At 43.5% G+C, this 72089-nt stretch overlaps 3 protein-coding genes across 3 annotated transcripts; all 3 read left to right on the top strand.

Annotated features, from left to right (window-relative positions):
• Positions 1-16142: 16142 nt before the first annotated feature.
• On the top strand, positions 16143-24692 carry LOC138787103 (peroxiredoxin-like 2C). Its single transcript, XM_069964239.1, has 6 exons — positions 16143-16387; positions 19693-19761; positions 20417-20470; positions 21429-21534; positions 22096-22227; positions 24413-24692. The coding sequence occupies exons 1-6, from the start codon at positions 16193-16195 to the stop codon at positions 24538-24540; spliced, it is 684 nt and encodes a 227-aa protein (XP_069820340.1). The 5' UTR covers positions 16143-16192; the 3' UTR covers positions 24541-24692.
• A 5361-nt stretch (positions 24693-30053) lies between these two features.
• Positions 30054-55980, top strand: LOC138785630 (N-alpha-acetyltransferase 35, NatC auxiliary subunit-like). The gene is made up of 20 exons (XM_069961773.1): positions 30054-30269; positions 33490-33624; positions 34674-34707; positions 35311-35425; positions 35515-35589; positions 35755-35922; positions 36003-36069; positions 36151-36194; positions 39182-39232; positions 43664-43747; positions 43839-43953; positions 44667-44845; positions 45901-45960; positions 46395-46501; positions 46580-46646; positions 46745-46843; positions 48585-48763; positions 52517-52654; positions 52883-52950; positions 55878-55980. The coding sequence occupies exons 2-20, from the start codon at positions 33501-33503 to the stop codon at positions 55892-55894; spliced, it is 1791 nt and encodes a 596-aa protein (XP_069817874.1). The 5' UTR covers positions 30054-30269; positions 33490-33500; the 3' UTR covers positions 55895-55980.
• LOC138785631 (N-alpha-acetyltransferase 35, NatC auxiliary subunit-like) lies at positions 55894-67288 on the top strand. The gene is made up of 4 exons (XM_069961774.1): positions 55894-56018; positions 58629-58751; positions 59880-59960; positions 67025-67288. Exons 1-4 carry the CDS (start codon positions 55896-55898, stop codon positions 67082-67084), a joined length of 387 nt encoding a protein of 128 aa, XP_069817875.1. The 5' UTR covers positions 55894-55895; the 3' UTR covers positions 67085-67288.
• Positions 67289-72089: the final 4801 nt, after the last annotated feature.

Here is a 72089-nt window from a genome sequence, read left to right as displayed (position 1 = left end):
GGCGGACAGCAGCAGCCGCGATCTAGAAGGAAGCACAGGGGGAAAGAAGCAAGGGGGGAGAGAAACGGGAGAAAAGCATGGGGGAGAGAAAGAGGGGAGAAAAGCATGGGGGAGAGAAACAGGGGAGAAAGCATGGGGGAGAGAAACAGGGGAGAAAAGCATGGGGGAGAGAAAGAGGGGAGAAAAACATGGGGGAGAGAAAGAGGGGAGAAAAACATGGGGGAGAGAAATGGGGGAGAAAAGCATGGAGGAGAGAAAGAGGGGAGAAAGCATGAGGGAGAGAAACAGGGGAGAAAAACATGGGGGAGAGAAAGAGGGGAGAAAAGCATGGAGGAGAGAAACAGGGGAGAAAAGCATGGGGGAGAGAAAGAGGGGAGAAAAGCATGGGGAAGAGAAAGAGGGGAGAAAAGCATGGGGGAGAGAAAGAGGGGAGAAAAGCATGGGGGAGAGAAAGAGGGGAGAAAAGCATGGAGGAGAGAAAGAGGGGAGAAAGCATGAGGGAGAGAAAGAGGGGAGAAAAGCATGGAGGAGAGAAACGGGAGAAAGCATGGAGGAGAGAAACGGGAGAAAGCATGGAGGAGAGAAACAGGGCCGAAAAGCATGGAGGAGAGAAACGGGAGAAAGCATGGAGGAGAGAAACGGGAGAAAGCATGGAGGAGAGAAAGAGGGGAGAAAGCATGGGGAAGAGAAACAGGGGAGAAAGCATGGGGGAGAGAAACAGGGGAGAAAGCATAGGGGAGAGAAACAGGGGAGAAAAGCATGGGGGAGAGAAACAGGGGAGAAAGCATGGGGGAGAGAAACAGGGGAGAAAGCATGGGGAAGAGAAACGGGAGAAAGCATGGAGGAGAGAAACAGGGGAGAAAGCATGGGGAAGAGAAACAGGGGAGAAAGCATGGGGAAGAGAAACAGGGGAGATAACCATGGGGAGAGAAACAGGGGAGAGAAAGAGGGGAGAAAAGCATGGGGGAGAAAAGCATGGGGGAGAGAAAGAGGGGAGAAAAGCATGGGAGAGAGAAACAGGGGAGAAAGCATGAGGGAGAGAAAGAGGGGAAAAAAGCATGGGGGAGAGAAAGAGGGGAAAAAAGCATGGGGGAGAGAAAGAGGGGAGAAAAGCATGGAGGAGAGAAAGGGGATAAAGCATGAGGGAGAGAAACAGGGGAGAAAAGCATGGGGGAGAGAAACAGGGGAGAAAAGCATGGAGGAGAAAAGCATGGGGGAGAGAAACAGGGGAGAAAAGCATGGGGGAGAGAAACAGGGGAGAAAGTAACAGAGGAGAGAAATGGGGGAGAGAAACAGGAGAGATAACCATGGGGGAGAGAAACAGGGGAGAAAAGCATGGGGGAGAGAAACAGGAGAGATAACCATGGGGGAGAGAAACAGGAGAGATAACCATGGGGGAGAGAAACAGGGGAGAAAAGCATGGGGGAGAGAAAGGGGATAAAAGCATGGGGGAGAGAAACAGGGGAGAAAGCATGGGGGAGAGAAACAGGGGAGAAAGCATGGGGGAGAGAAACAGGGGAGAAAAGCATGGGGGAGAGAAAGGGGATAAAAGCATGGGGGAGAGAAACAGGGGAGAAAAGCATGGGGGAGAGAAAGGGGATAAAAGCATGGGGGAGAGAAAGAGGGGAGAAAAGCATGGGGGAGAGAAACGGGAGAAAGCATGGGGGAGAGAAACAGGGGAGAAAGCATGGGGGAGAGAAACAGGGGAGAGATAAACAGGGGAGAAAGCATGGGGGGGAGAGAAACAGGGGAGATAAGCATGGGGGAGAGAAACAGGGGAGAAAAGCATGGAGGAGAGAAACAGGGGAGAAAAGCATGGGGGAGAGAAATGGGAGAAAAGCATGGGGGAGAGAAAGAGGGGAGAAAAGCATGGGGGAGAGAAATGGGAGAAAAGCATGGGGGAGAGAAACAGGGGAGAAAAGCATGGGGGAGAGAAATGGGGGAGAGAAACTCAGAGGGCCCGGGCCCCGGATGTTTTAGGACCCTAGCAACGCCCCTGCCTGATGCTAAAGGGTGATACCTTCACCCACCCGGTGACAAATAAACAGTTCAAACTAAAATACCACCTAACTTGTAAATCTGATTATGTAATTTATGTTTTACAGTGCCCCTGCCCTCGCCTCTATGTAGGAGAAACCACCACAGAATGCAGAACCAGACTTAATAACCATAAATCCTCAATACGTACAGAGAAGTGTGAATTACCTGTCCCTCGCCACTTTAAAGAGTGTGGTCACACCATAAACCAGCTAAAATTCTGTATTATTGACCATATACCAACCCCCAGACGGGGAGGGGACCGTCAGAGACAGTTGAAACAGAGAGAGGCACAATGGATATCAAAATAAAATACATTTTATCCGAACGGCCTGAATGTTGATTTTTCATTGAGATCATATATGTAATCCTTGCCCGACTTCCTCCCGGTATGTTTGACATGAGCAATGGGGATAGGTATAGAGATCCAAAATTGTATATATCTTTTTTTTATATTCTTTCTTCACACATTTGTTAATATTTTATGTCCGTTCTTTTGGGATGCTGTAATATCTGTACGAATTTTGCTCTTTATTTATATTTATATCTGTTTTTATTTTTATCTAGATCTTGATTGATGGATGGAGTCCGGCCACTCACCTGTCATATAGTTTTATCTTTTTTTCTTACATGGACATAGTCTGGATTGGCGCCATAACATGGAACCGCGGTGGCTCTGGTCAGTGTTCACATTGTTCATTGGGCATGTCGTCCTACTTTTTTTTTTTTTTTTTAATTCTCAATTTTATTAAATTTTCCAAACATTTCACATAAAAACCACAGCAGAAAACAATGGAAACAAACAAACCAAAAGCAGGGGTACACACCACGCCCCTAAGGGCGGGACCATGATAAGGAGAGGGCGAACTTGTTTAAACCCCAAGAACGGAAACATCTCATATATATATAGGTGTGGATGGGCATTTTACACCACACAGCTCCCTGTAGGGGAGGTCTTGCCCGAGGGGCCGAGAGCCCAGGGCGTACAGCTGCACTGTTGGGGGCCTTACAAGGGAACCACTATGGGAGACCACTAAAGTAAGGGGTAAAGATGAGAAAGCAAAGGCAGAACGAAAAAGAGGAAGAGAACATAAGGGGGGGAGAGGGGGTGGGACAGGCAGGGTCGCTCCTCACTGAGCCAGCAGGGTCCTGTACTCATCTGTCTCGGTGAATTGATCCCAATAGAACCACGTCCGAAAAAACTTTGCGTTGTGTCCGTGCAACTGGGCCGTGAGATCTTCCAGGTGCTTGAGATCCTCGACTTTTCGGATCCACATAGCTATGCTGGGAGGATCAGGTCGGCGCCAGAGGACCGGGATACAGGCTCGGGCCGCATTAATCAGGTGCCGAAGGACAGAGCGGCGGTAGGACTTGAGAGGGATATCCGCAATGTGCAGGAGAAGGGGAGCCGGTGGTCCGTGAAAGTAGAGGAGATACGCCACACCTCTCTCCAGAAAGGTGCCAATACGGGGCAACTCCAGAAGGTGTGTAATAGAGTGCCTTCCTCGCCGCAATTTCTCCAGCACAGTGATGTCGTCCTACTTATGTGGAGTGGGGAAGACCCTGGTCTAGGTAACCATGACATTCGGATGGATCAGGGATCAACCAGTCCGGAGGTCCTGAGTGCGACACCCACAGAGGGCGGGGACCCGAATTGGACACTTCTACTCCACTCAAGGATGTTGCCCTTGACGAATTTACTCTAAGGGACACAATGACCTTAACCAAGATGGCTCCGGTGGAGGCCTAGCACGTACAGCGCATGCGCAATCTCCGAACATCTATTGGAAGTGATGGCAGTCGCTCCGTTTGGAGAGCGCACGGGCGGTCCCGTGACACTGAATGTGAGTTATGACGCCCATCCTGACGAGTCCTTTGAGTGCACCCCTCCGCGCATGAGCAGAGCCTATGTTTACAAACTGGAACTACACGTGGAGGAGTAGCGGTTTATTCAAGATACTGGGTGAGGGACGACCTCCTTCCATTAACCCTTTTGTATGTATGAGCCGGATATATCATGAATTATGTGGACGATGCTGCATCTCTAGAGGATCGGACTTTATTTTTAGGATTAGCCACTATCACTTTACACTATATCATGTTTATAATGGGATTATGTACACTGTAATATGTATTTTTGTGGATTGTTTATATAATCATGTAATTATGATGTCACTGATTATGGGCTGAGCTTATGGACCTTAAATACCAGCCCCTTCCTTCACATGTGTATGTGTTGCTTGAAAAAGGTTTCATCGAGAAACTGAAACGTTGTATTGCACATTATGGGTGAATAAAACCACTGTTTTTTCACTACTTTCGGAGTGCCGCCTTCCTATCTACTGTTTATATATATATATATATATATATATATATATGGAACCATTCTATAGCTATGTTTGTGGAACATATATAGAGGCATTGTTATTTCAAATGTTTAGCCATTAACCTCCCCAATAGTGTCAACATTGGAGGATGCAGTTGTTGTTGTTGTTGTTTTAAGCTGTGAAATTGTGAAACCATGTACCCAGTGTAATTGATAAATATGTGCAGAGCTCGGGAAACTTTACCTCACAACCATTCAAGTCATCAGTGGTCTACATAGACATTTCTGGAAGAACATCATCCGCCACCCAAACTTACTATAATCATCTTAGGTATGTAGGGTCTAGTCAGCCTAAGCTGAAACCATTAATGGACGGTGTCCAGCACCCTTATGGTGGTCATCCAAGCAGGAGGGTGTATATTAGAGCATAATATACAATTGGGGCTCCACATTTCATTGTGGGAAACAAGACAAGAAGAAAAAAGGGGCTGGGAGGATGGCGCCTTGTGTAATCCTGTTACGTGTAGATGTGTAAATGTTTTTTTTTTTATGCGTATCACCCCGCTTTGGGGTAGCTCGTAGCGTCGGATGATGGCTGCCGACCAAAGCAACCAGGAAACAGGACTATCCCAATGTCGGGGCCCGTGGTTTCATGCAGTAGAGAGAAATAAAAAAAGGTACCTGGGTAGATGTCCTGATGCTGCCAAAGATTCTTTCACAATGAGAATAAAAGATAAAATGACTGATTTATTAGATAAATAAAATTAGCAAATACGCATTTTGGGAGTTCTATCTCTCTTCATCAGATTGCACACAATTACGCGTTTCGGGAGTTCTATCTCCCTTCATCAGATTGCACACAATTACACGTTTCGGGAGTTCTATCTCCCTTTATTAGATTGCACACAATTACGCACTTTGGGTGTTCTATCTCCCTTCATCAGACTGCACACAATCTGATGAAGAGAGATACGACTTTTTTTTTTAATGTATACGTTATACAGACTGCAGAAACGCAGTGTGAACAAAGCCTTATTATATTAAAAATATGCCCATACGTTTCTTCTATTTTAAAGTGTGTGAACATGAGCTGTATAATTATCAGCATTAACTTAAAGGGACATTGCCTCCTTCTGTGGAGAACTTTAGTACAACAAACACATTTCCTTAAAGATCACAATGAGATCGCATGACACAACTGAAGAAAAGGATTACATGAAATTTCAGAACACTATGAATAACTAAAAAGCTAATACTATGTTTATCTCTTGCCTTGTCTGGTTGCTATTCAATGTATGGACTGTGTTGTAAAACAATACCCATAGCACTTATATTTGAGACAGCTTATTCTTTTTGTTTTCTTCTCTATTTCTTTTTCATACATTTTGTTATATTTTGTATACTTGACTATAGAGTATGTATATTATTTGTATATATATATATATCTATAAAAAATATATGATCATTAAAAAAATGAAAACATTTAATTTAAACTTTTTGTTTTCTATTAAAGTGCTGCACTTTCTTGGCATCTTGCTTTACTGCTAGTGCACAGCATTTAGTTACACTTTATTTAGCTGCATTATACTGTGCTGCAGGTGCACATGGGCATATGGTATGTTCACGCATGAAGATTGCGCCATAGTTCAAAAAAAGAAGAGCAGAGACATCTTTTCCTGTTAGACTGAGTGATAATCGTTCAAATCTTTGCGATAGCGGTTGAACTTTAGCAATTATCTGCTGGTGTAAATGTAGCTACAAGAAACGACAAGCGTGAAATTGTTAATCGTGGTCTTTCAACAAGTTTCCTCTAAACAGTTCGTGTAAAAGCAAAAACAATTAGTTGAACGATGATCAAACAATCGAAAAAAAACTAGATTTTGCAAGAATGTATCTGCTCAACTAAACAACGATCGCTGAAAAAATAAAATAGTTGAATAGCAGCCGCACAAGACTGACAGAGCAGACAATGCAAAGTGCGGCTCCAGCCGCACTTTACATTGTCGACTATGGTGAATGGGAATGCGCATTCCAATTAAAAAGAAATGAAGTTCATCCGGTCACAGAACGACCGGTGTAATACATAGTGTGAACCTAGCCTTTACACTGTACTCAATGAGGTTTAGTGACAGAAAAAGAGCTCTGATCCTACATGCATTCAGTGATGCAGGTTTTCACATGACCAGCTATAAGAACATTTCATAGATCCCTAAAAGCCACGTGTAATAATTGCCTCTATATTGTTGCAGCAGTCGTATCTGTACAGTATATCATGATGCAGCACTGTAAACAAAGCATGCATAGGACCACAGTGTTTTTGCTGCTGAAGCGACATGGCATTTAAAAGCTGAATATTCATCTCTGTGTTAATTTATACCTTAAAGGGGTAGTGCACCAAAAAAAAATTTCTTTCAAATCAACTGCTGCCATGAAGTGCCAGAGATTTGTAATTTACTTCTATTAAAAAATCTCAAGGCTTCCAGTATTTATCAGCTGCTGTATGCCCAGCAGGAAGTGGTATTATTTCCAGTCTGGAGAGCAGGAGAGGTTTTCTATGGGGATTTGCTCCTTCTCTGGACAGTTCCTGACATGGACAGAGGAGGCAACAGAGAGCACTGTGTCCAACAGGAAAGAAAACACCACTTCCTGCTGGGCATACAGCAGCTGATAAGTACTGGAAGGCTTGAGATTTTTTAATAGAAGTAAATTACAAATCTCTGGCACTTCATGGCAGCAGTTGATTTGAAAGAATTTTTTTTGGTGAACTACCCCTTTAAATCGGCACTCTGGTATCAGAAAATACCTTATATATACTAACTAATAAAGTGCTATCACTAATAGCACTGGTCTTTGTGTGATTCACCTGTGACACTGCCAAATGAGTATTGTGTACAGCTCACCCCCCCCCCCCCCAGCCTACATCACCATCTCCCTGTCATATGTACAGATATTTATTGGGACATATAGTGGTAGTTAAGTGTGATTACATCATGCAACCTAGTGCTGGGGGACGGTAAACTAAAAAATCTGTTAAATGGGTGTCACTCATATGCATTTTAGCATTAGCAGGTCTCTAGTCATGGTCCCAGACATCAGTTGCAGCAGGTTGCTGAGCAGTCTAGTACTCCTTGCTTTTTTTCCATGTTGAGTAGATATGTTAAAGTGTCACTGTCATTTAAATTTTTTTTGCAGAAATCAATAGTTCAGGTGATTTAAAAAAAACTTGGTAATTGGGTTTATTAGCTGAAAAATGCATTTTTATCATGAAAAAGCAGTTCAAAGCTCTCCCCCTGTCTTCATTGTTCTCTATGGAGAGGGGAAGGGTGGAGGGAGATGAGGCACCAAAACAGGACAACAAAGAGTTAATTTACAGCTACATCACCGGGCTATCTCCTCTTAAGTCAGCACTGACCTCTCTGAACTCTGAATAGTGCTTTTACACAGCTCCTGCTGTGTAATCCTTTGTTCTCTCCTCTCTGCTGCCGACTAATCTCCCCCCTCCCCTCTCCATAGAACAGACAGGGCCCTACAGATGTAAAAGAGTCGAGATTTCCTGATAATGAGCAGTGAATGAGAGAGAAGGGGGTGGGGGACCTGGGGAAAGTCTTTTTGAATGCACATAATGGCATATTTGCCTAATAAACCCAATTACAAAGTTTCTTAAAATCACCTGTACTATTGATATCTGCAAAAAAAAACAAAAAACAACAGTGACACTAACGTTTAGGCGACCCTGGGCGTACCCGTACATCCAGGGCCGCCTCCATGTGTTCAGAGCGGGGGCTCGTTGTGCCCGCTAATAAAGTAAGCTGACAGCTGCATCCGATTACTTGATGCAGCCGATCCCTGGTGTCTAGTGGGGTAGATCGCTCCTCCGGCACGTTGTCCCGGAGGAGCGATCCGCACGTCTTACGCCATCTGGGGTCTGCGCCGTAATGGCGCTGATCCCGGCTCGGCACTCGATTGCTTCCCGCTGCAGCAGCCGGAAGCAATCAAATTGCCTTACTCATCGATCTATGCTGCATATCTATGCAGCATAGATCTCAATGAGAGATCAGTGTACTTGTTGTTTTTACTAAAAAGCCCCCTCCCCTAATAAAAGTTTGAATCACCCCCCTTTTCCCATGTTATAAATAAAAATAAATAAATAAACATGTTTGCTATCGCCGCGTGCGTAATCGCCCAAACTATTACTTAATCACATTCCTGATCTTGCATGGTAAAGGGCGTAAGTGCAAAAAAATCCCAAAGTGCAAAATTTTTGGTCGCATCAAATCCAGAAAAATTGTAATAAAAAGCGATCAAAAAGTCGCATATGCGCAATCAAGGTACCGATAGAAAGAACACATCATGGCGCAAAAAATGACACCTCACACAGCTCCATAGACCAAAGGATAAAAGCGTTATAAGCCTGGCAATAGAGCTATTTTAAGGAACATATATTTGTTAACAATGGTTTGAATTTTTTACAGGCCATCAGATACAATAAAAGTTATACATGTTACATATCGTTGTAATCGTAACAACTTGAGGAACATATATAACAAGTCAGTTTTACCATAAGGTGAACGGCGTAAAAACGAAAAAACCCCAAATAAAAGAAGTGCGTTGGTTTTTTTCAATTTCACCACACATTGAATTTTTTTCTGGTTTCGCAGTGTCCTTTATGAAAAAATTCAGCCTGTCATTGCAAAGTACAATTAGTGGCGCAAAAAATAAGGGCTTGTGTGGGTTTCTAGGTGAAAAAATGCAAGTGCTATGGCCTTTTAAGCACAAGGAGGGAAAAACGAAAACGCAAAAATTTAAATTGGCCCGGTCCTCTAAAGGTTAACCTATCATGGTCACCAGCTCCTTCTGATGATATTTTGCCCAACGTCATGTTGGACCTGATGTCCTCTTTACTGTTGTCATGCATAATTCATATAGTTCCTGTAGTTCCTCTCCCTACCAGCCTAGCCTTGATTCCTGAAGAATTCTTGTCTTGATTACTAGATATTAAGCCTAGTAACTACCTGTAGTTCTACTCATGGCCCATACCTTTGGCTGTTCCTGTCTCATCCCTTTTCTGTTGTCTTTAGCAGTAAGTGACAGCACCGACACAGCAGGGATTACCTGCTAATGAGACACCCTCTTTGCTAGCATGCAAAGGGTAAATGTTTGCAAGTGGATGGAATGGGTAAAAGTCTGTGTGGGGTGCTAAGATAGTCTCCAACTTCATAACATCTTTGGTCCTCATGTCAGGTCCTCATTGCAAACAAAACCAGGAGTGGATTGAAAACACAGAAAGGATCTGTTCACACAATGTTGTAATTGAGTGGATGGCCGCCATTTAATGGCAAATATTTGCTGTTATCTTAAAACAACGGCTGTTGTATTGAAATAATGGCAGTTCTTTACCGTTATATGGCGGCCATCCACTCAATTTCACCATTGTGTGAACAGACCCTTTCTGTGTTTTTAATTCACTCCTGGTTTTGGTTGCTATGAGGATCTGACATGAGGACCAAATACTGCCTGAAATATACTGTGTGTGAACCCAGCCTAAAGTAGAAAAATAGTGGCACTCACCACGTTTGTAGCAATTCCGAAGTTCCTTTATTCATAAAAACGAAACATCATGACAGCAGGTAAGACGCCTTTTTATGTTGTAACAAGACCTTGGCTCCACTCCTGACCATGCCTTCACGTCACCAACTCTGCTAGTCCATCACTTCAAACTGGGAATCCTGCAATGAAGTCCACACTTCCTTCAAGGGGTTAAGACTAAAAAACAGGGGATTCCAAAGATGCTGCCACTTTTACCCCATTGCCTATAAGACTATAAACTGACAAGAAACCAAGTCACCCAGCTTGGTACTTGGCAGCCAGAGGGTGTGTTGGGAGTTGTGTTCTCTGGACAGCCTAAAGTCACTTGTATCTATTCCATCTGTTGCTTCAACTCCACAGCAGGTGAGTGGGCAGAGACCACCCTGGGGCTAATAATACTTTGGCTGACAACAAGCAGGTGGCCCCTCTTGATTCTTATTTTAGGACTCCATAGGCTTTGTTTCCACATTTGAGAACTGCAGGGAAAACGCATTGAATAAAAACGCAGGTTTTTAGACTGAGCTTGATAAGCAGCAGCTACAAAACATGACTTATCACCGGTCTTTCTTTATTATAAATAACCTGACACACCTGGTATTACTGATCACATTACAGCCAGACAGACAGGTTAGGTTCTGACTATATAACTGTAAAGTACGTCCATTTTTGCAGTGCGTTCTTTATTGCCATACAAATCCTTTAGGGATACAGTATGTTTGTTGCCAAGATAGAATCCTCCCTTTTCAAGAAAACTCTGTCCCTACCTAGTTCCAATAGACACTCCTAGAAGTTCTTCATTTGGGTCAATCCTGTTTACTATTACTCAAGTCAGTAACTGTGCCCGGGTCCCAATTTGAGATTTTGCAAAGGTATTTTGCAAAGCAAAAAACTTCAGAGATTCTTCAGAGAACTTCAGAGAAAAAGATTAACCCTTGAGACTGTGGCCAAAATGTATGAAATATAATTTTCCGTACACAGAGTTAGAGAAGTGCCTACTCAACCACAAAATCTACCCTTTCCGGGTTACATAATTTCCTCCAGGGTTTGTTGCACAGACCCAGGAACTGGGAATCCAGGCTGTACAGAGATTACAGATTATACGGTTTTACAAACTACTACAATTTACTTGGGAATTCTCCAACATTGTCTGGCCACTTACTGTCCTAACCCAGAATGGAGAGAATATTTGAGACTATTCACCTTTTGCAGTGCAGACCATTGGCAAAGTTCCTCATGGAAGTCGATGCCTCTTCCATTGGAGCCATGCTTACTGCACGGCATCCCACAGCTGCTAGAGTGTACGTAAGGGAAGTTCCATAGGGCTGACACAGCAATAAAAGTGGTTTCACTGACGCACAATTTGGTTCAAGCCTAGTGAATTAGGGGGCCAGGGTCATACTTTGAAGTCTTGTCATTCTTCAGCCATATGATGTGTGGTATTATCTTGCTGGAAGATCCCAACTGCCCAAGCAAAAGCAATTAGCATGTACAGGTGTACATGATCTGCAAATCTTTCCAACAGGGATAAGTAAGCCCAGCGAATGGCCCAAAAATAATCCCTAGATCATAGAGCAGCCACCACCAGCTTATGTTCTTTCAGAAATGGTTGCAGGGTGTTTTTTTTGTATCTCCCGACACACCAACATACCGTATTTTCCAGCGTATAAAACGACTGGGTGTATAAGACGACCCCCAACTTTTCCAGTTACAATTTAGAGTTTGCGATATACTCGCCGTATAAGACTACCCCTCTTCCAAATAAAAATTAATAAAAAAACATCAGACAGCAGCAGGATCTGAGAAGCAGGAGGAGGAAAGTAATACTGGTAGGATACAAGGGTGGGCCAGACGGGTGAAAAAGATGAGTTTTTCTGGGCACAGCACCACACTACAGTGTCTCTTTTTTTCCATACCCCAGACACCTGCAGCTTGCTCTGCCCTTCACACGGTCGCCGCATACGGAGCGGATGCAGACATTTTTTAGATACCCCTACCATATGCGGCGACTAGATTCTCCAGTCCGATTGTGAAGTTTTTTTTAGCACCCGCCCTATAAGAAGACACCTGGTATTTAAGACGACCCCTGACTTTTGAGAACATTTTCCTGGGTTAAAAAGTAGTCTTATACGCAGGAAAATACTGTATATCCCCTCAATAAGACAGAAAATGTGACTCATCAGAGAGGGCAGCCCTTTGGCAATCAGTAGACCATCTGTCTGCTTCAGAGCCCTATCCTATATTTCCCTGAACTGGTGTCTGGTAGCCCCTGGTTCATTTTGGGGGTGAGCTGCTCTACTGTAGCGTGTCGATCTTCCCTCATGCACCTTTGGTAGCATCAATAAATGGCACCATGTGCTTCGCAGTTTCCACTTTGCAATTACATCTTCCACTCTAGGTACTCCCTATAACATTCCCACTAGCATCTGTATGGACATGACAGTCTCTAATTAATATACATCTAGACCCCAGTAGTAATGTTCCCTTCTTCCTCCAACCTAGTGCACTCTCTAATTCTGTTTGTGTCAATATGTAGGTTTCTGGCTAGGCCATGGCGCAGTGCTCTATTTTCTAGGGGCTATAATGATGCTTCTAACATTAGGCAGCCAATGGCTCCTTTTGACAACAGCCTCTGAAATTCTCTCTTCTAACAAACGACCCATCCAAATGCTCTCTCTTCTTAAACACTACATTACTGCCCTAATATCACGTACTTCAGGTTTCAGTAGCTCAGTTGGCCTCTTCTCGTTTACTGTCCAGTAGTGTTCTGCTCTCTAGCTGTCTAGGCCCAAAACTCAAGCTTGTAAAGGGGAGTGGGAACACCCTGATGATTAAGTGTGCCCTTACCATTTTTGTTCTGTTTCTGAGTTTTATTTGTTGATTATCCTTGGGCTTTGTCTACGTATAGTCACCTGGACTGAACTGCTTAAAGTCCATTATTGTTCTGGAGTAGACGTCTGCCATTGGTGATCAGCATCTGGGAGCAACGCCATTGCAGAAGAACGCACCAGCAACGCAGAAGATTGCTTGTGAGCAATAACTGTAAATGGGTAAATGGAGGGAGTATGCACCTCTGTCAATGTGGAGAGACTGAGTGGTAAAATTTTCCTATTCACAGCCCTTGACCTGCAACCGACAGAGAGCCTAAGAAGAAGCAAAAAAAGTTATTTGTGACCGTTTAAGAACTGTGGAGGAATTGGAATGTATTTTCTGTTGAATGCTGTCTCCAAATACCAAGTAGTTACCCAGTTCTTATACAACCTATCAAGTGTGTATCTTTTGGAGCGCAGCTCCCCTATATGCGGTAACACAGGGTTAGAGGCTGTTGCTAGGCCTTTATTTCAGAATCTGAAAGCCAGGCCTTGCTTTACATGCTCACTGCACACATACTGCCCTGAGGCACCAAACACACAAAGTTATATAGATGCACCTTAGCCCCACTTCTAACACAACAACATCCATCAAGTCAGCCTTAAGGCACCGTCCACAGTCCCTTTCTGTCACCTCCTCCCCCAACATTGGATCTAGGAATGCTGCATCCAAAATAGAAACAGTAACGCCATTGAGGCACCGGTTAACTACGTCTTACTTTACGCTTTAGGGGATGGCCAGACTTTATCTTTTCACCTTGTAGGATGAAGAATGATGGGACATTCTTCCCTTGAATGTCACCTATCAGCAAGGGGTGATGAGTGTGTGTGTCTTATGTCAGACATTACCGGAGTTTTTTCAGTTTTCTCAGCAGGATTTTTGTTTATAAGTAGATTTTTGTGTCCATCTACATTTGATGTTATCTGAATTGTCTAAAAAAGGTAAGTGAAAAGTGACTGTGTGAGTACCTACAGTATGTGACAGAGTTTATATCTAGTGATTGAGGTCATTGGAGGAGTTTGAGGTTTTCCTCTAAAGGTAGCTTCGCATGTATCGGATTCGCAGTGGATTTCATGCTGCGAGAAAATTCTGCTGCGAGTATGTGACCCATTCACTTCACACTACCAGGATCCGCAGCGGAATTCGCTGCAAACTCGCAATGTGAAATCCGCTGAGGATCCAGTACGTGTGAAGCTACCCTAAATGCGCTCAGCCTTGCAGTAATACAGATACCCACCTTGCCCAACACTGCAATTTGCCCAGAGCCAGTCCTGTTTCACCGCACTTGCTGGGTTTGGGGTCATTGCGTGCACTGCCTGCCTAGCCAATCAGCAGTCTCAGCAGCATCCAGAGTCGACCCTATACACAGCAACTACAGTGCAACAAGGTTGGCTCCAGAAAAACAATGGTTAGGAGGGTAACTATTTCATGCAAATTCATTCAATTCAATTCAAATTCAGTTCAGTCATTTTGCCAATTTGTTTTTACTTTGTTCTTTGTGTAGTACTACTTTTAAAAAATTAAAACATTTTCTTAAAAAAAAAAAAAAAATATATATATATATATATATATATATATATATATATAAAACCAGCTATTTTTGGCCATTAAGATGAAGATGAAGGATAGAGGCTGCAGGGGAAACCTGGTGCAGGCAGTGTGTCTGTAACATGCTGCCCACGCGGGAATCAGAAAGAATGCGCTCTGGGAGAGAAGCTGCTGGGAAACTGGTGACAGGTGAGCTGCTGTTTTTTTTTGCACGGCACAGAGGGGGTTAATATAAATAACGGGGGAAGAGGGGGTTTATATAAATGAGAAGGGGCAGAGGGGGGTTATTTAGATGGTAAAAGTGCACAGAGGAGGGCCTATTTACATTGAAGGCAGCTTATAGAAGGCCTATATAAAGTACATGAGGGCACAGAGAGGGCTTATGTAACTTATATGGAGCACAGAGGGGGTCTTTATACAATATATAGGGGCACAGAGGAGGCATGTATACTAAATGGGGGCAGAGAGGGAGCCTATATATTATAAATATATACAAAATGGGTGTGTAAAGATTTGAATGTGAGCTGGTGGGGTTTGTGTGCCGGGGCTGCTTTTTAGTCCCAGTCCAACCCTGTTGTCATGTATGAAGCGAGCTCGAGTCCCAAGCCCTCTCCATATTCCTCACCCCATATCAAAAATAACATTACAACCTGTAGTGTTGAGCGAAGAGGCGGAATTGTTTGGGTTCGGCAACAGTCTATGGCTGTATCCATGTTTTCCAGCACTTCTTAGGGCTGGATCCAACCTCTGCAGTCGCGGGGAATCAAATGCTGAGAGTTTGGGTCTGGAGAACGTCATTGAACCCGTACAGGTCACCCTCTCCGCTCAAAACTAGTCACGGATCGTTAAGGGGTTAACTATTAAGTTACTGGAATACTGAAGTCCACTAGATTGAATGCAATTCAGTGTGTTGCTTTGGCTGCAGCTGTAGTTGGATACTCAAGATAAATCCTGCAACATTGCAAAAAGTGAAAATAGACCTGACTTGACCTGTTATATAACTTTGTAATATGCTTCAATCACCTATCTGCCCCTCTTCCCTATATCCCCCCCCCCCCCAACCTCCCACCAGGAAGTGGAGTAAACTCGTTCTTACCTAATGACTGTTGACCCCAGGCTGCTCTGTGGCAGCCATTTTGTGACAATGACATCATCTGCATAGGCACAGCTTCCTGGTTTGGGCTTTCCCATGATGCACTTTGTCTCCTGTGATGTCTAACTGACTCTGTAAAACTGTTAGATGGCTTACATCTTGTTCAGCCAATCAGAGCTGAGCAACCTGAGTCATCTGACAAAGGGAGGCTGGCTTAACAGGGTTTAGACCCGCCTCCCTCTTGATGATGTAATTGTCATAAAATGGCTTCCACAGAACAGACTGGGGTCAACAGTCATTAGGTAAGAATAAGTTTACTTCACTTCGTGGTAAGGGGGAGAAAAGATAGGGAAGGGGGGCAGATAGGTGATTGAAGCATATTACAAAGTTATATACCTTTTGTAAAGTGTTTCAATTACTGGAAAAAAGCTTTTCACTGGAGTACCCCTTGCATCCTAATGCAAACTGACTAGAGGACATATCACAAAGCACCAACAATGTAGCACTAAATAGCTACATGTTAATTTTTCCTGCAACATATTAGAAACATGCTGAGTCTTGCTAGTATTATGTGTACAGTTGTGAAGGCTTGGATCACTGAAGGAGTTAACCAGGAATGCAGTTTATACAGCTTGTGCGCATGGAAACTCCACCCACGTGAAAGCAACTGTTGCTGCTACAAACTCTCATAGAGGGAGTGTTGTATCCCACCCAGCAGATGAAGGAAGCACAACATGGCCACAGAAAGTTCTCCAGTCATCCAGCAAATAGGCCGGAATACGGATGGGAATAGTGTGGAGCTGTGGAACGCCATGTACCACCCTGACCTGGAATTAGCTGCCTCCTGCCTGCTCAGAGATCAGTATGGCAAGAGCTTTCAGTTTGGGGACTTGTACAGAGATGGTAAAGCCCTCATAATATTTGTGCGGGTAAGAGCACAGCTTATAGGAGGTGGGATGTTTATTCAGGGATTAATTCTGATGCCAATAATATTATTATTATTCTTCTTTATTTATAGAGTGCCCTTAATTCCAGAGCGCTATACAATAGATAGGGGGTAACAAACAGAAACAATACAAGATCAAAACAGGTTACATGAAGGCAAATGGCAGACTGGTACATGGGGGAAGAGGACCCTGCCCATGAGGGCTTACAATCTATAAACCATGGTTGAAATCTGAAAGGAATTTTTATTCAAAGTGCTGTCTTTCTCAAGGGTCAGTTTGTTTTACTATGGATCAAACACTGCATTACAATAGGTAGAACTACATGGAATTATGTATTTTATTAAAGGGGTAATCGACTCAAACATAACTTTTGATATGCTGCTGCCCATGGTGAGACTAACAATTTATTCCAGACTTGTTATTATCTATTCAGTCTCCTTCCCTGAGTTCTGAGCTGTTGCTTTTTGCTAAAGACACAAAAATCTGCGTGTGAGCTTTTCTATCTGTCTCCCCCCTCTATTCTGAGACAGCTGATGTAAACATGTCCCTGACTGGCTTTATCTGCAACATTGTAGCTTCTTTGCAATGCTGGGAGGGTTAATCACAGTTAGTTAGTTTATTAGCAACTTTACCTCAGAATAACCCTCCCAGTATTACAAAGTAGCTACCAGGTTGCAGATAAAGCCTGTAAGGGACTTGTTTACATCAGCCATCTCAGAAGAGAGGGGGAGACACAGAGAAAAGCAGCAGAAAGCAGCAGCTCAGAACTGGGGGAAGGAAACTGAATAGATAATACCAAATATGGAATGAATTGTTAGTCTCATCTTGGGCAGCAACATATCAAAAGTTGTTTAAGTGGAATACCCCTTTAAGCTCCCTATGTTGCTAGTAATAATGTATTGGAATAGGTTATGGCAGGATGTAATAACCGCAGCAATGTAGGTAATGTCAGCAGTAAGGATGGTCCGAACCTGCCGAGGTTCGGGTTTGTATGAACCCGAACGCTCAGCATCAGATTCCCCCTGTCTGGCCGCTCCGTGCAGCGGGTGGATACAGCGGGAGGACCGCCTGGAAAACTGGGATACAGCCTATGGCTGTATCCCAGTTTTCCAGGCGGTCCTCCCGCTGTATCCACCCGCTGCACGGAGGTGGAAGACAGCGGGAATCATTGCAGAGAGTTCGGGTTCGTATTCAGACCATCCCTAGTCAGCAGCATTCTTTGGTAAATGGCTCATACAAAATCTTTCTAATACTATTAGTATTTATTGAAGGTGTATGGCTACCTTAAAAGTCCCCAAGCACCTTAGATGTTAAGATACATTTCTCTTTCCTGTCCTCTTTATACACATGAAAGTTAAGGTCCCCATACACCTTAGTCTCATGTCGGGTCCTTTTACATCGTCCGACATGGGCCCCGTATGCATTTATGCGTGCTGTCAGTTTCCAGATCACCAGCAGTGCATACACATAGTGTGTTCCCGCATCCAGCTTTCCTGTCTGGCCCTGCTTCCTGCTGTCAATCATTCTTGAGAAGGCAATGGGCTGAAGAGACAGCAGGATGGGGGAGCTGGAGAAGGGGATGCCGGATCACACAGCACCGCAGAAGGCTTGTATGCACTGCTGGTGAACTGGAAATTGACAGTATGGATATAAGCATATCCGTGCTGCCAGTTTCTCTTTGCTTTTGGCAACACATCCCCTGCTCACACAGGAATATGTGCGGCCGATAGAGATAAATTTTACTGCAATCCAAAAGATCAGCTGTGGATCGGGCGATTTCGCGATTTCCCCTCAGCTGATTGCTGTCATTTTTACATGGGATGATTATCAGCCAAAGGAGTGTTTCTAGCAATGCTCCTGGCCAGTAATCGGTTTGTGTAGAAGGCCCTTTAGGTGTACGGAGCTCTCCCGTAATAGGGGTCGGGCGTGATGTAGAATCAGAGCCAACCCCTTTGTATCAGGACAGATAAGCCACAACCAGAGCTCTCTCACTGTGGTTCACCCCCCCCCTCCTCCCCTAGAGAATACAGGAACATGCTAAATATTCCTGTGTGTGGGGAGGACTGCCCGTTGCAAGCGAGAGAGATATCTAAAGGCTAAACAATTGTTATTGTTATCAGTGTAAGTGTAAGGGGGTTATTTAGCATTTAAAAAACATGGGCACTCTATTTCAGAGGCAACACCACTCTTGTCTCCAGTTCAGATGTGGTTTGCAATAAAGCTCCATTCACTAACAGAATTGTAAAACCCCACCCAAACTGGAGACAAGAGTTGTGCTGTCTCTGGAAGAAAGTGGCCATGTTTTCCTAAAGCTGGATAACCTCTTTAAAAAGCTAAATGTAATGCTGTTAAACAATGAGCCTTGCCTTTAATTTTCTCAATGGACAATTGCCTAGAATTATAGGGGTGGTAAGTAAAAAGGGAAGCCTTTGATTTATCTATCAGGCAGGGCTGGACATGCTGGAGAACACTAAAAGGTTCACAATGCAAACAATCTATGTTCTTATCTGTGCATAACACTATGTAAGCCCCACCCCTACTCCCTGTGTTCTGTCTGGGTCTTTCACTGACGTAACACCCCTAACAACAGGCAGTGGACAGCAATTTGCAGGGAAACAAAACACCTTAGGGCTTTTTCTTGGGGTCATTTTTTTTTTACAAATACATTAGAAATCACATAGCCTGTAAGAAGGAGGGAAGATGTTTGAAAAAGCAGTGGCCCCGTAACAGATTTACCTCCGTCTGTGCCTCCTTCCTCTGCCACACCTTATCTGCCTACTGACCTTTGCATGTGCCTTGGGGTTCTCTTTGCCTTTGTGGTTTGGTTTTGACATGCTACTCCTGGACTTTCTGACCTTGTCTCTGTTTTGTTCCTGACTTCCCGAATATCCCTCATGCTATTATAGCAAGGGATCACCCCTTGTCCTCATCTGGAGTCACCGATGTCCCTCGCTGACTGCAGAGCCTTCACTTCGGAGTCTGTCTCAGGAGTGAGAGCCTGCTCAGCCAATCACTGGCCACAGGGCTGTTCCGTCTCAGTCAGAGATTGGCTGAGCAGGCTGTCACTCTCCAGAAGTGTTGGAAGTGGAGGCTCACCAAAGGAGTCCACCGAGGGAGCATGGAAAGGTAAGGCTAAAAAAAAGGCCAGACAATTCCTTTTATTTGATTTCTTTTGTTATTTTATCACCATTGCTAGCAGTGGGCACATTTTCAGTAATCCAGAAAACCATTTTGTATTTAACAGTTGCTAGAATATTGCAGACTTTGTTTTGTTTTGTTTTTTGTAGAATTTCCTCTGCTATACATGTAAAGAATATGTGGAAGATTTGGCGAAGATTCCAAAAAGCTATCTACAGGTATGAAATAGGAATACAAGGGCAGTAGTGATGATGGCAATAATAACAATGAGGAGGATGAGGATAACAACAGTAATAAAAGTAATGCTGCACTAAGTATTTACTATATTTAATAGAAGTTTACATGGCATTGCATTTAGCCGTATTATTATCACCAAAGAGATGCGTAAACTTTTTTTTGTCTTTCTAACAGAATTTAGGAAAATCTATAAGATCACCTTAGGCAATTGCTTAATAACAGCAAACAGGATTTCAGGCTAATAAGCACATTACTAGGAACCTGATATTGCCTGGCTGTATTATTAGAACCTTACAATAAGTCAATATATCGAGGGAGATTTATCAAACATGGTGTAAAGGGAAACTGGCTCAGTTGCCCCTAGCAACCAATCAGATTCCACCTTACATTTTCCAAAGAGTCTGTGTGAAATGAAAGGTGGAATCTGATTGGTTGCTAGGGGCAACTGAGCCAGTTTCACTTTACACCATGTTTGGTAAATCTCCCCCATCATGTTTATATGATTTAAAATATCCCTAGAAAATAATTTTAAGTTTATTTAAATTCCCAATTTTAGTGCATTACTGTAACTATTATATAAAAACTGAGTTTTTATGCATCTAAATTTTTTTTTATTTTTTTTTGCATTGTCTTAAGGCTGCAGATGTCAGGCTTATTGTTATTGGGCAGTCCTCATATCAACATATACAGGTAAACGTATTTAAAGGGGTTATCCATGATTTGGAAAATGTAGCTGCTTTCTTCTAAAAACAACACCATACCTGTCCTCAGGTTGTGTGTGGTATTACAAACCAGTTCTATTCTCTTCAATGGAACTGAGCCACAATACCACACAAATTGTGGGCAAGAGTGACGCTGTTTCTCTTCAAACTATATATTTTCATTATGAAAAAATAAAGTTACTTTTTTGTCCATGGAATCACTGCATTTATTTTTCTGCAGTAAAATCTGCAAGTAAATCTGCATCATAATCTGTTTAAAAAAAACACAGAGATTTAAAGAGGACCTGTCACCCCCGATGCCGGGGTGACAGGCTTCCGAACCCCTGCTAGAGCCCCTCATACTTACTTGATCGCGCCGGGTCCCGCTTCTTTGGCCGATCCTGGGACGGAGATATCCCCGCAGGAAGCCCGGCGCGTGAACCACTGAGATGAGTCCGACGCTCAGAGAGAATGAATGGAGCGTCGGACTCACCATTCATTCTCTATGAGCGTCGGACTCATCTCAGCGGCGCGATCAAGTAAGTATGAGGGGCTCTAGCTGTTATTTGCTATTAAATGGCGGCAATCCACTTAATTTCAACAGTGTGTGAACGTAGCCTTTCTGTAATTTCAATCCACTCCTGGTTTTGGTTGCAAAATACTGAGCAAAAATACTGTGTGTGAACATAGCCATTCACTGTATCCATGTTTTCCAGGACTCCATAAGGCTGCATCTAACTCCTTCAGCCGCTAGTAATCAAATGTAGAGCGTTCAGTTACATGCTCGAGATTTGCTTCTCTAGTATATATGTTACACTTTTACCTTCATGCATTAAGTGCACCACAATGAGAAGACTGCTTTATTTTGCAAAACACATTTATGCCTTATGTTTTCAATGGACAGAAAACAATGATCTAACTAAAAACCTTTTTTTTTTATTTTTCAGCAATTTCGTTCCTTAACCAAATATGGTCATGAAATATATGTTGATACTAACAGAGATATCTATTGCAAACTGGGCATGAAAAGAGGAGAGTGTTCTAGCTCTTCAGGTAATGACTATATAATCATTTTCTAGGTTGTCTTTCTTTGTACTTCAGCAAGTTTAAAAAACATTTTCTGCCAATAGCTGATTCATTATATAAAAAATAATAGACATGTATACTTACCTCTCCACGCTTCCCCCGGCGTCTTTCTGCCTTGTCTCCTCCTCCCACGCTGACTGCCACAGACACCTTAGAAACGCCTCTACAGTAACAGTCCACTCAGCCAGTCATTGAGCAACACGGGACAACACCGTGGCCAGTGATTTGCTCACTGCAGATATAGGTTTAGAATTGTTAGTAGCAGCTGTGGTCAGCAGGGGATACCGACACAAGGCAGGAAGACACTGGACATTGCCAATGGTGGCCGTGCAGCAATTGGCGTACGATTGAGTCATCCAATAGGCTCTGTAAGCAAGTGCCGATCCAACAGATCTTACCTCGCTCATCAGGCTGTGTAATACAGCCATTTAAGGGGTTATTTGTTGTTTTGATGTTGTTTAGAGGGTCAATAGGGAAGTTTATATCCATTGTATGTTGGTTAATAGGGAAGTATTATGCTGTTTTTAGCAAGAAGCCCCCATGTGAAATCAAACATGATCACTGGAAACATCAAAAGCATGTGGAGAGCAATGAAGAGTCCTGCATTTGATTTTCAAGGGGATCCGGCACAACAAGGTGGAGCATTAATAGTAGGACCAGGTATGTAAGTTTACAATTTTAGGCTGGATTCACACTACGTATATTTCAGTCAGTATTGTGGTCCTCATATTGCAACCAAAACCAGGAGTGGATTAAAAACACAGAAAGGATCTGTCCACACAATGGTGAAATTGAGTGGATGGCCGCCATTTAATGGCAAATATTTGCTGTTATTTTAAAACAACGTCTGTTATATTGAAATAATGGCAGTTATTTACTGTTATATGGCGGCCATCCACTCAGTTTCACCATTGTGTGGACAGATCCTTTCTGTGTTTTTAATCCACTCCTGGTTTTGGTTGCAATACTGACTGAAATATACTGACTGAAATATACGTAGTGTGAACCCAGCCTAAAAGTTTTAAGTTTTTAGTTTTAAGTTTTTAAGTTTAAGTTTTACAATTACAAGTATTTGTTATTTGCTTCAATAAGTACTTGAACCACCACTCAGCAGAAGGCAAATCTATGATAAACTCCATTGACATCTCTGTCCAAGGCACCGCTGGAGATAACAATGGCTAAAGTTGACCCATAGGCGCCTGTCTGAATGGTTTGAACTGAGCACATACACATGCTCTAGAGCAGTGCTTCTCAAACTTTTTCTACTGGAGCCTCACCCAACAGAACAAGGCAATGCCTGGGCCTCACTATCTGTGGTGGAAGTCCATTTAAAAGCTGAAAATAATGCTAGGGCCACCTTTCACCCATCTCCCAAGCTCTATATACCAATAAAGCAAGTACAAAATAAATTAATAATCTTGCTAATATGGAGGCTTTTTCAAACAGTAAAATGACTGTGCAGATCATAGTTACTTTGTGAAAACTGGATCCTCAGCTGGGCCTCACCAACAACTAGGGGGCGCTTCACTGGTGAGGCCCGCCTCACACTTTGAGAAGCACTGTTCTAGAGAGTGTACAACCTGTGGCCTGCATTGCCACTAGTTGCGTCCCACGGCTTACTGGTTTGCAGCAGTGTTTTAGTGATGACAGGTTCTTTAGGCCGGCTGCTTTATGTGAACTATATGACTGTATGATATAGGCAGGAGCCTCTGCCCACAGTCAGCTATCTATGGTCCTTACATAACAAAAACAAGTTCTGAAAAGGACGAGGAGAAGGAGGTGAGTGAATCAAGTAAACGTGAGAAAGTGAGTGTAAGTGTGTCCCTGTCTCAATCTACTAAACTGGAGCTGTAAGACTTGGGTCTATTATACAGAGACTCTAATACTCTTTTCTTTTATTAGTCTAAATTTTATTATTTTGCATATATAACAGAACAAGGCCGCCGGGAAGGCGCAAAGAGACAATTAGACAACGTCAGAGAGCGGAGACGCAAGAACCCTCCCATAACGATGCTGTCTGACACTGAAGCAGGCGGAATTCCACGTCGGAGAGTTCTGCCATGGAATTCCGCCTCAATTGCTTTGTGTGAACATACCCATAGCAAATAATGTCATATAATGTAAATACGAAAAATGGGCTGAATCCAAAAACGGCCAAAGCCCAAACAAGGGGAGAACAAAGAAAAGAGAGCAGAAAAGGAGAGGGACAAGGAGGGAAAAAAAGGGGGGGTGGAGTAGAGATAGGAGAATGCCATTGCTGGCCTACTGAGCTAGAAGATTTTAACTCACAAGTGTCAGTAAATTGATCCCAATGGTACAACGTCAGGAATAAGAGGGCAGAGCGGTCATGAAGTTGTGCCGTAAGATCCTCTATATGCCTAATGTAACACTGGGTATGTTTTACTGGGGTATATTATGCCGAAGCAATAATACTGGGGTACATTATGCTGAAGCAGTAATACTGGGGTACATCATGCTGAAGCAGTAATACTGGGGTACATCATGCTGAAGCAGTAATACTGGGGTCTATTAAATTGGAGCTATAATACTAGGTTCTACTATATCTGAACTCTGTTATACTGGAGATGTAATACTCGGGTTTGCAAAATACTGGGGTCTGTTTTATTGGGGTTTTATATTTATATACTGTATAATGCAGAAAAGCCATAGTTTTCCTGTATTATATTTTAGGCAGCTTAAGTATTATTCCAGCCCTCTGAAGTAGAACAATATGATACTGTTGCTCTCAGACAAAAAAAATTGTAGAGGCTATGAGCATGTGTATAGCTCAGATCACTGATCATTGTTAGAATGAAGTCTATAGATGTTCCTATTTGTATTGCAGGTAACAGAGTCCATTTCCTGCATCGTGACCTGAACAGATATGACCATGCGCCTATTGCTTCCCTGCTTCAATACGCAGGGGTGAAAACAGTCCATTTTGGAGAAAAGCCACAAATCCTAGAAGTATGACGTTATATAGAGGAGTAAGCGCAAGACAATAAGTGATCCAGAAGAGTAAACTATATTTTTGTTATGGATTCCTTCCAAAGCCATTTATATTTATGGAATCACTAGTAAAATGCTTTGATATAAGATGAATAAAGATACATTTTTTTTTACTATGAAGTGTTCTCTTTGGAATAAATATGGTGATTTCCAAGAAGTAACAGAATACATGAGTAAGATGGATGTAGCCTACGCAGGATGGTCAACAGACACACCTCAAAGTCAAGGATAGCAGAAGTGATGGGGCTACATATGTTAGTTGAAATTTTGGTGCATATTAAAAATTTACTTCACTAAATCGCTTAGGCTCCGGCCACACTGCGTTTTTTTGCTGTCCGTTTAACATATACATTTAAAGGAAAAATCGGATGCAAAAACAGATTGTAGAAACGGATGCTGTTGTTTGCTATACTGCGGCATCACTCTTCTATTGACTTACATTGTTTAAAAAAAAAAACTAATGGAAACTGATGTTTAAAAACAAAACTTTACATACAAAAAGACGTGGTTGACAGCATTTTTCTGTATGGTAAAATTAAACGTATTAAGTAGACACAGTGAAATGGATACAAAAACGCAGTGTGAACCTAGCTTTAGCCAGGACTGGAAATATTGGTTGACTGTAAAAAGAAAAAAAAAGCTCACCTGGCTTCTACTTAGAGGTATTCTGCCCAATTTCCTGTATTATAGGAGAAGTCCGGTGGGGGGCAAAAAATCATTATGGGCAGGAGGTGGGGGGAAATTAAAAAAAACAATATGCTCTCCTGTCCCCCTGTCAGCACTGAGACGCATCACTGGGCTTCCGTATCCTGCCGGGTGTCCTCTTCGCCTGGTTTCCAGGTACATCACGATCCGGGTTAAACATCACAGGCAGGTGGGATTTAGCCCGTTAAGCCAATCAGTGACTGCAGTGGTGTCCCACCCTAGTCACCTGCCGTTCCAGTTCAGTTAGTAGTTTGCTCCATGGGGGCACCCGTTAGGAGCACTGCCCGCCCCCAAAGAGCCAATCCAGCCAGTCAGCTCCATTGATTATAATCAGAGGTGCGGGCCAGCCAGGGTGGACTACGGTGCTATGGTGGCAGGCAGTGCTCCTGTGTGCCCCAGTGCTCCAAATGGTCTTACTGGACCATGGAGCAAACTATTCAGTGCACTACTCTACACTACTCAGTGTAAGTGACATACCTTCCTCCTCAACGCCTCCTGTGCTATAGGGAATAATACCAGCAGGTTACATTCGTCTAACAGGATACAGCATAACTAAGAGTGCGCAGGGGTCTGACTGCTGTGGTTCCCAAAAATCTTGAGGAAAGGGACCCTGAAATCCCTGCTATAAGAAACTGTGGGCCTAATTGTGTGCGGACCCCCCACAGATTGGCTGTTTAGGAGACCAGTTAGAGACTAGTTGGAAGTGCACCGTGTGTAGCGCTGGGTGACTGTAGCTCAGGCCCTATTAAAGTGACCCCAGACACTGCTGATCAGACATTGATGGCTTATCCTGAGGATGTATGTACATCTCTGATCATCATTACTGCCAGGTGTCAGCTGCAGACGGCACCCGTCAGGTAGGGGGCTGGCTTAGCCCCTGGGCCTGTGCCATACTTCATCGACAACTCGTGATGGAACTGTACATAATGGGACAAGAAAGGATTAGAGGACAATTCCCAGCAGTTTAAATTAGTATTACCCCCTCGCCGCGGTTCAAATTGGGTGTAGTGACTGCTACCCTTTAGGCAGTTCTTGCTGGTGGCAGTAGTTGTCCCCTTCTCAGTGGTTCATGTTGGGGGTAGCTGTTGCTCCCTGTGCTTCATATTGGAGGTAGTAGGTGCTCCTCTAGCAGCAGTCCATAATGGTGGTTACTCTTCCACCCAGTGGTTCATACTGAGATAGTAGTTGGTGCTCCCAGCAGGTCATACTGAGGTGCTAGGTGCTCCCCTCCCAGCTGCTCAAATTGGGGTAGTATCCCTCCCAGTGGTTCATAAGCTAAGATAGTCCTATAATAGTCCCACTGTGGGGAAATTCAGTGTGTTACAGCAGCACAGGTAATACTAATACAATAAGCTCCATGGTAAAGGCATTACAGTCACAGTAAATATAGTGGGGGTAGTAGTTGTTTCATATCGGAGGTAGTAGTTGTTTCCCTCCCTGCAGGTCATATTGGAGGTAGTAGTTGTTTCATATCGGAGGTAGTAGTTGTTCCCTCCCTGCGGGTCATATTGGGTGTAGTAGTTGTTCCCTCCCTGGGGGTCATATTGGGGTAGTAGCTGTTCCCTCCCTGCAGGTCATATTGGGGGTAGTAGTTTACCTCCCTGCAGGTCATATTGGGGGTAGTAGTTTCCCTCCCTGCAGGTCATATTGGGGGTAGTAGTTGTTTCCCTCCCTGAAGGTCATACTGGGGGTAGTAGTTGTTTCATACTAGGGGTAGTAGTTGTTCCCTCCCTGCAGGTCATATTGGGGGTAGTAGTTGTTCCCTCTCTGCGGGTTATTGGGGGTAGTAGTTGTTCCCTCCCTGCGGGTCATATTGGGGGTAGTAGTTGTTCCCTCCCTGCGGGTCATATTGTGGGTAGTAGTTGTTCCCTCCCTGCGGGTCATATTGGGGGTAGTAGTTGTTTCATACTGGGGGTAGTAGTAGTTTCCCTCCCTGTGGGTCATATTAGGGGTAGTAGTTGTTCCCTCCCTGCGGGTCATATTGGGGGTAGTAGTTGTTCCCTCCCTGCGGGTCATATTGGGGGTAGTAGTTGTTTCATACTGGGGGTAGTAGTAGTTTCCCTCCCTGTGGGTCATATTAGGGGTAGTAGTTGTTCCCTCCCTGCGGGTCATATTGGGGGTAGTAGTTGTTCCCTCCCTGCGGGTCATATTGGGGGTAGTAGTTGTTTCATACTGGGGGTAGTAGAAGTTTCCCTCCCTATGGGTCATATTGGGGGTAGTAGTTGTTCCCTCCCTGCGGGTCATATTGGGGGTAGTAGTTGTTCCCTCCCTGCGGGTCATATTGGGGGTAGTAGTTGTTTCCCTCCCAGTAGTTCATATTGGGGGTAATAGTTGTTTCCCTCCCAGTAGTTCATATTGGGGGTAATAGTTGTTTCCCTCCCGGTAGTTCATATTGGGGGTAGTAGTTGTTTCCCTCCCTGCAGGTCATATTGGGGGTAGTAGTTGTTTCCCTCCCTGTAGTTCATATTGGGGGTAGTAGTTGTTCCCTCCCTGCAGGTCATATTGGGGGTAGTAGCTGTTCCCTCCCTGCAGGTCATATTGGGGGTAGTAGTTTCCCTCCCTGCAGGTCATATTGGGAGTAGTAGTTGTTTCATACTGGGGGTAGTAGTTGTTTCCCTTCCTGAAGGTCATATTGGGGGTAGTATTTGTTCCCTCCCTGCGGGTCATATTGGGGGTAGTAGTTGTTCCCTCCCTGCGGGTCATATTGGGGGTAGTAGTTGTTTCATACTGGGGGTAGTAGTAGTTTCCCTCCCTGTGGGTCATATTAGGGGTAGTAGCTGTTCCCTCCCTGCAGGTCATATTGGGAGTAGTAGTTGTTTCATACTGGGGGTAGTAGTTGTTTCCCTTCCTGAAGGTCATATTGGGGGTAGTATTTGTTCCCTCCCTGCGGGTCATATTGGGGGTAGTAGTTGTTTCCCTCCCTGTGATTCATATTGGGGGTAGTAGTTGTTCCCTCCCTGCAGGTCATATTGGGGGTAGTAGCTGTTCCCTCCCTGCAGGTCATATTGGGGGTAGTAGTTTCCCTCCCTGCAGGTCATATTGGGAGTAGTAGTTGTTTCATACTGGGGGTAGTAGTTGTTTCCCTTCCTGAAGGTCATATTGGGGGTAGTATTTGTTCCCTCCCTGCGGGTCATATTGGGGGTAGTAGTTGTTCCCTCCCTGCGGGTCATATTGGGGGTAGTAGTTGTTTCATACTGGGGGTAGTAGTAGTTTCCCTCCCTGTGGGTCATATTAGGGGTAGTAGTTGTTCCCTCCCTGCGGGTCATATTGGGGGTAAGAGTTGTTCCCTCCCTGCGGGTCATATTGGGGGTAGTAGTTGTTTCCCTCCCAGTAGTTCATATTGGGGGTAATAGTTGTTTCCCTCCCAGTAGTTCATATTGGGGGTAGTAGTTGTTTCCCTCCCTGCAGGTCATATTGGGGGTAATAGTTGTTTCCCTCCCTGTAGTTCATATTGGGGGTAGTAGTTGTTTCCCTCCCTGCAGGTCATATTGGGGGTAGTAGTTGTTTCCCTCCCTGTGATTCATATTGGGGGTAGTAGTTGTTCCCTCCCTGCAGGTCATATTGGGGGTAGTAGCTGTTCCCTCCCTGCAGGTCATATTGGGGGTAGTAGTTTCCCTCCCTGCAGGTCATATTGGGAGTAGTAGTTGTTTCATACTGGGGGTAGTAGTTGTTTCCCTTCCTGAAGGTCATATTGGGGGTAGTATTTGTTCCCTCCCTGCGGGTCATATTGGGGGTAGTAGTTGTTCCCTCCGTGCGGGTCATATTGGGAGTAGTAGTTGTTTCATACTGGGGGTAGTAGTTGTTTCCCTTCCTGAAGGTCATATTAGGGGTAGTAGTTGTTCCCTCCCTGCGGGTCATATTGGGGGTAAGAGTTGTTCCCTCCCTGCGGGTCATATTGGGGGTAGTAGTTGTTTCCCTCCCAGTAGTTCATATTGGGGGTAATAGTTGTTTCCCTCCCAGTAGTTCATATTGGGGGTAGTAGTTGTTTCCCTCCCTGCAGGTCATATTGGGGGTAATAGTTGTTTCCCTCCCTGTAGTTCATATTGGGGGTAGTAGTTGTTTCCCTCCCTGCAGGTCATATTGGGGGTAGTAGTTGTTTCCCTCCCAGTAGTTCATATTGGGGGTAATAGTTGTTTCCCTCCCAGTAGTTCATATTGGGGGTAGTAGTTGTTTCCCTCCCTGCAGGTCATATTGGGGGTAATAGTTGTTTCCCTCCCTGTAGTTCATATTGGGGGTAGTAGTTGTTTCCCTCACTGCAGGTCATATTGGGGGTAGTAGTTGTTTCCCTCCCTGCAGGTCATATTGGGGGTAGTAGTTGTTTCCCTCCCTGCAGGTCATATTGGGGGTAGTAGTTGTTTCCCTCCCTGTAGTTTATATTGGGGGTAGTAGTTGTTCCCTCCCTGCAGGTCATATTGGGGGTAGTAGTTGTTTCCCTCCCTGTAGTTCATATTGGGGGTAGTAGTTGTTCCCTCCCTGCAGGTCATATTGGAGGTAGTAGTTGTTCCCTCCCTGCAGGTCATATTGGGGGTAGTAGTTGTTTCCCTCCCTGCAGGTCATATTGGGCATGGTAGGTGCTCCCTCTCAGATTAGGGGACAGCAGGTTATCCGTTCCCCTCGGTTCATGATGGGGGTGATAGTCGCTCCTCTCCCAGCCTCTCAGCCACCTGTCTCGGAGACCTCAGTGACCGACAACAAACTACAGCTGACACCACAGGAAATCGCGAGAGCGTAAAGTCTCGCGGGATTTTGTTCGTGTACTACTGTAAGTTAGCGTTCACCGCATTGTGCTATGGCCCATATGGCCGGTACATGATATACATGAGCCGCACTCCATCCACATTACAATAGGTGAGCCCAGTGTTTGGGGAGTCACGAAGCATGGCTTAGGAGGTGAAGCCCGCCTACTGTGACGTCATCACGCCGACCGTGCTGTGCTGCGTAACGTGGAGACCAGCGGCTTCGTGAAGCGGAGGAAGAGCGGAGCTGAGGTACGGCGTGAGGGGGAGGGGAAAGCGGAGAGGTGAATGACGGTGACCGGCTGCATGACGTTACGTGATTGGGGTGGGGGGCGGCGGAGGGCTATAAGGAGCTGCCCCCGGCGCGGAGGGTTACTGTCAGCAGAGCTCCCCATAGACTCCTAATGGAGGCTGAGCCCTGCAGACGGTTACCTGTGCCCATGTGCTGACCTCCCTACGGCTCCCATAGTGTGCAAGTGTGCAAGCCCTATTACAGGAAACCCCAACACACACACACACACACACACACACACACACACACACACACACACACACACACACACACACACACACACACACACACACACACACACACACACACACACACACACACACACACACACACACACACACACACACACACACACACACACACACACACACACACACACTGTGGTGAAATATTGATACTCACCTCCCTAATTCCCCACAGATGTTGCTCCAGTCACCTCTCCTCAACCCAATTTCCTGGTTCTCAGTGATGCATTGTCCTTACATGACCTGCCTGCTCAGCAATGTCCCCCTCAGTGATTGGCTCCTACAGGGATCATGTGTCACTAGAACCAGGAAGAAGCGGTAGGTACACTAATATCCCTGGACGTCCCCTTTAATGTCCCTGGGTCTTATACAGTAATGCTCAGCCTGGTGGTCAGCATGTTGTCAGCTCTTGGCTGTTTATTTGATGACACTTGCTGCTCTGTTGGTGTTCTGAGGGTATTTCCATGGCTTCTCCAGGCAGTGTTATGCCACGTGATTCAGCAGATCGCAGTATTTGCTGTCTCGTCTCTCTGCAATCTGAACCCTGTGATGACACTTGTTGTAGTAAACATGCACAGTACTAGACCGTGCTCCTGTATGGTTTCCCGTATGAGTGTCCTGCAAATTAACATCAACATAAATCTCATCATCTCAAACCACTGTTAGGTAAAGTGAGTAACATGAATTAACACTATATCCCGTTAACATGAATGGGAAATATTAGACAGCAAGTGAGCAATCAGTTCTTGAAGTTGATGTGTTGAAGGCAAGAAGACTTGGTACGGACATGAATCTAAAGGCCCTATTACCCAGGCTGACGTGAGGAGCAAGCGAGCGCTGACCGCCGACCTGTCAGATCAGCGTACACTTGCTCTTCGTTCCCCGCATGCTGCCAGCGCTATAACACGGCGTCAACAGCAGGTAAGAGTGGGGGAGCAGCGGTAGGGGAGCCCATAGTAGATAGTGGCGGTCTGCTGTCACTGCTCCTATTACAGCGTTGTGATCGCTCAAAAAAATCTTTCAACATGTTAAAAGACAAGGATCAGCCGATGTTGTGCATGTCAGCTGATTGTTGCCTGTTACCAGGAGCTATTACACCAATCGATTATGGGACGTAACAGCTCATAATCAGCTGAATATGGCCGATAATCGCTTGGTGTAATAGGGCCTTAACTGATTGTGATTGTTAGATGACTGAATACAAACACTTCTGAAAGAGCAGGTCTTCTAGAGGGTTCAGGGTATACAGTGGTTAGTACCTACCAAAGGCTGTCATAGCAGGTTCAGCAGGTGAACCAGTGATGGGACCATAGGTGCCCAAAGTCTACCTTGTCTGTTCCAGTCCCACAAAACACTATAAGGCCAGTTTCACTCGTAGCATATCACAGCGGATGATGTGAGTATACGCTGTACTGCTAGGTTATCTGCACGCGGAGGACTTTCAGCAGATTCCGACGCTTGTCTCAGCGCGTTCCTGCTTCACTCTCCATCTGTACCATAGACTCCATTCTATGGTCAGGCAAATTCCGCCGTCGGCTTGAAAAATTAACCTGTTCATTCTTTGCTGGTACAACGAAATCTGCCTGTGCATAGAATGGAGTATATGGCACAGGTGGTGAATATGTGCGCGATTGAGGGCGAGCTGCGGAATCTGTACTGTGCACATACCCTTAGCCCCTTCCCACATAACCTGCCGCTGCCGGGCTAATACGTTACCTGCCCGCGCTCCCGCTTTCGTCTCCTGCTTCCTGACTTACTGCTTAGCTAATTAGTGTCGGCGGCAGCACATCGCACTGATTGGCTCAATGTATTAGCTGGGAGCGCGGGCAGGTAATGTATTAGCCCGGGCAGGTAATGTATTAGCCCGGGCAGGTAATTTATTAGCCCCGGAGCGCGGGCAGGTAATGTATTAGCCCGGGAGCGCGGGCAGGTAATGTATTAGCCCCGGAGCGCGGGCAGGTAAAGTATTAGCCCCGGAGCGCGGGCAGGTAATGTATTAGCCCCGGAGCGCGGGCAGGTAATGTATTAGCCCCGGAGCGCGGGCAGGTAATGTATTAGCCCCGGAGCGCGGGCAGGTAATGTATTAGCCCCGGAGCGCGGGCAGGTAATGTATTAGCCCCGGAGCGCGGGCAGGTAATGTATTAGCCCCGGAGCGCGGGCAGGTAATGTATTAGCCCCGGAGCGCGGGCAGGTAATGTATTAGCCCCGGAGCGCGGGCAGGTAATGTATTAGCCCCGGAGCGCGGGCAGGTAATGTATTAGCCCCGGAGCGCGGGCAGGTAATGTATTAGCCCCGGAGCGCGGGCAGGTAATGTATTAGCCCCGGAGCGCGGGCAGGTAATGTATTAGCCCCGGAGCGCGGGCAGGTAATGTATTAATGTATGTATGAAGTTGGACGCAGACCTAGGGAGCCCTGGAAAACATGGATAGTGCCTTATCTGTATCCATGTTTTACTGGAAGCTCTAGGACTGCATCAAACTTCTTCAGCCGCTGGAAGACAAATGCAGAGTGGCAACTTACTAGTCTGTAGCTATGGAGCCCAAAACACAGCAAGCTGCAATGGTTTGTGCAATTTTGTTATGTAGTAGTAAACTGCTTGTCACAGATGTACATTGACCTATGACGCCCACTGTCTCAATATTCTCTATGAAGATAGAGACAACACTGTTGGACATCCACAGTTACCTGCCAGTTCCTATGTGTTCATGTGTCTTTCAAATACAAGAGCTCATGTGTATAGCTGTAGGTGCAAGGAGGAATCCCTTCCAGACTGTCACACAGACCTGAGAAATTCAGCACATACTAGAGGATTATCTTCCAAACAAAACCTATGGGAAAGATTCCACTGACAGGACCTAATTCCATTGTTGATATCAACTATATACAGCTATTGCATGAAGCCTGGATGTGGCCTAATTCTGTCTCATTCTTTCAGTGACCACTGTCATGGTGATGAAAGCGTCTATGGAAGATGACGACTCTGGATGGGAAATTTCCATGCAGGACAAGATGGGCAAGACCAATGCCAACTGGATAGATATAACACAGGAATTCAGAGATGCATGTAGCGGTAATTGTGTATATTCGGTCTACCATGCTGTGTGTATTTTAGCTGAATATCTTCTTGTGAATTATCTGTCACATTTTTACCAAATTGTTGCTAATGTCAAAATATTCTTTGTTTTTAATAACATTGTTAAAGCGGTACTCCAGCAAAAAAAAACAAGTCAACTGTTGCCAGAAAGTGGCAGATATTTGTAATTTACTTTTATTTAAAAATCTCCAGTGACCCAATACTTATTTGCTGCTGTATGTCCTTCAGGACGTGGTGTATTCTTTCCAGTCTGGAGAGCAGGAAATGTTTTCTATGGAGAGTTTCTGCTGCTGGACAGTTCCTGTCACAGACAGGTGGCAGCAGGGAGTACTATGTCAAACTGGAAAGAATACACCACTTCCTGCAGGACATACAGCAGCTGATAAGACTGGAGATTTTTTAATAGAGGTAAATTACAAATCTCTGGCACCAGTTGATTTGAAATAATAATAATAATTTTGCTGGAATACCCTCTTGAAGATCAACTTTCACAGTCATATTTTATTGCATCCCAAATAACAATGGTGAAAAGTATGCTATGTGTCTCTGTGACAAGAGACTACAGACAGTGTAGTCTGATAATACAGCCATTTGTTTGATAGTATTCTGATACTACTGTTATACTTCTTGCTTATCTACCGAATGTATACTAGTAAGAAGTAGGGAGCAGATGGAGGGATTATGTCTGCAGATTCAGTCTATATTTCTTGTTGCAGTGTACTAGGGGAATTAACATCATAAGCACTAACATAACGTAGCAAAATAAATAATGTATGCAATCTACTTAAACCCACAGGGTCATGGTGCTCTAGGACTCTTAGGTCACGATGATCCTGTTGTTTTTGATTGTTTTGTTAAGGTAACCTCTGTGTTATTTATCACCAGCATATCCCAAGTCTTTTGGGGGTATTTTATTCTTGGTTGAATCCCAGGTTTCTATACCCCTGTGGACACTCAGACCTAGTTCTGAGTTATAATTTTACTAAAATTGGTCTTAAAAGTAACATGTGCTGTCTTCATTTCAGAGTTGAAGCTGGGTGAGCTGCTACATGACAAGCTGTAAGTATAAGTGAGAATGCATGATAAATTCCTTTAGTGGTAATAAAGGGGTTGTCCCACCAATAACACTTAAAGTGTACCTATCATTTAAACAGACGTCTGACATGCCATAGCAACATGCCAGAGGTTTGTGTTAGTGGTGGCTGGGTGCTGAGAACCCCCTTTGATTGGTAGAACGAAGGGGCAGATGCTCTGCCCCTTCATCTCTGCTCTCACTTGTAAAGTAGCAGTAGACCTAATTGTCATAAATTCTCCAGAACTTTCGGCAGTCGCGTCTATCGGAATTTCCATAAGTTCCATCATAATTCCATCTCCTGCTACTTTCCAAGTGTGAGTGGAGACAAAGGGGCAGAGTACTGCTGTACCTTCATTCTAGCGATTGGCAGGGGTCTCAATACTCAGACCCCCCTTCCTCCATCCTTTGTCCATAGGGGGTGGCAGTGCTCACACTTGACCATTTCTCCATTCCAGAGGGAGACTCTGGACCGAATTTCTTCAAATCGTGTAGAGTCCCAGCATTTAGGTCCCCCATGAACAAAAAGAAAAACCCTTTACATTTTAGGTCACGATTAGGTAGTAATAATGCTTTTTTTTTACTTTTAGCTTTGGCCTTTTTGAAGCCATGTCAGCAATTGAAATGATGGATCCAAAGATGGATGCTGGAATGATTGGGAATCAGGTCAACCGAAAAGTTCTGAATTTTGAGCAAGCAATAAAGGTTAGTTAACCAACAGTCTAGCTAGGCATAGGGAATTTAATTTTTGTAAATTTGGAAAACTGAATTACTTTTCTGTTGTTTTTTTTAAGGATGGAAGCATTAAAATTAAAGATTTAACTTGGCCAGATTTAATCGGCATTATGGATACATGTTTTTGTTGTTTGGTAAGTAAGTATACAAGTTTTTTCCTTGTACTGACATGACTGTTACCTGTTGCATGCAACAGTTGTTTTTGTAATCTGGTTTCTTGTAACCTTGTCTGAATCCTGAATCCTCATCATATGTGCATTTCTTTAAAATCTTTACAACTTTTTTTTGTTTTTCTGCAGATAACATGGTTGGAGGGTCACTCTTTAGCACAGACTGTGTTTACTTGCCTTTATGTACATAATCCTGACTACATAGAAGACCCAGCTATGAAAGCATTTGCACTAGGAATCCTGAAGATTTGTGATATCGCTAGAGAAAAAGTGAACAAAGCTGCTGTATTTGAAGAGGTAAATCAGATGGTAATTAAAGAATACCATCATTGTCTATTAAAGGGAGCATCACAAGTCACTTGACTCTCTTCCTACAGGAGGACTTCCAGTCCATGACGTATGGGTTTAAAATGGCCAATAATGTAACAGATCTCAGAGTTACAGGTAATCTGTGTGATTTATTATGTAAGTATGTGAAATATTCTGATGTGTATTCTTAATGTTTTTTTTTTTTTTTTGCTCTAGGAATGTTAAAGGATGTTGAAGATGACTTGCAGAGGAGAGTAAAGGTAGCTTCTGTTTGACAGAATGTAAAATACAATATAGCACATCTAAATGACTTAATAAAAGGTGCCAAATATACTCTAGTTTTCAGGAGCAATACTATATATCTGAATGCTTTTATTTAGTTTAACCCAAAAAGAAAACCAGGAGGTTGAAGCAGTGTCCTACGGGGACAGGAAACAGAAAAGACAGGTTAAATAGCCCCTCCATGCCTTAGGTCAGCAGTGTTTTTCCTATCCCTGTAGGGCAGAGCAAAGAGGTGCAAGATGGGTTTTTTGGCTGAGCAGTTAGGATCCATGGGCCCCTCAACCCTCCTTCCTTACTATATACTGTATCTGTTTTGCCAGACATTTTTATCTTCCTATGCTGTGGCAAAGCTAGAGTCACTCCTGATCTTTGACCTGGTGTATGGTTGCTCCGATGCTGACAGGTCCTGACCCGGAAGACACATCTTGACTGTTAGTGCTGTGCTGGGATGTCCATGACATTTGGATATGTGTCCTGACCCGGAAGACACATCTTATGACTGTTAGTGCTGTGCTGGAATGTCCATGACATTTGGATATGTGTCCTGGCTGTGCCGTCTTTCCTGGTAAAAGTTGGCTCCTTCCACCCTACTGCCAGTGGGTGCTACGCATCATGTCCTAATTTTGCCCAGGCCTCTAGTGTCCAGAAATGACAGGTGCATGCAGGAGATTTGGTTCGCAGGACTTAGTCGGGGAAGATCCCGGTGTATGGAGTGGGCCAGGCAGCTTCCCTCCTCCAATGTTAAACAAGCCCATTTTGGCTTTTAGGAGGAGGAGAAAATCCCAGTGATTTTTGATTTCTAGGGTACCTGATCTGAGTTCTTTTCTGAGGTATGTCAAATCAGATTAAGGCTATGTTCACACTACGTAAAAGTACGGTGTACAGTGTGGAACACTGCCTTATCTGCTATGGGATCCCATACGGCGCCGCAAAGAACTGACATGACAAAGACCTGTCAGTTCACACAATAAAGCGAGCGGCTCCGGCCGCAAGCTTCATTGTGTGCAGTGTGAAGTTCTGATGCGCCAGCATCAGAAAACTGCAGCCGGAAAGATCATCCGGCCGGTACTTAAAGGGGTAGTGCGGCGGTAAAGAATTATTCACAGGCTAACACACATTACAAAGTTATACAACTTTGTAATGTATGTTCTGTCTGAATGGCCCCCTTCCCCGTGTCCCACCACCCCCACCCGTGTACCTGGAAGTGTGGTGCGCTGTACTCACCTGTCACGTGCCGACACCCGTCTCCGATCTTCAGCGAGTGACGTCTTCTTCAGGCGGACGGTGAACAGCTAAGACTGTCCCGAATGCCGGCCGCCGTCTGCAGCGTCATCCGATGCTCAGCCGCGACTGGCTGAGCATAACTGTGCTCAGCCAATCGCGGCTGAGCACAGTTGTGACGCAGCGGAGGGGGGACGGGCGGCAGCGACTCGGCCGTCCGTCCGAAGATGACGTTTGGCACAAGATGGCGGACGGCCCTCGACACGGATCAGGTAATGTATAATGCACCACACTTCCGGGTACACGGGTGGGGGTGGTGGGACACAGGGAATGGGGCGATTCACAGACATAACATACATTACAAAGTTGTATAACTTTGTAATGTGTGTTATTCTGTGAATAATTTCTGAGCGCCGCACTACCCCTTGTAACGGCCGGGATGATCTTTGCAAAGTCCAGCCGTTCCGTGACCCGGCCGGGTCACGGAACGGCCGGTCCTTCATGTAGTGGGAACATAGCCTATAAGTCTCCAGTTCAGGTGTTGTTTGCAATTCAGCTCCATTTACTTTAATGGAACTGAGTTTGAAATCACACCCAATCTAGAGACAAGAGAGTGGAAAAGTGGCCATGTTCTTGTAGCGCTGGATAACCCCTTTAATCCAGCGCTACAAAAACATGGCCACTTTCTTCCAGAGACAGCACCACTCGTGTCTCAAGTTCAGGTGTGGTTTACAATTAAAGGGGTAGTGCGGCGCTAAACATTTATTCACAAAATAACACACATTACAAAGTTATACAACTTTGTGATGTGTATTATATATGTGAATGGCCCCCTTCCCCGTGTTCCCCCCACCCCAGAAGTGTGGTGCATTATACTCACCGCATTCGTGTCGACCCCCGTCCGCCATCTTGGGACAATGACGACATCTTCGGGAGGCCGGCCGAACCGCTCCAGCCGTTCTTCATGCCGGCCCCCTTTGCCGCGTCATCAGCTGCTCAGCCACAATTGGCTGAGCATAACTGTGCTCAGCCAATTGCGGCTGAGCAGCTGATGATGGAGCAGAGGGGGGCCAGCATGAGGGACGTCTGGAGCGGTTCAGCCGGCCCCCAGAAGATGTGGTCTTTGTCCCAAGATGGCGGCCGGGGGTCGACACGAATACGGTGAGTATAATGCACCACACTTCTGGGGTGGGGGGAACATGGGGAAGGGGGCCATTCACATATATAATACACATCACAAAGTTGTATAACTTTGTAATGTGTGTTATTTTGTGAATAATTATATAGCACCGCACTACCCCTTTAAGGTCCGTTCACTTCAATGAAACCAAGTTGTAAAACCTGCACCCAAACTGGAAACAAGAGTGGTGCTGTCTCTGGAAGAAAGTGGCCATGTAAAACATGGATAACCCCCTTTAACATACAATTAGCCCAAGTAACCAAGAGAACTGCCATTTGAGCATTCATCTCAATTTATAGATCCAGTGGATCAGAAAGCCTCCTCAAAAAAATCCCAGGAGACATCAGTGTCATTACCATTGCCAAACTGGTATGAAATCCATTCAGCTGCCGGAAGTATTGTGCACAGTACTGACCCATTGTGGTGGTATTGAGGGATACCTAAACTTCCGGCAGCTGACTGGATTTTACGCTGATTGGATCAGCACTCTTCGTGACAGGTACAATTTAAAGAGTAAAATGTTTTTATTTTTGTTTTTACGTTTATTTCTTCTTGTATTTTTAGAGCACCAGGAGTCGACAAGGTGAAGCCAGAGACCCTGAAGTAGAGCTTGAGGTAGTATTGCTGACCAAGTATGTTTTTCCAGATTTACATTTCTTGATTTGGACTTTTGAAGTGCATTCACACTTGATGGATATACTGCAGATTTGCATTGCAATGTATTCCACTACCAACAAAGTGGATGAGAATGTTAACAGATCTCATCCATATTCTAAGGTTTAAAAAATCTATGTGAGATCCACACAGAAATTGATTTGTGAAGTGGTCAAAATCTGCAGCATAATCTGCAACCCCCCACCCCCACCCCTTTTTTTTGTATGCAGATGCGTAAAAAGTTTAGATCAGTCCTCATGCCCCCTGCAATCATAAGTTATGTATGCCTAAGGACATACAAACAAGGGAGGAAAGGTTATTTTATGATGTATCACATGTTACTCATTACATAGTGCCAGGGCCGGATTAAAGTTGGTGGAGGCCCTGGGCGAAAATTTTGTTGGGGGCCCCCCATTTTTTTCAAATATAACCCATACATCTATTTAGGTGGCTTCTTACTGTAGCACCTACCCCTCCTCACTCCTGGCTGTGTGGCTCAGCATCCTCCTCTGTTCTGCATATGATGGTCACTAGAGGCTGCAGTCCAGAGGAATATGCCAGGCCCTAGAGACAGGACAGGAGGGGTGTGTTCCCACTTTGTGTTTATGTCAATAATGCAATGCGAGAGCACAGCACTTCAGCACTTTCTGTGCTCTCTTGCCCACTGTGTTAGCCCCCACAGCAGCAGATGGAGTTGTGAATCACAGGCAGAACCATCTTCAGTTCCCAACCATGTACAGTAGCTGAAGCAGTAAAGAGCACCCAGAAAGTATTTAAAGGCTGTGTAGAATATATAGCGGATATGGTACATGTGAACGTACCCTAAGGATTAAAATACACAGCTGTGTGCAGCCCATGATATGGAATATACAGTATAGCCTGTGTGCAGCATATGACATATATAGGCTATATATCATATGCAGCACACAGGCTATATCTCATACACTGCTCTCAGGCTATATACCATATGCTGCACACAGACTATATATCATCCACTGCTCTCAGGCTATATATCATATGCTGCCCACAGGCTATATATCATACACTGCTCTCAGGCTATATATCATATGCTGCATACAGGCTATATCTCATACACTGCTCTCAGGCTATATATCATATGCTGCACACAGACTATATATCATCCACTGCTCTCAGGCTATATACCATATGCTGCACACAGGCTATATATCATCCACTGCTCTCAGGCTATATATCATATGCTGCACACAGACTATATATCATCCACTGCTCTCAGGCTATATATCATATGCTGCATACAGGCTACATCTCATACACTGCTCTCAGGCTATATACCATATGCAGCACACAGGCTATATATCATACACTGCTCTCAGGCTTTATATCATATGCTGCACACAGACTATATATCATCCACTGCTCTCAGGCTATATATCATATGCTACATTCAGGCTATATCTCATACACTGCTCTCAGGCTATATACCATATGCAGCACACAGGCTATATATCATACACTGCTCTCAGGCTATATATCATATGCTGCACACAGACTATATACAGTACATACCATATGCTGCACACAGACTATATACAGTACATACCATATGCTGCACACAGACTATATACTGTACATACCATATGCTGCACACAGGCTATATACAGTATATACCATATGCTGCACACAGACTATATACAGTATATACCATATGCTGCACACAGGCTATATACAGTATATGCGGTTCAGGGAAGAAACTTGTGCTGCTTGGGGGCGACCTTCTCCGCCGGCGGTGCTGGACGGGTTCTGGTGTGGTGTTTTTGGGTCTGGTCCTGTGGCATGGGGGTCGCAGGGCCGTCCCATGGCCCCCGTTCCCTGACTGTGCACGCCTGCGGGGTTGGTGGCCACTTACTGGCACGGTGTGGACTTAGTGTAGGGACCCATGTGTATCAGATACCGGCACGAGGTACATGGGGCAGTATGGCTTGATCAATTCATACACAAAATTCTGATGTGTTTTTTATTTAGCCTAGCGGCACTAGTATCAGCCATAGGTGTGAGGTGCAGCACTCTGTTTCTTCCCTGAACCGCATTTTGTTTCTCTCTTTTCTCCGTGTTTTGCACTCCTCCTGGTGAGACCCACATGACCACAATTAGCAGGAGACACCTGAGTGCACATGGTTTTAATCCCTCCTGTTTTTTCCCATTCTGTTTGCTGCAGCTATGGTGAGTGTAATTTCTTTATCCAGACTTGTGCTGCTTGGGGGCGACCTTCTCTGCCGGCGGTGCTGGCCGGGTTCTGGTGTGGTGTTTTTGGGTCTGGTCCTGTGGCATGGGGGTCGCAGGGCCGTCCCATGGCCCCCGTTCCCTGACTGTGCACGCCTGCGGGGTTGGTGGCCACTTACTGGCACGGTGTGGACTTAGTGTAGGGACCCATGTGTATCAGATACCGGCACGAGGTACATGGGGCAGTATGGCTTGATCAATTCATACACAAAATTCTGATGTGTTTTTTATTTAGCCTAAGGGCACTAGTATCAGCCATAGGTGTGAGGTGCAGCACTCTGTTTCTTCCCTGAACTATATACAGTATATACCATATGCTGCACACAGGCTATATACAGTATATACCATATGCTGCACACAGACTATATACTGTACATACCGTATGCTGCACACAGACTATATACAGTACATACCATATGCTGCACACAGACTATATATCATATGCAGCACACAGGCTATATCTCATACACTGCTCTCAGGCTATATATCATATGCTGCACACAGGCTATATATCATCCACTGCTCTCAGGCTATATATCATATGCTGCCCACAGGCTATATCTCATACACTGCTCTCAGGCTATATATCATATGCTGCACACAGACTATATACAGTACATACCATATGCTGCACACAGACTATATACAGTATATACCATACGCGGCACACAGACTATATACAGTATAAAGCATATGCGGCACACAGGCTATATACTGTATATACCTCTGCTGTAATGTCCTCCATAGTATATACCACCTTCTGTAATGTCCCCCATAGTATATACCCCTGCTGTAATGTCCCCCATAGTATATACCCCTGCTGTAATGTGCCCCCATAGTATATACCTCTGCTGTAATGTGCCCCCATAGTATATACCCCTGCTGTAATGTGCCCCCATATTATATACCCCTGCTGTAATGTGCCCCCATAGTATATATATCCCTGCTGTAATGTCCCCTATAGTATATATACCCCTGCTGTAATGTCCCCCATAGTATATATACCCCTGCTGTAATGTCCCCCATAGTATATATACCCCTGCTGTAATGTGCCCCCATAGTATATACCCCTGCTGTAATGTGCCCCCATAGTATATATATCCCTGCTGTAATGTCCCCTATAGTATATATACCCCTGCTGTAATGTCCCCCATAGTATATATACCCCTGCTGTAATGTCCTCCATAGTATATACACCTTCTGTAATGTCCTCCATAGTATATACACCTTCTGTAATGTCCTCCATAGTATATACACCTTCTGTAATGTCCTCCATAGTATATACACCTTCTGTAATGTCCTCCATAGTATATAACCCTGCTGTAATGTCCTCCATAGTATATACCCCTTCTCTGATGTGCCCCAACACAAAACAAAACCTCCTACTCACCTGATCTGGACAGGGGATGGCTCTTCTCTCTCCTGGCTCTTCTCTCTCCTGGCTCTTCTCTCTTCTGGCTCTGTACTGTATCTTCAGCCTGGCAGCCGCTGTGACAGATCCTCCAGCAGGCTCCATGATGTCACCTCCTGCTGCTGCTGGAGAGATCAGGTTTCACTGCTCAGGTCCTGCACTGTCCTCTCCTCAGTGAGGCGGGGGAGGGGGAGTGAGGTCATTGGCAGGAGACAGAAATCCTGACAGGAAGAATCCACTCAGGGCCTGCCAGGGGGGAGTCTGAGTTTGCTGGGCAGAAGATATTTACACAAGATTAACCCTACACCTCCCTCCTTCCCTGGACAGCATGTAGTTTGTCCAGTGCTTTGTCCAGGTACTGTTTTCACTCCCCAGGTACTGTTTTCACTCACTTCTGGGTTCCTGCTGGTGGGGGCCCCCCTAGTGGTGGAGGCCCGTAGGCAGGTGCCCCTGTTGCCCCCTCTTTAATCCGGCCCTGCATAGGGCTAGTCTTGGGGACAAGTTAAATTATATTTTATATACACAGTTTAGGAAACTTTACAAAACCTACAGAATAATTGGACTGTATGGCTTATTGAGTCATATATACTAACACTAGGGTAGAAAAAAAAGCCTTGTGATAAGTAGTAAAACAAATCTACATCTGTACAGCTATATCATTTTGTTTTTTATTTGTTTTTCCTACATTTACATTCTGTATATTATGGTTTTTTTTTTAGCATCAGCAGTGCTTGGCGGTATTCAGCAGAGTAAAGTTTACTCGTGTTTTGCTAACTGTATTGATAGCTTTTACAAAGAAAGAGGTAAGAAGGTTTTTGGTGAGGGATTTAATAGCCTGTACCAGGGAACTTTCAATATTCTTGTGTAATTAAATGCTTTTTCGTTGCTTTCTAGACAAGTGCAGTGGTAGAGGCATCAAAGCTAATAAGCCAAGCAACGGACCTTCTCTCTGCTATTCAGAACTCGCTCTCACTTGGTATTCAGGCCCAGAATGACACCACCAAAGGCGGTGAGAACCTATTAAGCATTCATTGTGTACAAAATTCCTAGAAAGGGGAGCTAAGAAGAGTCATAAAATACTCAAAATTTATTAACAACGTGCCAATATTTTAGTGAAAAATATTGTTGTAAACTTTTATCCCGGACAACACCTTTAAATCAGCGTTATACATATGGCTAAACTATGGTCCAAGCTCCCTCTGTGCTGATAATTGGTCTTTTTTGTGTAAAAAAAAAAGACCAAACACAGGAAGCCCCAGTCCTTTGCAAACTCGCACAAGGAAAAACACTGTTCATCATGCAGGTTGTATATCAGCTTAAGGCAAACTATTAATGACTATAGGCAAATAATATATTTCACTTTATGCTACAAAAAAAAGTCAACTTTCTATGTCATTTAGGGGGTATAGCCCCAAGGGTATAGATCCTGTCAGTAGGAGTCTGACAGAAGGTGTGAAAAAAGTGTTGGCACTGCCTATACAGGCTATACCCATTCCACAGGCTAATCTGTTCTCACAAAAATAGAAAAAATAGAAATAGACAACCTACATAGAAAAGAAACAAGACCCCTGGTCCAGGACAAAACAGAGGTTGGGCTGCATATCCCTCAGAGTCCATATAGAAAAGGTCCCATGCCATAAATAGACTGAGACATGTGTTTGCAGGAATGATTATGTTTGATTGATGATTTGTTGACTATAAAACACCTTTCGTTCCATGTAGATCACCCTATCATGATGGGATTCGAGCCTTTGGTCAACCAGAGGTTGCTACCGCCAACATTCCCTCGTTATGCAAAAATAATTAAGAAAGAAGAAATGGTGAATTATTTTTATAAATTAATTGACCGGATAAAAACTGTGTGCGACGTTGTCACCTTAACTAACCTTCACAGTATATTGGTAAGTGTACAGTTTACTGTAGGTGTGTCTATGTCTTAATGTCATAGAGAGGGCATAGAGTACATATAAAATAGCCAGTATTTTCCGGCGTATAAGACGACTTTTTAACCCCGAAAATATTTCTTAGAAGTCGGGGGTCGTCTTATACACAGGGTATGGTCGCCCCAGTGCACCAGCACTGAAAGGGTGTCAGATTCTGAACGGAGGAGGAAGGGTACCTGAGCGCTCTTCGTTCTATGTGCTCTTGTGTACAGATACCAGAGCACATTGAAGGAAAAGTGCAGGAATCAGGGGAGGGGGCATAACAATCAATGAGATACCGGAGAGGAGAGGTGTTTGGGCTGCGGAGGGGGGTGCCGTCCAGTGAAGAGTGAGAGGAAGCAAAGCAGGGGTGGGAGGGACTGGAGCTCTCCTCCTGCTATGCTTCTGTGTCCTCTGGTGTTTGAACTGTCACCAGGCACTGAAGCACATGGCAGGAAAGAGCGCTGTGGTCTCCTGCTTTTACCACACAGTCTGCTAACAGTGACCGAACTCCAGCAGGGGCAGCAGCGGTGATCAGCAGTGCACACTAGAGAGAGATGATGGGGTGGGGGGGTCCTGTGGGGTCCGGCTTAATCCAGTCAGGCATTCATCACAGTATGACTTCCTGCTATGTGCTCCGATGTCTGAATAGTCACCGGAGCACATAGCAGGCTCTTCCCTGACTGTCATCTGTGCCTTGCTGACGATCCGTACCTAACTGCTGCTTAGGCAGTGTACGGATTTTCAGAAGTGCAGGACAGGATTGCACAAGTAACAAAGGCAAACACAAAGCTGAGGGGACATTCAGCTTCATATATTTAAAAAACGGTTAAATTTAGCTAGTTTATCTAAATTGCTAAAATTCTTATAATGGCCTAAACTAAGTAAATTGTAAAAATATTTCATAGTTGCGCTTTAACAGAAAGAGTATTTCTGTAAATGCAGAACCAGTACCAGTTTATTAAAATAACAGTTTTTTCTGTTTTGATTTAATTTATTTTATTGGCATTAAATTATGTCTTTATAATTTCTAGGATTTCTTCTGTGAATTTAGTGAACAATCACCTTGTGTACTTTCAAGATCTCTCTTGCAGGTAAATGTTTTCCAGTCTGTATCACTATTATGGTCACATATATTGTCTCACTAAGAGGTGGGGGGAAATTTATTAAACCAGCGCCTCTCCTGGCGTACACAGGCAAAACATCTGCACCTTCTTGCTGACATAGGCCCTGCGTACTTTATTAGCAGGCTGGGGCAAGGCAAGGAAGCGGCTGCATAGACTCTGCCCGCACCTGATTTATTATGATTTAGGTCTGCCAGTAGGTGTAAAGCATTGAGAAAATCTACACCAGTGCCAGACTCAGATTTTCAGGTTTTACTGAGAGGCACCTATAGAGCATGTGAGGCAATCCCTCCTGAAAATGCAACCAGTGAAGGGATTGGTTGATCACTGTAGTTTTAATAAAACTTATTGTGTTTTGTTTTGTTGTTTCTTGATACTAACACGCTCTCTGTATTTGTCTATAGACTACTTTTTTAGTGGATAACAAAAAAGTTTTTGGAACTCATCTAATGCAAGACATGATAAAAGATGCATTGCGGTCCTTTGTGAGCCCTCCTGTCCTGTCTCCAAAGTATGTATTTTACCATTTTTTTCCTTTTAAGTAACAGCTACACTTTTGTTTGTTGCTTATAGTGTGCTTTTCTTTTAGATGTTGCCTATACAATAATCATCAAGCAAAGGACTACATAGATTCATTTGTCACCCACTGTGTACGGGTAAGTGTGTGCTTATAAAACTTCCCTTTCATAAATTCATCTTTCAAAGCCTAAGAGAAGTACAAGGTAGACCATTGATTCCAGTTATCTCTTTTTAGCCTTTTTGTAGCCTAATTCAGATTCATGGTCACAACAGAGCTCGCCAGAGGGACAAGCTTGGTCATATCCTAGAAGACTTTGCAACTTTACAAGATGAGGTATTTATTTCTCCAGCTACCTTAACAGTAGCTTCCAACTCTTCTAGATTGCATGTTTTCTGAATACCTGCTACCCTTTACCTGCTTGCACACCTGTATTTAGTGTTCACTCTTTATTATTGCCACAGGTCTACTTTTTACAACTACATTAAATTTAAGAATAAAAATACTGTCACAGAAACCATTGTAAGAATGGCAGAAATTAGCTGAAAAAAGTGTGCTTCTCTACTTTAGGTTTATAAGATTTGTTTTATTATTTTTTTTTTTACACTTGGGGCCCTATTACACCAACAGATTATCTGACAGATTTTTAAAGCCAAAGCCAGGAATGGATTTGAAAAGAGGAAAAATCATAGTCTTTCCGTGACCTGTTCTCTGTTTATAATCCATTCCTGGCTTTGGCCTCAAAACAATCTGTCAGATAATCTGTTGGTGTAATAGGGCCCTAAAACAACATTGCATATTTAGACAGAGGAATCAGTAGCTAACATATTTGTAATTTCACTTTTTTTGTGTCATACTGGCTGTCTGGGGGGGCTCGCGCACAAGCCTCCCATAGACAGCCAGTATGACACGGAGTCTGGCGGGATTCTGCAGCGGAGAGCTCCGCCACGGAATTCGTCAGTTTTGTTCCGTGTGAACTGGCCCTTAATCTATTTGGACCACATAATGACTACTCAGCAGAGATGAGCGAACCTCGAGCATGCTCGAGTCGATCCGAACTTTCGGCATTTGATTAGCGGTGGCTGCTGAAGTTGGATAAAGCTCTAAGGCTATGTGGAAAACATGGATATAGTCATTGGCTGTATCCATGTTTTCCAGACAACCTTAGAGCTTTATCAAAGTTCAGCAGCCCCAGCTAATCAAATACCGAATGCTCGGGTTCGGATCGACTCGAACCCGAACCCGGTTCGCTCATCTCTACTACTCAGACAAGCTTCCCTACTGTGTCTTCATCTATGTTGTCTGTTAACACAAATGAATGAAATCATATGTTTATTCTTCAGTGCCAAGTAGGCATCTGGGATATGGAAAAATATGGCTGCAAGTAGTCAAGTAGCTTAGCACGGCTTTTACCGTGAGGGGTGTGGCGTGTTACGGGTGATTTGTTAAGGTGTTTCTCCCCAGGGCGTTTGTGTTTTGTTTTTTCCCCAGAATTTTCTTTATAGATTGATTGTCCTCACTGTTGTACGGGGGAGTACAGTTAGGACAATATAGATGGAAAGGATGTGTTCAGCAGGGAAGGCCATGCAGACCATACCTAAATAATGCAGACCCCAGATTCAGGCCCATATTATATTATAGATTTCAGTATCAGGCCCCTCTAGTAACAGATTGCTGATTGGACAGCACAGAGGAAAGTAAGAAGCGATATCTACACATCGATCATTAGTGTCTGGCCCCATAAGAATTAATGACAACACACCAGACCTATGGAATATAAATCTGCTTGTTCGAACATTGCGCGGGACAGTAATTTGCCAATACTGTCTCTTACCAAACAGGACAGTGCCTGCGAATCCGGGACTGTTGGCAACTATGCTCCTAATAGCAGTGGTCAGACTGATTATCTATTTATTTGTCAACTGTAGATGCATAGATATATAGTGAATAATATATGACACTCTTAGCTCTGAACATGTACACCTCACGCAGGGCATAATATTGCATAATAATATAGAGTTTTATATTGTTACCTTGTAATAATTGTAATTGATTTCTTTTTTATGATTTGGACTAGGCAGAGAAGGTGGACGCTGCTCTCCATAGCATGCTGCTGAAACAGGAACCACAGAGGCAACACTTAGCATGTTTGGGAACCTGGGTGCTTTATCACAATTTGCGTATTATGATCCAGTATTTACTGAGTGGTTTTGAATTGGAACTTTATAGCATGCATGAATATTACTACATCTATTGGTGAGTTATTTTTGGTTTTAAATCATGTCTGTATAAAGATGTCATACAGTCACTAAGCATTAGCATACTTTGCCAAAGGAGTGTCTAATAATAATGAGAATTGGAGTCTGATATTCAGTATGAAAGTACTATTAAGATTACTTTAAACATGTTTTCCCACAAACAACAATGTTGAATGGATCAACAATGCATATGACTGACCGCTGCTCTGTTTAGATATGGGACACGGGACCCCTATTCTTGCAATTATTGGTGTTCCCAGTGATATGTTGTGTTGATGGAAAAAAGTCAAAGATAAGGAAGGTTTGCAAATGCAAAACCAAATTCCCAGAAGCTAAAATATATCTTTTATTGGTTGTACTGTAAAATTCTCAACCACATTATGCAACAAGCACCACTGTCTAAATCCACCCATCAAGGGCAACAGCCACAAATCCATCTAGTAGCACAGGAAAGATCGGTCACTTCCGACACTTAATAAAAGATGAAGCAGTACCTCAGTATTAGGATCTGACCCTGATGGCAGATATAATGCTAAGCTGTAAAAAGCAATACTAAACCATATCAGATCTCAGGGTTGCATAAGAGGTGCAATAGTATGCAGTATCACATTGCAGGGATGCATGGCCTATATGGGGAACCGTACCGTACAACCAGTGTCTTATATGTCAAAAGAGTCTCTATGTTCAGACTACCGATAACAATGTCCAAGACATACACTCACCGGCCACTTTATTAGGTACACCTGTCCAACTGCACGTTACCACTTAATTTCTAATCAGCCAATCACATGGCGGCAACTCAGTGCATTTAGGCATGTAGACATGGTCAAGACAATCTCCTGCAGTTCAAACCGAGCATCAGTATGGGGAAGAAAGGTGATTTGAGTGCCTTTGTACGTGGCATGGTTGTTGGTGCCAGAAGGACTGGTCTGAGTATTTCAGAAACTGCTGATCTACTGGGATTTTCACGCACAACCATCTCTAGGGTTTACAGAGAATGGTCCGAAAAAGAAAAAACATCCAGTGAGTGGCAGTTCTGTGGGCGGAAATGCCTTGTTGATGCCAGAGGTCAGAGGAGAATGGGCAGACTGGTTCGAGCTGATAGAAAGGCAACAGTGACTCAAATAGCCAACCGTTACAACCAAGGTAGGCAGAAGAGCATCTCTGAACGCACAGTACGTCCAACTTTGAGGCAGATGGGCTACAGCAGCAGAAGACCACACCGGGTGCCACTCCTTTCAGCTAAGAACAGGAAACTGAGGCTACAATTTGCACAAGCTCATCGAAATTGGACAGTAGAAGATTGGAAAAACGTTGCCTGGTCTGATGAGTCTCGATTTCTGCTGCGACATTCGGATGGTAGGGTCAGAATTTGGCGTCAACAACATGAAAGCATGGATCCATCCTGCCTTGTATCAACGGTTCAGGCTGGTGGTGGTGGTGTCATGGTGTGGGGAATATTTTCTTGGCACTCTTTGGGCCCCTTGGTACCAATTGAGCATCGTTGCAACGCCACAGCCTACCTGAGTATTGTTGCTGACCATGTCCATCCCTTTATGACCACAATGTACCCAACATCTGATGGCTACTTTCAGCAGGATAATGCGCCATGTCATAAAGCTAGAATCATCTCAAACTGGTTTCTTGCACATGACAATGAGTTCACTGTACTCAAATGGCCTCCACAGTCACCAGATCTCAATCCAATAGATCATCTTTGGGATGTGGTGGAACGGGAGATTCGCATCATGGATGTGCAGCCGACAAATCTGCGGCAACTGTGTGATGCCATCATGTCAATATGGACCAAAATCTCTGAGGAATGCTTCCAGCACCTTGTTGTATCTATGCCACCAAAAATTGAGTCAGTCCAACCCGTTACTAGCATGGTGTACCTAATAAAGTGGCTGGTAAGTGTAGATAGATGCTCAATACGTAAGAGTCACATTCCGAATCCACAGGTATACTGCTGGTTGCTTGGCACCAAGATAAATGATTTTGAATATATCCGCATCTTCTCTAGTTATATTGCTGCTCATGGACTTGAATCTAGACCGATGAACGTGCCAGCCAGCACTATGCTTTTTCCTACCCCTTTGCCTGATACATTAGCGGTTCTGAGGGCATAGAGGAGAGAATATATGTCTGATCCCACTATTCTAGAACAAATATTTATTTATTGGGGGGGGGTGTAAAGATGAGAGTGAGCCTGTAAAATAGCATGTTACCCTAAAATTGTTATATGCCTGAGATTTTGGCTCATTAGTGGTTAAATTTTATTACACTGACGAACCATGTATCTATGTGAATTGTGCATGTTCAGGACAGATTTCTAGCCCATTGATGTAACTAACAAATGGCATTCACTGACTGCAAGCAGAGATCTTGAAATTTTGAGGAATTTAAAGCAAATGTACTATCATAATGTACCATAATTATTATTATTTACCAGGGCTGTGGAGTCGGTAAGCCACAGCTCCGACTCCTGAATTTTATCAGGACCGACTCCAACTCCTGAATTTTATCAGGACCGACTCCGACTCCCGACTCCTGCTCTTTCATAAATGGCCAGTCATATACCAGGGGAGTTATTTATCACACTGGCTCAGCAGCTTCTCCCTAATGTCCTACATGATCCTGGGGCGACTTCTGAAACATACAAAGGAAGCTTCTCCTGTGTGTGCAGTGGATGCAGCCAGTCTCCAGCCTCCATGTCCTGAACAAATCAGAACTAGACTAGATGGAGCAGGTGGTCTTTTCCTGCTGACAGTCTTCTATGTTTCTAACTAAATATTCACCATACACACACAAACACTGCTAACAATGCCAGATACCTGTAATATAGAGGTCAGCCATAGTGATATACAGGGGGTCACACATAGTGATATAGAAAGGGGTCACACATAGTGATATAGAGGTCACACATATTGATATAGAAGGTCACTGTGGGGGCACGCAATAGCACGCGCACACACAGCCTGCTGCAGCCATAGCATACACATACACCCACACAGCCTGCTGCAGCCATATAACACACATACACACACAGCCTGCTGCAGCTATAGCACACACACACACACACAGCCTGCTGTAGTCATAGCACACACAGCCTACTGCAGCCATAGCATGCACACACACACACACACACACACACACACACACAGCTGCAGCCATAGAACACTGAAGAAAAACACACAATCTTCTCCCAGAGAGAAAACACCACACTGAGGACAGAGGTTACTGCTACACTACTTATGTCTTCTTTTCCTCCTCCACTATATTACACAGGATATCTTCATATTACACTGCTGCTCATATACAGTCATCCAGGGAGAGAACAGCACAGATCTCCCCCCACACACAATGGACTCTTCCAGCTCAGAAACAAACTGCCAAATAGTGACCGACAACTTTTCCCTGACCACCCTTATGTAATAGGGCCAGTGTCCTATTAGAATGTTGCTCATAATATATATTTATGAGCAAAACTTGTAAAATTCATATCAAAATTCAATTCTACATTTTTTAAAGATTTTTTTAAAGCTGGAGTCGGTACATTTTTTTCCGACTCCAGCCAAAGCTAGCTCCAACCCCGACTCCAGCCAAAACTAGCTCCAACTCCGACTCCACAGCCCTGTTATTTACAACATTTTATTATTTGTAATGAATTTTCTTATAGATTCCACGATTATGAAGTATGTAACGTTTGTGTTTCATTATGGTCTTCTCACACCCAAATTGTTGTTTATAGGTATCTTTCTGAATTTCTTTATGCTTGGCTGATGTCCACACTTAGCCGGGCCGATAGCTCGCAGATGGCAGAAGAGCGCATAATGGAAGAACAACAGAAAGGGCGCAGCAGCAAGAAGACTAAGAAGAAAAAAAAAAGGTAACAGATTATGTGTGGCCGTCAAAATGTTTGTTGGCCAAAAGCAACAACTAATCAGCCCACTCCAGCTGCCAGAATAAATGATGTATGTGTATGTATATACTGCTACCTAGTGTTCAATCAAATAATTTTGGCGATGTTTTAGCAGCTGTCCTCAGTAAATATAAATTAAGGAGCTACTGAAATACTGACCTAGTAAATGTGGCTTTTATTCAAATAATTTTTCAGTTCGCCCCTTGAGCAGAGAAATAACTCTAAGTCAGGCGTACCAGAACATGTGTGCAGGGATGTACAAGGTGAGTGAAAACCATTCAATACATTTTTGTGAACATATTGAAAAAAAAACTATGGGGATATATGATGGGACTTGGAGTAACTACATCTGTTTCTTTGAAATTTAAAACATCCCACGGCCTAATGGCTGCCCGTACTTATTTGTACAGCAGCTTTTAAGCAGCAGTCTGTATGCCTGTAAACTGAGCCCAACACGTCTCATAAATAAGAAACACAGACATTGTTTAAAGGTGAGATAAGAATGCCTTTATTGAAATAGTACAGTGACGGGACGGTGCTTCAGAAGCAAAATTGTGGTGAATTGCTTTAAAATCCCAATTATTTAAAGAAAAAAAAGTACTTTGTGAAGTGAATAGAACAAATAAAGTTCTGTCATTAAAAAAAAAATTCCATTACGGGCAGAATACTACCTGCATTGGTATTTTCCTTAAGGGGGTTGTACCACCACTATTAAATATCATATTCATTGTACAAATTTAAAAAAATAAATAGTTTTTGCTAGTGACAAGTTATTTTATGATAGTAAATGTCATAACATCCCTTCATGTGCAGCGTGTGTAGCAATATGGACGGCTACCTAAAGAGCTGACTGCTTGTGGTTCAGTCAGTGATCTTCTGTTTACTGATAATATATATATATATATATATATATATATATATATATATATTATCTTTCTATCCTACTAGTTAAGTATATTTCTTTGTTTTCTGGTTTTCTGAGGGAGCACCTACTGTGGAACATTGAATCACACCCCTACCTATCTCTAAATACTATATAGCCGAGGATGTAGTTAGGTATTTTTCTCTTACCTCCTCTCTACAATAGCACTCTTGTGGCACAAGACAAGCTCCATAGGCTTATAATTGAGGTTGTCTCATCAGGGTTCAGGATCCTAGGGAGTGGGGGAAGAAGCAAACGACCACACACTTCCCCCTGCTATATCTATACATTAGTCGTGTTCTGAACAGCCACACCCTGAATAATCATAACTTTAGACTTGTCTCTGCAACATAAAAATATTTTTATAATGACAAGGACACATTAAAGCAATCTTTAATAGCATTTCTGGACTTTTTGCATAATAATGTATAGTGATGTCACGATACCAGAATTTTGAGTTCGATACCAATACTAACTTTTTTTTTTTTCAATGCTCGATACTAATTCGAAACTTAATAAATTAAATAAAAATCAAACATAAAAAATGAAATAGAAATGCTCCAACCGCCCCTCCCCACTGTCAGGTCAGTACAAACCCATTTATGTTCCTTTCATTTTATTACTTTAAAAATAAAGTCCCCATTATTTAAAATATATATTTTTTTTTAATTGCCCTATTTTGACCTCAGCTATCAGGGGGGATGATGGGGGCTGTAGTCATGTAACACACACCAGCTATCAGGGGGGATGATGGGGACTGTAGTCATGTAACACACACCAGCTATCAGGGGGGATGATGGGGGCTGTAGTCATGTAACACATACCAGCTATCAGGCAAGTAATGGGGGCTGTAGTCATGTAACACATACCAGCTATCAGGGGGATAATTTGGGCTTTAGTCATGTAACACATACCAGCTATCAGGGGGGATAATGGGGGCTGTAGTCATGTAACACATACCAGCTATCAGGAGGGATGATGGGGGCTGTAGTCATGTAACACATACCAGCTATCAGGGGGGATAATGGGGGCTGTAGTCATGTAACACATACCAGCTATCAGGCGGATAATGGGGGTTGTAGTCATGTAACACATACCAGCTATCAGGGGGGATGTTGGGGGCTGAAGTTTCACTATTCCTGCTGTCAGGGAATGCAGACCGCTGACCCAGCAGGGTGACCTGGATTTGGGCGGCAGGGTAATGTGCTGGCTACAGCCCCCCTTCCCCGTCAGAATCAGGCCGACTGTTCACCCTCCGGCCCCCACCTCACAGTCCCGTTCAGATCTAGTGGCCGCATGTCCTCCTGCCTCCCTCGCCTCCAGCCCTCTCCTCCGGCCTCCCCCGCTTCCAGTCTTCTCCTCCGGCCTCCCCCGCCTCCAGCCTTCTCCTCCTGCCTCCCCCGCCTCCAGCCTTCTCCTGCCTCCCCCGCCTCAAGCCTTCTCCTCTGGCCTCCCCCACCTCCAGCCTTCTCCGATCTCCTCTCCCAGACCGACTGCAGCGCTGCTCTCTTCCCTCTCTGCAGCCGCCGACCCTGCTCTGACCCCTGAGCTATGCAAGGCTATATATTATTGCTATAGCATTGCATAGCATCAGTAAAATCAGCGCTCTGCTAGTAGAATGTGGCTGAGCCAGACTCTATTAGCAGAGACACTGGGAGGGTGAGTGCGGACCTCGGGCTGTGAGGTGACCCATCAGCACTCACATTGCGGGGGTGCCGATCCGACACTTTAAAGCCACATCAAGGGTTAAATGACTGCCGCCCGTGGGATCTCTGGCCGCAGTCATTAGCAACCGGGGTCTGCTACACACAGTAGCCGATTGTCAGTTGTGACAGTGGCATCTATACAGTTACATAGCCGGCACAAGCGATCGCTGTGTGCCGGCTATTTGAACTTGGCGCCGCTGAAGCGGAGAGAAGGTGGGCTGGCTGTGGAGAAAGCCAGTACAGGGGACACGCAGAAGACATGACAGGAACCCTGCTCGCTGCCCGCCATGTCTCCTGCTGTATACTTTATGATAAGCCGTGCAGCAGTGCGGCATATCATAAAGTATCGAATACCAGGAAATCCTGGTATCGAACCGAAAATATGCCCCTAAAATCTATGGTAGAATCAATTTCTCGGTGCATCATGCATCCCTAATAATGTATAGGTTAGCACTTTAGGTTTTAAAACAAGTGCAGTGGATTAAGGGGGTAAATTGATAGGTCTTCACTTTAAAAATTACCTTTTTTTTAACAAGCTTTTGTTATTTGTCTGTATATTTAGACAATGATTGCATTTGACATGGATGGAAAAGTGAGAAAACCCAAGTTTGAGTTGGACAGTGAGCAAGTGCGATACGAGCACAGATTTGCACCATTCAACAGTGTTATCACCCCTCCACCAGTGCATTATCTACAGTTTAAGGTAGGTTGAAGAGCCTGACGGTTCCCTTTAATAATGGGCCTGCTGTGGAAGTGATAGGAACAAAGGAAATGTTATCTAATCTATCGCTATTATGTTATAGAGCAGGTGGAACAGAGCACACTGAACAAAATTTATATTTTTGTGGAAAAAGATTGAATGTAACTTGATTTGTTGATTAAAATCCCTGCTCATTCTGTGTTATGGAGTTCAGTGGACATTGTGACTCAATGGACTGGACTCCTTAGCATGGAAACGTCTTCGATTTCAATCAAGGGGTATTCCACTGAAACATAACTTTTCATATGTTGCTGCCCATGGTCAGACTACCAACTCATTTCATACTTGTTATTATCTATTCAGTCTCGTCCTCCCAGTTCTGAGCTGCTGCTTTCTGCACAAAAAACTGTGTATGAGCTTTTCTCTCTGTCTCCTCCCCCCCCCCCCTTCCTTCCGAGACGGCTGATGTAAACGTGTCCCTGGCAGGCTTTGTCTGCAACTTTGTAGCTTCTTTGTAATGTCGAGAGGTCAAGTTGCTAATGAACTCACGGTGATTAATCCTCCCAGCATTATAGAATTGCTACAAAGTTCCATAAAGGGACATGTTTACATCAGCCATCTTTGAACGGAGAGGGGAGGAGAGAAAAGCTCATACACGGTATTTTTGTGTCTCCAGCAGAAAGCAGCAGCTCAGAACTGGGAGAAGGAGATTAAGTAGACAATAACAAGTATGGAATCAATTGTTAGTCTCACCATGGGCAACAACTTATAAAAAGTTGTGTTTGAGCAGAATACCCCTTCTAAAAGTTACACTAAATCTTCCCCCCCCCAAAAAAAATATATATATATACATATCAATCTGTTCAGTTCTTTCTGCTCTATAACATAATGTTGATAGCTTAGGTTGCATTTTCATGGTAACAGGTTCCCTTTAAAGGACAAGTGCCATGAAAAACTTTTTCCCAGTAATTGAAGCACATTACAAAGTTATATAACTCTGTGATATGCTTCAATCACCTATCTTCCTCCCTTCCGTCTTTTCCCCCCTCCACCCCCCACCAGGAAGTGTCCTAACTCACACAGACCTAATGACTGCCGTCACCGTCACCGTCACCAGGCAGCTCCTTCTTGTGAGGATGAGTCATCAGCAGGAGGGCTGCTCTAGGTCCTGTTACAGCAGCCCCCCCTCCCCAGTCCAAGTGATGGCTTGCAGTTGTTCAGCCAATGGGAGCTGAGCAAGCTGAGTCACCTGACAAGGCAGGGGAGGCTGCTGTAACAGAAGAAGGAGCTGAGAGAAGAGCTTGATGACGGTGACGACAGTAATTAGGTCTGTGTAAGTTAGGACACTTCCTGGTGGGGGGTGGAGAGGGGAAAAGACAGGGAAGGGAGGCAGATAGGTGATTGAAGCATATTACAGAGTTATATAACTTTTGTAATGTGCTTCAATTACTGGGAAAAAGTTTTTCATGGCACTTGTCCTTTAAGGGCCCTTTTACACCGGCCATGCAGTGCCTCTACGTTTAGATAGGGAGTTGTAGATTGAATACTGGCACAAGCTGTTTATGAGGTAATTAAAGTGACTCTGTACCCACAATCTGACCCCCCAAACCACTTGTACCTTCAGATAGCTGCTTTTAATCCAAGATCTGTCCTGGGGTCCGTTCGGCAGGGGATGCAGTTATTGTCCTAAAAACAATTTTTAATCCTGTAGCGCTGTGTCTAACGGCCGGGACTTACATTTGTATATGCATTAGGCTGGCACACCCTCTCTGTCCTTCCTCCCCACCCTCCTCATCATTAGGAATGCTCCAGGCAGATTGCTTCCTATTCCCCACCTGTGTGCATAATGAACATAGGCTGGATCGTTAGTTCACCTGTTCAAAGCTCAAACAACAGGAAATATTCCTGGATCATTCCTAATGATGAGGAGGGTGGGGAGAAAGGACGGAGAGGTTGTCCCAGCCTAATGCATATACAAATGTAAGCCCCGGCCGTTAGACACAGCGCTGCAGGATTAAAAATTGTTTTTAGGACAACAACTGCATCCCCTGCCGAACGGACCCCAGGACAGATCTTGGATTAAAAGCAGCTATCCGAAGGTACAAGTGATTTGGGGGGGACAGATTGTGGGTACTGAGTCGCTTTAAGCGTTCCTATGAACAACCCACATAAAAGGGCCGTTACTCATTTAAATCAAGTTAAAAGCAAAGCCTACCTATATACATTGGGAAGGTGATAAATATCTACTGTGTTGTTTCTTATCTGAAGATTTATTCATATTACCAGAGATTTTACCAGTGGTCATGCTGCAGATTAATGTAGCCAGTACTCTGCGTAGACTGGATAGCTTTAAGAGCTGTCCCGTCAATTAGATTCCAGGAACTGCACTTCTACTATATTTGGCTGTATGTCATACATTCAATACTAGCATATAGTGTATTTTACATGTTTAGGCTAAATGGCTGGAAATAATTGACAGATCAATTATTTTCACGGCCGTTGCTAAATACACTGTGTTTAATTGAAATCAATGGCCATTCTTTTCATAAAAAATATGTAGTGTGAACATAACCCTAAAATCTATTAAATATCCCTCCCATTTGTAAATTACAGGAAATGTCCGATTTAAATAAGTACAGTCCACCTCCTCAGTCTTCAGACCTTTACATGGCTGCAAGTAAACACTTCCAACAAGCAAGAATGATTTTGGAAAACATCCCAAATCAAGATCAAGAGGTAAGATTTTATTTCTCTTGGTACCACAGCTTATTCAGCATGCCCTTAGCTGAATCTGTACCAGTCCTTCTTTCCTTCTGTATTAAAAAATACTTTCTTTCTTCTTTTTTTTTTTTAAATTATGGAACGGCTAAAATGAACATCTAAGACTCTTGAAGTTGCCACAACTTGATACCTGCTAGCTATTCAATACAGAAACCTCGTAGTTAGCAGTTTGGTACTGATGAAAATAGATTCTAAAAATAATTATCTTTGTACAATTCCTGAAGGCTAGTGTGTTGTTTGTCCTCACATTAGCATTGATTTCTTCACATGCCAGGGATCAGCCAACAAATGAGAAATCCTATAGTCAACTGCTGATCACATATTTTTACGGGTTTTAAATTGATCGGTAGTCAACCGGACATCTTCCACCGTAAATGGGAACATGCAGGTGACTATAATAAGTTTAATATGCTGCACAAACAACAACGCATTGATGGTTCCTATGATTGAGCACAGATCTTGTTGATGGGCGCTCATTTATGGCACTACATCAGCCGAATTACAGCTATCTTGAATTTTACCTGTATTATGTACCTTGATAAAATGCCTACTTATGAGTATTCCTGAGAGGTTCTACCCTTGTCCTGCCCTCAGCAGATAATTGGTTGGTCATGTCACATTGAAAATGCTGACCATTCTATAAACCTCATGTTATAGAGCAGCAAGTGCTGAGCAGGTTCATAAAAAGTTCAATGATTATTTTTTTCATGTAAATCTTTGCTCATTTTGGGCTAAGTAGCCATGTAGGCAATCCTATCACAGATTGACTATCTGCTATATCAGATATCTATCTATCTTGTTGGAGCCATAAGGCAAATAAAAAAAAAAGCATATACTTAATTGGATCCTCTGGGGCTTCCCTAGTGACGACTTCCATCTCCTTTCCATATACACACAAACTAAATTAAATTAAATTCCTGTATTAAATTTTGCACACCATTGATATAGTTTAAATGACTGGTCTGGTCTGCATAAGGATCTTTAGATACATGCACAAAAAAAGTGGTATTTAAGCTGCAAAATTGTTATGTAAGCCAAAAAAAAGAGGCACTGTGATTTACTAGTGTAATTTTTTCACCCAAGGTCAACGAGATTTTGAAGGTATCCAAAAATAATATAGTGGTAATGAAGTTGCTTGCTGGAGGCCATAAAAAAGACTCTAAGGTAAGCTTTGAGAAGTGACAATTTCCTCTATTTTATGAAGTGTACAAACATAAGTTGTCTTCTAAAGCAGTAGGTAAACATATGTGATTTCAGCATCATTCACCTGAATACTATCACCATGCTTCCATCCACCTTGCGCTCCTCTCCAAATATCTAATATTTATCCAGTGCACAGTAATGATGAGCGCTGGAGTGATGTCTCCGCAGAGCACCACCTCAGCGTTCATAAAGAGTGGGCCAGCTGTGTGGACCAATGCACTCAGGGTGGTAGCTCTTCCCCAGTGTAGCAAATCACCTAATTGATTAAAGTGAAAAATTATTGAAAACCACACTGAGGATGAAGGTAAGAAAATTACCTTCCGTCTCAACATTGGGCACTATGGATAATAGAACACACATGGGGGAGATTTATCAAAGGGTGTAAAATATAGACTGGTGCAAACTGCCCACAGCAACCAATCACAGCTCAGCTTTCTGCTCTGGTGACATGAGAGCAGAGCTGTGATTGGTTGCTGTGGGCAGTTTACACCAGTCTATATTTTACACCCTTTGATAAATCTGGGCCATTGTCTTTTTAGTCCGTTGTTAGTTTCCTTTTAAGTATATGTACAGTTGAGCATTTCTTAGTGAAATGAAAATGAATTTGTTAGTGTGATATGCTACAAAACTAATAATCTGCCAAACATTTACTTTGTATAATATACATTTATGTCAGGAGACAGATTGCATAATATATATTTATGCCAGGAGTCCTATTAACCCTTCCAGATGGATGCCTTTAACTAAAGCTAGGTTAACAGGTAGTTTAAAGGAACATTCCTAACAAACTTTGTATGAAGGCCTGGAGGGGCAATGGATGACATCACTCTGGTGCTCTTTGAGTCCTTTAAGAGGGAGATGTTTCTCCTTAACAAAGGGTATGTAAATAGGCTTAGCTTTAGAAGGAGGGGAGTCTAGTGCTGCCTTTTTGTGATTGCTACTGCGCAAGTGAGCTACTTACACGCAAGCTACTAGGTGACACTAGAGAGCAAGCTTTGTTCGTTTTGGAATAGATTTATTTTTAGTGTCTTCCATATAAGAGCCCTATTACACGGGACGATTATCGTGCGAAAAATTGTTATAGCGTTCGAATTTAAACGATAATCTGTGTAATTGCAGGCAACGATCGCAAAATTGCTTGTATGTCGTTGATCGTTGATTTAGATCTGAACCTAAAATTATTGCTAATCGTTCGCTGTAATTCCACATTCGTTCACTCAAGTTCCACATTTTTTCTCTAATCGTTCAGTGTAATTGCACATTGCCCATTGTTTTGCTGGGATCAGAAGGAGTAAACGTAACTAGCAACCATCGTTCTGTGTAATATGGTGAATGATTTCAGGTTAACGATAAAAAATCTTGTTTGCGATCGTTTATCGTTAGTTGTTAATAGTTGAAAATCGCTCCGTGTAATAGGACCCTCAGACTCCCTATGCCCCCTCTTCAGATCCTTCAACACAATATATACATTTTACCTGGAGATTTCCTCTTGAATTTTATCTGTGTGATAAAAGATTGGTTGTTATTAGACACAAGTGAATTCTCTAAAATTTATTTTGGGACCCGTTCAGCAACCTGATTAGATTTGGTCTGAATTGAAAGAGCCCCAATCGCCCCGAACAGTCATGTGACACTCTGAGATCTCTTTAGTAGTATCAAGGTGACAACAGCATGTATGGCTATGGGTAAGCGGATAGTAGCTGCTGGTATCAAAGCTTGTATAAAACACACTGGACTGTCAGTATTTTTATGCACAATATAGTGCATAAATACATGGTGGTATCATAAGAGGCAATTACTTTTTGAAGTGACAACAGATTTAGTGTTCTTTCAAAGAATAGCTCAAATTTTCTTACCAGGATTTCTTTTTTTTATTAGTCCCTAAGCAACACAACACATGGGATATTTCATCTCATTTTCCTACTAGGAACTGCAGAAAATAGATAATTTAGCAATAAAACAATTTGCAATAATTACCTTTGATTAGCAAAGAAAGAGCCTATAAAAACACCCTAAGGCTATATTCAGACTACGGGAACATATCGGGCAAAGGCGGGCGTCTCGTTATATAGACGGCTGCTAATAATGAGCACGATCACTAGTGTCAGTCCTTAGCAGCGGGTGTCTCCTGCACATAGCAGCAACCACCCACTGAGTATGAAGCAAGATCAAAAGAACAAGAGCTGCAGGGCTTTGTGGGGGATTCATGTGGGGCGGATCCCAAAACTGGAAATATTTTGTTAAATTCAGAATTAATTGCATAAGTGCTGTAACAATCTGCTCACCTTATTATGTTATTTTGCATAGGGGCATCACTACAAATAATAGATTTCTTGGAAGCCATATGCCGACAGTGAGACGTGTTACCACGTAAAACCTATTGAAAATAAAAAGACTTCAGTCTATATAATATATATATATATATATATATATATATATATATATATATTATATATATATATATATATATATTATATATATATATATATATATATATATATATATATATATATATATATATTTATTTATATATATATATATATATATATATATATATATATATATTATATATATATATATATATATATATATATATATATATATATATATATATATATATATATATATAGGCATTTAAAGGAGTTATTTAGGTTTAGAAAAACCATGGCTGCTATCCTCCAAAAACAACACCACTATTGTTTGGGCATGATATTTCAGCTCTAATTTATTGAAGTGAATGGGGCTGAATTTTAATACCAAACACAACCCAAGGACAGGTATGGTGCTGTTTTTGCAAGAAAGTAGCTGTGACTTTCTAATCCTGGATTCTACCTCACATACAATGCATTTGTTTTTATTTATGTTACAGCCTTGTGCGAAAATAAAATAAAAAAAAAACTCCCAGGTTTCCCCATAATTCTGCACTTACTACCCCATAATGAGAATGTGGAAAGAGAATTTTATTTACATTGACGTAAGTATTCAGACTCTTCAGGTACCTTTGGCAGTGATTACAGCCTCTAGTCGTCTTAGGTATGATGCCACAAGGTTTGCACCTCTGGATTTAAGGCTTTTCTGACATTCTTCTGTGCAGATCCTCTGAAGCTCTGTCAGGTTGAATGGGGACTGTTGTTGGAGCCATTTTCAGGTCTCTTCTGAGATATTCGATTAGGTTCAATTGAGGGCTTTGGCTGGGCCACTCAAGGTTATTCACAGAGTTGTTCATAAGCCACTCCTATGTTGTCTTGGCATTGTGTTGTTGAAGGTGAACCTCTGGCCTAGTCGTAAGTCCAGAGCAGGTTTTTAGTAAAAGGGGCGTTTTTTCCTCCCCCTTTTTTCTAAGAGCTCTAGCACTTTCATTTTCTATCTACAGGGCCATGTAAGTGCTTGTTTTTTCAGGAATAGTTGTACTTTGTAATAGCGTCTTTCACTCTACCTTAACATGTATGATGGAATCCCAAATATATTATTTATGAAAATAAAAATTGGTAAAATTGGAAAAAAGAATGCAATATGGTAACTTTTGGGGGGTTCCTGTGTGTACGTAATGTTTTATATGGTAAAAGCGATAAGATACCATTATTCTATAGGTCAATCCGAACACAACCATATGCAGGTTTACACAGATTTTCTAATGTTTTAATTTTTTTTTTATTAAATCCTTTTTTTTTTTTTGTAATTAATTATTAATAAAATGGCCCTATTGTGATGCTTATAACGGTTGTAGTTTTTCACCTACGGGGCTGTATGGGGTGTCATTTTTTTGCGCCATGATCTCTAGTTTTTATGAATACCATATTTTTGTAGATCGGACTATTGATTACTTTTTTTTTTATAAATATAATGTAACAAAAAACGGTAATCCTGGCACTTTTTTCCCTCTTTTCGTTTACGCTGTTTGCTGTCTACGATGACGATTGTTATATTTTAATAGATCGGACAATTACGCATGCTACGGTATATTATATGTTTATTTATTTATTCATTTTTATGTTTTATTTATATTATGGGATAGGGGAGTGATTTTACCTTTTATTGGGGGAGGGTATTGTAAAAAAAAACAAAAAACATTTTAACACATTTTAAGCCCTCTTGGGAGACATTTACATGCAATCATTAGATTTCAAACACTGATCATTGCTATGCCATAGGCATAGCATTGATCAGTGTAATAGGCGCTCTGCTGATTGAGTCTGCCTGTGGCAGACTCAAGCAAAAGAGTGGCGAAGGGATCACACGGAGGAAGGTAAGAGACCTCCCGCGGTCCGACACAGCAATTGGGACCCCCGCAGTCAAACTTTGGGGGTCCCAATCGGTAAGTGACAGGAGACTGCCCCTGTCACTTACACTTAAATGCTGGCATTTAAGGGGTTAATGAAAAGCTGCACCGTGATCGCTGCAGCCTGCCATTAACGGTGAGGGCCTGGCTACTGATTGCAGTCGGCCCCCACCTGCTATGAAGCGCGCTCCGCTCCAGAGTGTGCTTCATAACACAGGACGTACCTGTACGCCCAGGGATGTCTGGGGACAGGCACCCAAGGCGTACAGGTACGCCCTAGGTCTTCTAGGGGTTAAGCTCCATTCACTTAAATGGCACTGAGTTGCAAAACCCCACCCAAACTGGAGATGAGCTTTGCTGTCTCTGAAAAAAGTGGCCATGTTTTTCTATTGCTGGATAACCCCAATAAATTTTCTGTGCTTTGTTTCATTCAGATTTCCCTCAACCCTTGCCAATCTCTGTTCTGGCTATTGACAAAACACTCCCACAGTATGATACTGCTATCACCATGCTTAAAGAAGCAGTTCACCCCCAAAAATCCCCCCCCCCGGTAGCTGCTGGCATGTATTCTCATGGAAGATGATCGATGTCCCGCGGCACAGCTCCGTCCCGCGCTCACTTCCGCCAGCGCTGTGACTCCTCTTCTCTCCCTTGTAATTTGAACACCGGAAGTCACGTGCTTCCATAGAGAATGCATGGAAGCAAGTGACTTCCGGCCTATAATGACAGCTCAGAGAAGAGGAGTCACAGCGCTGGCGGAAGTGAGCACGCGCCGGATTTGAACGGCACTGTGGGACGGGAACGGAGCTGCGCCGCGGGACATCGATCATCTTCCGTGAGTATACATCCCAGCAGCTACAGGGAGGGCCAAAAATTTTTTTGGGGTGAACTGCTTCTTTAACTAAATGGATGGTATTGGGCAGGTGATGAGCAGTGCCTGGTTTCTTCCAGACATGAGGCTTAAAATTGAGGCCAACAAGTTCACTTGTGGGTTATCAGACCATAAAGTCTTGTCTCTCACAGTGTGTGAGTCATTTAGGTCCTTTTTGACAAACATCAGGTGAGCTTTAAGGTGTCTCTTGCGGAGAAGTGTCTTTCTGGCCACTGTGCAATAAAGCCCATATTGGTGGAGTACTGCAGTGATGGTTGATCTTCTGGAATTTTCTTCCATCTGCACACACACTATCTTTGAAGCTCACCCAAAGTGATCATTGGGTTTTCCATCACCTCCCCCTCACCTCAAGGCACTTCTTCCCCGATTACTTAGTTTAGCAGCTCAGCCACCTGTAGGCGTCCTGTTTTTCGAAACTTTTTCTATTTAAGAATTGTGGAGGCCACTGTACTCTTGGGAACTTTTAGTGCAGCAGTTTTTCTGCTCCGATCTGTGTCTCATTCCTGTCTCTGCCCTCTACAATCAGCTCTTTCTATTGCTGGTCCTGATGTACAGCTGTGAGTTGTCTTCCCTAATCATGTCCAGTCAAGGTATAGAAACCCCTCGAAGATGATGAAACAGGAGGCCCCCAGAGCTAATTTAAGCGTCATAGCAAAGGGTCTGTATACTTGTGTCCCTGCAAAATCTTAGCTTTTTTTCTTAAAGGACAACTCCCATGAAAAACTTTTTCCCAGTAATTGAAGCACATTACAAAGTTATATAACACTGTAATATACTTCAATCACCTATCTGCCTCCCTTCCCTGTCTTTTCCCCCCTCATCCCCCACCAGGAAGTGTAAGAAACTCCTTCATACCTAATTACTGTCGTCACCAGGCTGCTCTCTCAGCTCCTTCTAGTGACGATGAGTCATCAGCAGGAGGGCTGCTCTAGCTCCTGTCACACCAGCCTCCCCCTCCCCTGCCTGGTCAGGTGACTAGGCTTGCTCAGCTCCCATTGGCTGAGCAACTGTAAGCCATCTGTCATTCTGCAACTCAATAATGACTCGTGACTGACTCCCGGCACATAACCAGCTACAGGACCCCCTCCCCCATACTCCCTCCTGCTACAGAGTGGACTCAGTGAGTGAGTGATGTCACTTGCTTATCTTTCTCCTCACTCCCGGCATGTCTCCCCTGCTGCCCTGACCTAATCCTGCAGAATGTACACTACAGTGAGGTGATGTGTGTGCAGCTTCAGTGTGTGTATATAGCAGCCTGACTGAAGAGAGCCAGAGAGGGGGTCATGTTTAGTGTATGATGGGAGTTGTAGTGAATGGAGGGGCAGGCACTTGCTGTGTCACAGCAGGGGGCTGGCTTGTCACAGCAGCCAAAGTGCATCATGGGAAGCTGAAACCAGGAAGCAAGGAAGAAATGAAGAACAAGACTAGAAATCAGAAGGTACAAAGACGGTGGGAAATTCAAACAGTGACAGCTCAGGAGGGATGATAAGTATAAAAGCTAGGTTTCTGATTGGTTTTTGTTTTTTTTTCCTTAGCGCGGGAGTTGTCCTTTAATAAACATGCACAAATTCCTGAAATGGTTTTTACATTCTCGTTTCGGGGTATTGAGTGCAGAATGAACAGAGTAAAAGGGGTAATAAGGTCACAACATGAAGACTTTCCAAATGTATTTGTACATTACCTGTGCCATCCGCCTGTAATAACAGAACAAAAATGAGGAAGGAAGTGAATTTCGCTTTTACATAAACTGCTACAAACCACTTTCAGTCAGGAACGTTAGTATAGTTTATGTGGTTAAATTTACTGTTTTTTGTTATCCTCTTCCTGTGTTACTTCTTATGTCTTTCTGTACAGGTACCGCCTGAATTTGACTTTTCCGCACACAAGTATTTTCCTGCTGTGAAACTGGTATAATAGCCGAGAGACTGAAAGACATTTTACAAGACGTGTTCTGCTCTGTGTAATGTGTGCAGATTGCAGGACACAATCATTTTTATTTTTTAGTGCACTGGTTACTTTTCAGTAAAGCCACAAGGTGGACAATCTTTGTAAATTGGCTGTGTGGGATATAATTCTTGTGTTATACACCAATGTTTTCCATTAAATATTTAAAACATCCTGAGTCTTTTTATTCCAGTGAGATCCCTCTCTTCATAACGATCAAGAGTAGATGCTAAAGGAGTAGGAAAGCAGGCTTTTTTTTTTTAGCTTACTACACAATTATTTAATCAGAATTTCTGCAACCACAGCTGTAAATACATGAGAGTTTTACAACAATAATGTAAGCTCAGAGGACACTAACTTTTTAGAACCCATGCCTTGTAGATGGCTACATTCAGCAGGGAAGCAAGCTGATACAACATGGCAAGTATTGAGTTATGTGCACACTAGGTGATCTGCCGGGATTCTGTCATGCGCACAGTTAAATTAATAAACCATCCTTTCATGTAATGATTCATTTATGTAGGAAAGCTAAGATTATAGTATAATACAGATAATTCATTTTTCTTGAGTGCATTATGATCACACACCTGAAAATTGACCCTCATTGATCCCAATGGGAACAGGAAGCATAGACAGGTTAAAAAGACCCTTCAGTTTTTCTAAATTGCTACAGACCAAAGCCTCAACAAAATACCATACAGAAACTAGGGGGAAATAAATGGGTGCTTTAATGATGGACTTATGAAAACCATATTATCAGTAAGTTATAATTCTAACTTTTCAAATTGTCCACATGACAGCACACCTGGAGTCATACCAAATAATCCATTCAGGGAGGGACCACAGCCTGAGGCACTTTTCCGTCCAAACCCAAGGTACATTCAGCTTGTAGTGTTTGAAAAAAAAAAAAAATACCTGTTCAAGTGAGGCTGAAGACTTTTCTGCCCAGGAGACCGCCAGCTCTTCGCACAGCAAGTGTATTGGAAAAGATTGGTCTTTTTTGTGTGGGGGAAATCACAAAAGGTTGGTAAGATAATGTCTTGGGATCTGTAAAAATCCTATACCACCTTTGGAAGAAAAGATGGATTTATATTAAAGGGGTTGTCCGAGATTTTTCAATAAACTAGCATTACATTGACCTCTGTGAGTGTTGCATATTCTACATAAACTTCTGTTTTTTATTTAGAGAGCTTACTTTGTTCTCAGGCTCAGTCACATGACCACTCTGCCGGAGTCATCAGATGGGTGGGGCTACACATCCACATTTCTTTAGCCCCACCCCTGGGGGGGCACACAGAGGTTAGCCATGTTGCTTTGTAATGTTGGAGTCCTGGCATAACAGCTGCAAGTGTGTCCCCCAATGTCTGCATGGATTTTATCACACTCTCCAAAACATTGTGAACTCCACTGGGGACAGTGACCAGTATGAATGACTACAATCTGTGTACAGTGCTGCAGAATAGGTTGGAGCTATATAAATAAAGGAACTATGGGGGTGATTTATTACAACTTGTGCAAAGGAACAGGGAAACAGTTGCCCACAGCAACCAGTCAGATTCTAGGTTTCATTTAAAAGGCCTTTTTAAAAATGAAAGAAGCAATCTGATTGGTTCCTATGGGCAACTGCCCCCCTGCACAGGCTTTGATAAATCTCCCCCTATATTTTTATTATCGTACCATTAGGATGTGCAGTGTAATCTGGAGAGGAGAGATAACACTTCTCCTCATGTCAGTCACCATTCTACCTATTGCTGAGGTAAACCTGCACCAGAATCCTGGCTTATAGAACCCCCACCCCTCTCACACACACACAAACACACAAAACTGTAGGATGGCTACTGTAGTGTATATGTAATACAGGACTACAACTCCTATCATGTACATGTGTGCTGGGGTTTGTAGTCCTACAACCTATAAAATATTCAGAAATCTGGTTTATTGGATAATATAAATAATTGGCAGACACTGAGTCACCATGCTGCTCAAACACACTTGTAGTAATACAGACATTTCCCTGCCTATGGGTAGAGGAGGCGGAGCTAAATTCAGACAGAAAGGGTGGGGCTATAAGCGTGCAGAGCTGTGATGTCACTGCTGACCTGGAAGTTCTTTATGTAAACAAACACAAATCCAAATTATTCCCATTTCCAATAAGAAAAAAATGTTGGACAACCTCTTTAAGGAAACAAATTACAGCCAAAATGGCCCTGCAGCATTCCATACAGTGCTATAAAGCCCCCAGCACTCATTCTGACCATAAAACTGATTGCTACCAGCTCTTCTCCTAGCCCTCGAAAATGAACTTTTCAAATTTTCTGTGCTGCATGCTAATTCCCTCTAGCTAGTCATTTGGACGTTTCCCTTCTGACAAGTAGTCACGGCTGGTGGAGGATTTCATCTGTTATTGCGCCTCTCTGTTTATGATTACAATTGCAGAACTTGCAGCGTCATGGAGGTGGAAGCCTTTCTGTAATATTGTATGGACGCCAATGGCATTGCTAGGCTGGGCATGCGCAGTATGCCAACGTCCATTCCATGCGCTGCTACGAGTACTGCCTAGCAATGCCGTCGGCATCTATACAAGATTACAGGACAGCTCCCCCTCCGTGACCCTGCAAGCTCTGCAATTGTAATCACGCCCAGTAGTTAAGTTGAGCATAAAAAACATTAAGAGTCTTATAGACGTTTGATCCAGAGGCTCAAAGGGTTTTTCAGTTAGTCCTGTCAATACTAGGTTTAAATCCCAAGGAGGAGAAAGATTAGAAATTCTGGGTTTCCTTCTTACCTCTGCAAGAATAAGCTTAGTACTACAAGGATACATTGTTTTTTTTCTCAGCCGCTCATTGCAGCCCTCCCACTCTGCCTACTCCCCTCCCCTAGCACTTCTGCTTGTTCCCCACCCAAAGGTGTTGCAGAACAGCGTTTTGGCTGCAATTTTCCCACTATTTTGATGTGAGTTGCACATTTGCTGTAAAATAGTTACATTTAGTGAAATTTGCTGCAGAATAGTAGGAAAATCATTATAAAAATATCAAACACATTGTGTGAACACAGCCTAAATTTTCCAATGAAGATACAGAGATTTTATATATATATATATATATATATGATAGGGAGAAGGAGATGCTTGCTCCGTATTAATAGCGCTGTGCTCGATCAAAGCTGTCCAAGCCCTGACATTCCCAAACCTTGATGGTAGTAGCAGAGGGGCCCCATGTCGTCCCTTACTGCTGCCACTAAATGTAAAATTAGTGGCAGGGCATTATATAACGGGAAGTGGACAGCACAGACACATATATTCGTGCTGCCAGTTTCCAGATGCCTATCACACAGGCATCTCATACATACCTTTAGCAATGCTGTGTGATCTGACCTCATTGGTAAAAATCTTTATTCAGGGCTTACATTGTCACTGAGGTAGGTCTGTGACACTGTCAGCTTCTGCTCTGCTTTCCGACCATGGCAGAGTCTTCAGGTCCCCGTCCTGCCTCCTCCAGAATGATTGACGGTTGTAGGAAGCAAGGGCTGCCTGAAGGTACAGCAGCAGCCAGAGAGGGGGTGGCAGCATGGATATATGCACGTCTGTGCTGTCAGTTTCCCTTTAAGGCATATTGTAAACAGGGCTGTTGAGTTGGTAAGCCACAGCTCTGACTCCAACTTTTTATCACAACTGACTGAATTATTTCTCACACTGACTAAGGAAAGATATAAAGCAGCTTCTCCTGTGTGTGTGCAGTGGATGCAGCCAGTCTCCAGCCTCTGTGTCCTGAACTACTCACAACTAGACTAGAAGGAGCAGGTGGTCTTTCCCTGCTAACAGTCTTCTATGTTTCTAACTAAGTATTCACCATACACACAGAAACACTGCTAACACTGCCAGATCCCTGTAATATAAATGTCAGCCATAGTGATATAGAGGGGTCACTGTGGGTGTGGAGGCACGCCATAGCGCGCGCGCACACACACACACACACACAGCCTGCTGCAGCCATAGAGCACTGAAGAAAAACACCACATTGAGGACAGAGGTTACTGCTACACTACTTATGTCTTCTCCTCCTCCTCTATATTACATAGGATATCTTCATATTACACTGCTGCTCATATACAGTCATCCAGGGAGAGAACAGCACAGATCTCCCCCCACACAATGGACTCTTCCAGCTCAGAAACAAACTGCCAAATAGTGACAGACAACTTTTCCCCAACCACCCTTATCTAATAGGGCCAGTGTCCTATTAGAATGTTGCTCATAATATCCACTCACCGGCCACTTTATTAGGTACACCATGCTAGTAACGGGTTGGACCCCATTTTGCCTTCAGAACTGCCTCAATTCTTTGTGGCATAGATTCAACAAGGTGCTGGAAGCATTCCTCAGAGATTTTGGTCCATATTGACATGATGGCATCACACAGTTGCCGCAGATTTGTCGGCTGCACATCCATGATGCGAATCTCCCGTTCCACCACATCCCAAAGATGCTCTATTGGATTGAGATCTGGTAACTGTGGAGGCCATTTGAGTACAGTGAACTCATTGTCATGTTCTAGAAACCAGTCTGAGATGATTCTAGCTTTATCACATGGCGCATTATCCTGCTGAAAGTAGCCATCAGATGTTGGGTACATTGTGGTCATAAAGGGATGGACATGGTCAGCAACAATACTCAGGTAGGCTGTGGCGTTGCAACGATGCTCAATTGGTACCAAGGGGCCCAAAGAGTGCCAAGAAAATATTCCCCACACCATGACACCACCACCACCAGCCTGAACCATTGATACAAGGCAGGATGGATCCATGCTTTCATGTTGTTGACGCCAAATTCTGACTCTACCATCCGAATGTCGCAGCAGAAATCGAGACTCATCAGACCAGGAAACGTTTTTCCAATCTTCTACTGTCCAATTTCGATGAGCTTGTGCAAATTGTAGCCTCAGTTTCCTGTTCTTAGCTGAAAGGAGTGGCACCCGGT

This window comes from Dendropsophus ebraccatus, chromosome 3 (assembly GCF_027789765.1).
Source record: "Dendropsophus ebraccatus isolate aDenEbr1 chromosome 3, aDenEbr1.pat, whole genome shotgun sequence".
NCBI lineage: Eukaryota > Metazoa > Chordata > Amphibia > Anura > Hylidae > Dendropsophus > Dendropsophus ebraccatus.
This window is presented reverse-complemented; position numbering and strand designations above follow the sequence as displayed.

What these genes read in the sequence shown, in the direction of transcription:
- LOC138787103 (XM_069964239.1), top strand. Translation starts at nt 16,193, where the DNA reads ATGGCCACAGAAAGTTCTCCAGTCATCCAGCAAATAGGCCGGAATACG. An exon ending in CCTCATATCAACATATACAG is followed by an intron (nt 20,471 to 21,428) that starts GTAAACGTATTT and finishes TTTATTTTTCAG; the next exon opens with CAATTTCGTTCCTTAACCAA. An exon ending in AGAGTGTTCTAGCTCTTCAG is followed by an intron (nt 21,535 to 22,095) that starts GTAATGACTATA and finishes TGCTGTTTTTAG; the next exon opens with CAAGAAGCCCCCATGTGAAA.
- LOC138785630 (XM_069961773.1), top strand. Translation starts at nt 33,501, where the DNA reads ATGGTGATGAAAGCGTCTATGGAAGATGACGACTCTGGATGGGAAATT. An exon ending in ACTTGCAGAGGAGAGTAAAG is followed by an intron (nt 36,195 to 39,181) that starts GTAGCTTCTGTT and finishes TTGTATTTTTAG; the next exon opens with AGCACCAGGAGTCGACAAGG. An exon ending in TTGCAACTTTACAAGATGAG is followed by an intron (nt 46,844 to 48,584) that starts GTATTTATTTCT and finishes GATTTGGACTAG; the next exon opens with GCAGAGAAGGTGGACGCTGC.
- LOC138785631 (XM_069961774.1), top strand. Translation starts at nt 55,896, where the DNA reads ATGGATGGAAAAGTGAGAAAACCCAAGTTTGAGTTGGACAGTGAGCAA. An exon ending in TCCCAAATCAAGATCAAGAG is followed by an intron (nt 58,752 to 59,879) that starts GTAAGATTTTAT and finishes TTTTCACCCAAG; the next exon opens with GTCAACGAGATTTTGAAGGT. An exon ending in GCCATAAAAAAGACTCTAAG is followed by an intron (nt 59,961 to 67,024) that starts GTAAGCTTTGAG and finishes CTTTCTGTACAG; the next exon opens with GTACCGCCTGAATTTGACTT.